We start from the raw sequence: 72089 nt of genomic DNA, 5'->3' as shown, positions 1-72089 counted from the left end.
GGTCTGGTCCGGTGAAATTGGTCTTTGCAAGCAGGTCTCGCAACTTTTCGTCTCCTGCGTGGGCAAGCAATCACCCCAGAACAGTGCCGGACCCACAACCACTAAGCAGCGAGCGCAAGGCCACTCTCCCCCAAGACACACCCGGCTTTTAACAAAAAAAGAAAACCCGCTACACCTTTCCCATTTCATACGCGCGTCCTCCCCCCTTAACACTAAAAACAGCCATTTCTTGAAAGCGCTAAGACGTGGTTATTAAAATCAGCTAACAATCGGCTTCACTTCGGAAAAACATATGAATGCACGAAAAATATCCCACGGAAACCCGGATGAGCATGAAGCTTTCGATGCTCTAGGGGCAATGACTTAAACCGTCGGCATTGCCGTTACGCTTACCCTTCTTGTAGCGAATATCGAAGGTGTACTGTTGAAGAGCCAAGCTCCAGCGCAAAAGTCGACCGTTTTTCGTAGACATGGACTGCAGCCATGTGAGAGGACAGTGGTCAGTCTCTATGGTGAATCTTGAGCCATCGATATAGCAAGCTAGCTTCTGTACCGGCCAAACTACGCAGGCGCATTCCTTTTCTGATGCACTGTATGCTTCCTTACGAACTGAAAGCTTTCTACTGGCGTACAGTACAGGATGTTCGTTCTCGTCATCTTTCTTTTGACAGAGCACCACCCCCATACCCCTGTCACTGGCATCACACTGAAGAATGAATGGCTTGGAGTAGTCGGGCGCGTTCAACACTGGCTGACTCGTTAGTGCGTTCTTCAGCATACTAAAAGCCTTTTCTTTTGCGTCATCCCACTTTACCGTTTTGGTTCTGTTTTTCTGAGAGCATCCGTTAAAGGACTTGCAATCTCGGAATACCGTGGAAAATATCTTTGGTAATAACCCGCCAAGCCAAGAAATGATCTGATGTCCCGCTTGGTGCGTGGTTGCGGGAAGTTGTCTATCGCGGTCAGTTTAACCTCGGAAGGCCGATGATGGCCTTGCTCTATTACATGACCTAGATAAGCTACCTCCGCGCGCCCTAATTGGCATTTGGGAGCCTTAACAGTTAAGTTGGCCTTTCGTAGCCGACACAACATGGTTCGCAGGTGTTGCATATGGTCCGCCCATGATGAAGAAAAGATAGCTATGTCATCGAGATAGGGAAGTACAAAGTCCTCCATTCCTCGTAGCACCTGGTCCATAAGGCTAGAGAAGCAATATGGCGCATTCTTTAATCCAAAACTCAGGACTTTCGGACGAAAGGTTCCCATCGGGGAAATAAACGCTGCACGCCTGCTTGCCCTCTCGGTCAATGGAAGCTGCCAATACCATCTGACTAAATCGAGCGTAGAGATGCAATTAGCACTGCTCACCTTTTCAAGCCTTTCCTCGATATGCGGTATTGGATAAGAGTGGTCCTTCGTGATTAAATTGAGCCTGCGGTAGTCGATACATGGCCGCGGCTCTTTTCCTGGGACCTCAACCAAGATAAGAGGCGAGGTATAATCACTCTCTCCTGGCTCGATTACACCTAGCTCTAACATCTTGTTTATTTCAGCGGTCATGACTTCACTTTGACGAGGCGAAACGCGATAAGCTTTCGAACGAACTGGGTCCGACGAGGTTAACTCGATATCGTGAACGATCGCAGTCGTCCTGCCCGGTGTGTCTGAATATACGTCTTTAAATTCAAACACGAGTTCCCTCAGTTCGGCCCTCTGAATGGGATTCAACTCCGCCTGTTCTACTAACTTATCAATGGTCTCGTCAATGTCTTTTGCCTCCGTCACTGCTGGTAACTCTGGAAAGTCGACGAGCATTTCCTCAGGTTGGTTAAGGGACATGTTCACAATGGCTTCCCGCTGCCTGTAGGGTTTAAGTAGATTGCTATGGTACACTTGTGGTGTCCTTCATTTTCCTGGTACCATGATTACGCAGTTTGTTTCAGATAATTTCTGAATTATGTCAACCGGTCCTTCCCATTGAACCTCTAGTTTGTTTTTCAACGAGGGTTTCAGGATCATTACCTTTTCCCCCACTTCAAAGCGTCGCGTTCGAGCCGTCCTGTCATATTAATGCTTAGCCTTGCTTTGTGCCTTACGCATTTCCTGCCCTGCTAATTCCTGAGAAGCGTGCAGATGGTCCAACAGCTCTAGCACGTATGCCACAACCGAAGGATCGTCTGCCCGGCCTTCCCAGGCTTCTCGAACAATGCGGAGAGGGGAGCGAAGGCAGCGTCCGTAAACGAGCTCTGAAGGTGAAAAACCTGTTGATTCGTGCGGTGCCGTTCGAAGCGCGAACATGGCTGCAGGCAAGCAGCTCTCCCAATCGGCTTTGTGCTCATAACACAAGGCTCGCAAAAGCCGTTTCATGACTGAGTGGACTTTCTCTACCGCGTTTGACTGCGGGTGGTACACTAAGCTATGGATAATTTTAATACCGCACCTTTCCAGGAACGTCGAGGTCAGTGCGCTGGTAAAGACGAATCCTTGATCTGAATGGATTTCTGCGGGAAACCCTACTCCCGCGAAGATAGATAAAAGCGCGTTGGCGATCTCCGCCGAGCTTAGTTCCTTGAGAGGCACTGCCTCGGGAAATTTCGTTGCGGGGCATAGTGCAGTAAGAATAGGTCGATAGCCAGACGGCGTCGCAGGAAGTGGTCCCACTGTGTCTATTATGAGCCTGCGAAATGGCTCCGTGATAATGGAAACAAGTTTCATTGGCGCTTTAGCCTTATCTCCGGGCTTGCCTATGCGTTGACATGTGTCGCAGCGTCTTACAAATGCTTCTATTTCTCGAAAGCGGCCGGGCCAGTAAAATTCCTGGAATAAGCGGTCCTTTGTTTCACGAATGCCCAGATGCCCTGTCCAAAAGCCCCCGTGAACCAGGTGCAGGAGCTGCTCACCATAGGGACGCGGCACCACGCGTTGGTCGAATTGCACACCCTTTCGACTGGTGTAGTTTCTATAGAGGACGCCTGCTCTCTTTAGGAACTTCACGTTCTGTTTGGCTACACCTTCTTTAGCGTCAGGCCTTAGGTTACGCAGGGTGGAATCTTTTTCCTGCTCAGCAATGAATGTGGCAGGGCTTACATTCAATAACGTTTGCCTGCATTCTGCCTCGCGAGACATTTCAGGCTCTGCTGCTTTCCTGACTTCTTCATTAGCTGGTGTACCTTCCGCACCATCCCCTATAGGGCTGTCCTGTTCGGTACTGGCGGACGAATCCTCCTTCAAACCTGTTTACCCCACAACTGGACCCTCATAGACTGCCTTGGCCGCGAGCTCCCGTGCCTTGGAACGAGTTAATTCTTGCACTATCCCTTCACTAAACCCGATTCCCCTGCGTCGTAGCAAATACTCAGATTTGTTAGAAAACAAATATGGATACTGAGGCAGGAGATGTGCCGAGACGGCAGCTTCAGTGTCTAGCACTCCAAAAGGTCCTTCGATACGAATCTTGGCCACCGGGAGACAAACACTGGAGGTTTCCACGGCTTGCCTTATCCAAGCACATTCTCCCGTGAACTGGCCTTCCTCTACGTACGAAGGATGTACTACGTCCATTGTGGCTGCCGAATCGCGAAGCACCCAACACGGTTTGCCGTTTACCACGAGGTCTCGAATGTACGGTTCTAGCAATTTCAGGTTTTTCTCGCTACTAGTTAGTGACATCAACACTAACTTGGGATTTTTGCATCCCACGGAGATATGCCCCGTTTGCTGGCAGTTGTAGCAAACTATTGGTTTCTTGGCCTCGAAAGCCCTTTTCTTTTGCCTTTCTGCCCTCTGTTCGGGTGACTCTTCCCTTCCCTTGCTGTTCTCGTCACTACTTTTCACTGAATCTTACCTTTCCTTTGATTTACACTGATTCGACTTCGACCAACGCTCTGGCTTGTCGGCTCTGTATTTAGTCACCTCCTTCTTAGGAGCTTCGTTGCCTTCGAAAGCACGGCGGGTGACGTAATCCTCAGCGAGATTGGCCGCTCTCGTGATAGTGTCTACGCCTGGCCTATCCTGAACCCAATGCTTGATGTTTACTCGCAGCCGGCGGTAGAACTGTTCTAAAGCAACGCACAGCATTGTCTTTTCGGCGTCGCCGAGTGCACCCTCTTCTCTGAGCCATTCCTTCAGGTTTACCTCTAATGTGTATGCAAAATCTGAGTATGACTCGCTTTTGGTCTTCTCGACTTCCCTGAACTTTCGCCTGAATGCTTCAGCTGATAATCTATACTTTTTAAGCAGATTTGCTTTGACTTCATCGAAGTCCTCTGCTTCTTCTTTCCTCATGCGGGCGATAATATCAGCTACCTCACGTGGCAGTAACGTAAGCAAGCGTTGCGGCCAGGTGTTTCTCGCGAATTTTGCCTTCTCACACGTGCGCTCAAACTGCACCAGAAAAAGACCTATGTCCCCTCCTACTGCGTAGGGTGCTATCAAGTCTGTCATTCTGCGCTCGCTTTCACGTGCCTCTGTGCTAGGTCTTTCGCTATTTTGAGTTTTGAAGAGCTCAATCTCTAGGCGCTTCATTTCGAGGTCGCGCTCTTCTTTGGCCTCACGTGCTGCCCGCTCGCGCTCCTCTTTTTCATCTAGGCGTTTACGCTCTTCTTCTTTCTCTTTAATGCTCTCGAGGCATTCCGTCAGTTCCTCGTCGTCTGCCCCGGTCGCTTCGATCGCCTCAATGATCTCCGGCTTTCTCTTTGATTCGGCAATTTGTTGGCCCAACTCTTTGGCCAAGCTCAACAATTCCGGCTTCTTTAGTGCCTTCAAGACCATGGCTGCCCTTAGTGCTGCTAAACCTTCACTCTATACAACCTTGACGTACTCAAACTTCCGTAAACGGTTTAAAGAAAAATCACTGCTATGTACTTTCCAAAAAATACGTAAAAGCCAAGTGATATCGCAGTGAAGAAAAGCCGTGCACTCACCATATGCAGTCATGATCCAGACACCTTCCTTCTGAACGTTGTCGCCAGGACGAAGAGGCTACGATCTCGTAGTTGTCGTCCATGTTGGGGTCTCCAGGATTCCGTATCCCACCGCTGCCACCAGTTTGTTGCGTACTCCAGGGTAGCGTACCATACTGCTGCCGTGAAGTAGCGACGCCTGCCTAACGAAGCTCGACCGACATTACTTATTGGGTAGCGTGGCGTTGTCGGCGGGCTGCAGGCATCCAGTAGATCATGGCGACCAAGCAGGGGCGAGACGATTTGCTAGTGCGAAACTTGCACTGTTTATTCAAAGGTTGTTGAAATAAAATAAGAAGAGCGTCAAGTATGAAGTCTACAGTATGAAGTCTCTCAAAGTACATTTCGGAGCCCCTTAAATAGGCTCTCTACAAGTTGTGGGCGGGATCTTGCTTCCGTCGAATGACACGTGACAGGCACGGAGAGGGCCCCCGTGGGCTCCGGCTCAGAAGGGGGGAGGGGATGAGGTAAGCAATCACAATGCCACGACCATGAGAGGCGACGGGGATGAGGTCAGCACACGCGATGCCACGACCATGAGAGGCAACGGGGATGAGGTCAGCACACGCGATGCCACGACCATGAGAGGCGACGGGGATGAGGTCGCTCGTGGGCACCGGCTCAGAGGGTATGGTGAATGACCTCTCGCCACGTGGTGTCAGACGCCAACCCTAACAGCGCAAACTATGTGAAATATGTTCTTATAGTGGGCGGTCTGTATAAACAAATGCCGCATAAAGGAACGAAGCCTCAATGCATGCAGCGATCACACGGGTTCGCGGTGACCGACTGCGCGTCTGCATGCATATCCGCGCACAAAGTTTCGCTTTCGCTGAGAACGTTTTCGCACCGTGCCGTGAGCTTCAGGCCGCAGAATATGAGCGTTTCGACAGTCCACAAGCAACTATTGTGCGTGGACGTTATCAGAACTGTTCAAAAAATTTTCGTTTTAACGAGGACATGGATGCCTACGGCGATTGGGATGTACCGTCGCGTTGATTCAATATATTTTTCTTCTAAATTCTTGGACCTTTCAATATTATTTCTAAAGTTGCATCGCACTGTGTGCACTCAGCGAGCGATTTCGCGATGCTTTTTCGTAATCCGGCGCGTTAATTCATAACACAAATATGACCATATGTCATGCCTTTGTTTAATGTGCTTCTTACCACTCCTTTTCCATTCCAGTAAACTTGCCAGTGTCTAGCATCAACAAGTTCATAGGCCAAACAGTCGTGACATTAGCCGTGGAGTGAGTGCGGGCGAACGTCTGAGTGCGCGTTTTTTGGTACTCATCGACCATCGCATTCCCGCGCCGTAGCAGATATATTTCTTGCGTTTGTGCTTGCTGCATACCAGAGTTGTAGCTTATGGCTGTTTGGCGGTCTTATGTTTCGCGAGACACGTCTCACGCAGCTTCTTGTCGTGCGGCTACGTGTGAATAAGGCTGAAACCGGACTCCATTGCCTACGTCCTGCACTGCGGCACCGAACAGCAGCCTACCATGCTGCACGCCTCCAAAGGCAGCCACTACCTATTATAGTGATTTCAAATGTTGTCAAGCAGACACTCAAGGTGGGAAAGCCTTAACTCTTGATCAGAAACGCAGCGCAGTTGGGTTTTTAAACTTTCGTTTTCAGCTCGCTTTGGCGCTTCCGAAGCAGCCGACGCAGCCGCTGTGTCCACGTGATCTCTCATGTCACGTCACGCCGAAGGTGGCGCCAGCTTTTCCAGTGGTGGAGCTCGCTTCCAAGAGCATTGTGCTCGAGCTCCTCGGACGTTGTTCTAACTTGGACACGATACACGTGGGTGCGCCGATATTTCTGGCACCGTTAAAAAGGCCCAGAACCACCCTCGGGCTTGGCGAAATAACAAAGTCCGCAGGTAGCATACGCTGCCGTGAACATCTCAACCAAGTTTCGCTGTCGTGCGCGGTGCGTAGAGCTCGCAATGGATTGCGAAGTGACCTTTCTCTCAAGCCCTCTCTTTTCTACAGTAGGCCCTGTCCTCACTCTCTTCTAGACGCACTATTTCGCCATTCCCTTAGTCTATTGGCCGATAGCTGACATTAAGCTGCGGTCGGCTAAATGGCGCAGACACCGCGGCCGCCGTGCGGTGCTGCCACGAGTCCACTGGCCAAGCGCACTGGGGCTCGCCCTTTGCCTTATGCTTAGCGCGTCGCAGGCACCAAAGGCGGAAGTCGTGGCGTCTTCGTTAACATCTACAATGAAATTTGTACTACCCGCCGTGGTGGCCTAGTGGTTATGGAGTTGGGTCAGTACGCGCAAGTCCGCGGGATCGAATCGCGGCTACGGCGGCCGTATTTCAATGGGGACGAAGACACTCGTCTACTTGAGTTTAGGTGCACGTTAAGGAAGCCCAGGTGGTCCATATTTCCAGAGTCCCGCACTACGGCGTGACTCACAAGCAGACCGTGGTTATGACAGGTAAAACTCCACAATTTAATTTTTTGTTTAAAATTTCAACTGCGCTTCACGCTGACATCTAGGAGGCGGAGCGTTGTGGGCGTGAACGCCCCACTGCGCTGTAGCCTTTGCAGTGCAAGGCATCGAAGGAGGAACGCGAGCACAGCGGGGGCTGTATTTAATTGCCGTTGACTCCGCTTCAGCAGAATGCATTGAAGTGCCTTTCTGCACTTCGATAAAAAGTGGTTATGAGCCCCCTTAAAAATTTTAGCACACCATTTTAGGGTCTGTAATGACATCGCGCAGGCACCACTACGCTGCCCGTGAGGAGCTGGGTCAGTAAAATTTCCCACTTCCAAGTTTGAGCTCTGATGTTGTTTAGCTTTTTTATTATTTAATAGCCTAAGAAGACTTGAGGCATGTGCTGTGAATGTTTTATGTTTGAAGAAGTTTGTTTGTGGACTGCAATTTTCAAAATTCTGAGGACTAGTTTAATCAGCAATGTAAGACACGGTATAAGCAGCTTTAGTTATAGAATGGTGTAGCAATAAATACAGCATGTATAACATAGCATATAACTTCATATAGCATACGTATACCTAAATGATGGAGAACCTCACCGCGATGCCGTCGGCGAAAATTCGCTTGGAGCGTCCATGTGATTGCTACGGCCATAAAACATAGTGCAAGCCAAGAACTTGTCTCTACTGGGAACAATGTAGCAGGCGAAATGTACGGGGGTATTACACAAAAGAGCCTGAATATCGACTCGGTTGTATAAACGTGGAAAAGTTACCCTGACGCCGGCGTACGATGGTCACCACGGTCAAGTCTCGCGCCTCGGGCATAATCTGCGAAGCTCGGGCCGCACGAACCAGCTCACTGACTCCAATCCAGAACCAAAATAGAAATAAAAGCGAGAGACAGAATCGAAACAGCGTCTACATGGCTTAGCAGATGAAAAAAAAGTGCTAGTAAAAGTAAGCTGCCATAAAGCAAACCACGAAGGGAGGCTGAGCAAACAATCTCCTGTGTGTTGTCGTCGGAATATGCGGGCAGTCTGCAGCTCCGCTACCCTTGAAGCCATGCCGCGAGATTCGGTGGACATGTCGTTCTCGTACGAGCGGTCTGCACCACCGTATCACGGAGAAACAGCCCGCACAGGCATGGGAGACCCTGTTTGTTGTTATAAGCAGGGTACTCAGGGGGGGGGGGGAGAGGGGGAGGCATGTGTCAGCGGCATGCACTACGTTCAGGGTGAGCAAGCCGTTTCTCGTCATCTTTCCTATTTTCTCCACCCACTTTATTTCATTTCTTTCCTGCCGGTCACCGTATCCTTCCCTGCCATTTATTTTAGCTGTCTATTTGTCTGGTGTCGCTGTCTGCGTCATTCCAAATTACCGTCATCTCCATCTTTGCCATCGGTATTGAGGGCTCGTTGCCTCGTGCCATGTTTATTTATATTTTTATGCTTTCATCAATTGGTACGCGGAGTGTCATCTATTCTAGTTTCATCCTCTACCTCGTACTCACATTATTTTTTTCTATTATGCAAAATTTTCCCAAACATTGCTGCGTGGCTGGCGCTGGTAACATCAATAGAAGCCGTAGTGATCTTTCTAATTGGTCTTTGAATATTTTCTGCGTGTATGCGTTAGTTGTTCGATGATTGAACAACAATTATATCAGGCAGCTCAGCATTATAAAAGAGTTTTATTGGAATTGCCGCTACATGAACAGTGCTCAATACGATCGCTTCGACTTAATTAAATCCGAGACTTTGAGTTTTCGAGAGCTTCTTTAGCAAATATTCTCACGCCCTCCAAATGCATCGCAATAATGGCAACATAAGTACTACTGCCTTTTTGAGTGTCCTTTACTTGCTATGACGCACCCGCATATTCAGGTTCTTCTGAAGCATGTCCATCGTGTCGGCTTTAATTATCGCAATAACCTCATCTGGTTTGATAATCATGCCTCGCGACAATTTTTTGCATGGAACTACAGAAAGTTGAGCTAGTTGGTACAGATTAATCGCGAAAAAACCTAAGGCATGCAGACACGGACACAAGAGGTCCAGGAAACACAAACGTCCTTTATCAACTGGAGGGCGCACTGCGGCGCAAAAGACAGAAGACAGAAACTTATCCGTGGATGCTCAGGTATGGTAGCGCCAACTGTCAATCAGGCACACCTGGGAGCCTACGCGAGAGGAAACTGTTTAGTTCTTATTTATGCAAATTAATAGAAGACTGGCTCAGGCATGCGCTTCTACTACTATTGATATCCCAGGCATCGACCATTAAACGTATTTCTTCGTCCATGTGCATGCATTTAATCTCTCGACAGTGCAAAGAAAGATTGAGATAGCGATGCTCCGGTTAACGACCTCTTATGTTTCATTTATCTCTGATTAATGCAACGGCCGGTCTGCCCTATGCAGAAGGTGCTGCAGCTGAAAAGAGCCCCATTACCGCACCAGTACGGCACTCCGCAAATTCGTGCGCTGGTTTTACGAACCAAAGGTCTGTCCGCGTTTGTTTTTTACCGGCTCATTCTTTCTCCCCCCGGCGGCACGACTCTTACTTAGCATATTGGCGGCAGTAAAACGAATATTAACACAGTATCTGCTTCCATTTTATTTAACCTGTGCGATAAGGAATGAACGTATGGAATACCTACGACTTTTTTCTTGTTATTATGGCTTTCTGCAACCATGTTCGTACTAGACGAAATGATGGACTTTTTTAAGCCTTCGGCGGCGGGGGTTGCTGCAACAATAGGAAAGTCTACTTTTAATAGACGCGTGACCTGCGCATTAAGCTGGCGCTCATTTTGTGTACACACGATTTGGTGAGCGATGACTTAGGGCATGACATGGCAATTGCATTTTTTGCACCTGAAACATCTTTGATGAACAGTTTAGCAACGGTGCTGAAGATCAAGGGGAGCACTGCAAGTACACGCAGTTTTCCTGGAGCGTCAAGGGATGGATGGATGGATGGATGGATGGATGGATGGATGGATGGATGGATGGATGGATGGATGGATGAATGGATGGATGGATGGATGGATACAACATTCTTGTACGTCCGGCAAGGTTTACCGTGACCCGGGTTCAGGTCTCCCTCGGGGGAACGTCGAGGCCCTACCTCAACGCCGCCTCACAGGCTTGCTCGACTGCCCACGTCTGGATTCCGAGGTCTGAGCTGCGCAGAGCGGCGGCCCACCTCGACGACAGGGTCTTCGGAGCAACTGCCATCCTTCCTATAACTACATTGCACTTCCACAGCATGTGTTTGAGTGTTGCTGGTCCTTCCTGGCACAATTTGCACGTGATGTCCTGATGCTTATCTGGGAAGATACGTTTCAGACGGAATGGATAAGGAAAGGTGTTCGTCTGGAGTCGTCTCCAGGTGACGGTCTGCTTCCTGTTCAATTTGGGACTCGACGGTGGGTATATCCTTCTGGAGTTTAGATATGCACTGGTTATGTCATTGTATCTGGTGAGCCTGTCCCGTTCTGTGCAAGGAGTGTTCGCTATTGTGCGAGAGGCGTTGCCCTGTTCGGCGCGACGGGTCACGTCTCGCGCCGTCCGGTGCGCCGTCTCTTTCAGGTTCGTGAGCGCGTCGCCTTCCGTGGTGACGTGCGCGGGGAACAATACGATTATCGAGCTCGCGGTTTTGGATCAGCCCGCTTTGGCCAGAATGAAAAGGGCTTCCTAGGAAACTTTACCTTTGGCGTAATTCTTTACTGCCGTTTGCGAGTCGCTTTATACGACTTCGCATTTCTGTTCTGTGAGGGTCAGCGCGATAGCTACTAGCTACTTTCCGCTATTTCCGTGTGTTTGGTGTATACACTGCATGTGCTTTTGATTTTGGAGTTTCTGTCTATGACTAAGGCCGTATATTTTTGGCCGTTTGGATATTCGGCTGTGTCAACAAAGCGCGCATTTCTCTCCCTGCAGATTGAACGGAGCAGAGCCTCTTGCCTTTCTTCTACCTCGGTTGTAATCGGGGTGCACGTTTCTTGGGATGTTTGCCACCGTAATGGTGTCTCTGATTTTGTTGGGGATTTGCATTTCTTGGCCGTGCTGGTTGTGGTACGTTATGCTGAACATGTTCACAATGTACGTTCCCTTCGTGGTGGTCGACATATGTTCGAGTTGCGAGATTCGTTGGGCTTGTGCTATTTTTTCCAGGGTGTTGTATATGCCCAGCTGAGTCAGGAGCTCGGTGTTCGCCGATTCCGACAGGCCCAGAGCTGTCTTGTACGTTTTTCTTATGAGCGTGTTGATCTTGTTCTTTTCCGTGACGTACCGGCTCTGGTAGGCGGCTACGTGGGTGATGTGACTGACAATGAAAGAGTGGATCACTGGAATGACGTTTTGTTCCTTCATGCCCGCGTGTCTATTGGTTATTCTCTTTACGAGTCTCGTAGTGCTGGTGACTTTGCCTTCGATCTTCCTCACAGTTTCGCCGTTAGCTCCGTTGGCCTCAATGATCATTCCCAGGATTTTTATATTGTTAACTTTAGGGATTGCGTTTCCGTCTTCAGTGTAGAGGCCGATTTCCTCGTACTCCCGGGGTCCCGTGTAGCTCTTTGGTGGCATGCCTCTGCGCGTGGGCCGGTAAAGGAGTAGTTCGGACTAGCTCGGGGCGTATTTGAGGCCCGTTCCTTGGAAGTACCCTTAGACATTGTGAATGGCCGTTTGTAGTGCGTACTCAATTTGGCCGTCACTGCCGCGGTCCGCCCAACTCGTTATATCGTCTGCGTATATAGCGCGGTGTATTCCTTCGATTTCCCGTAGTTTCTCCCCAGCATGACTAAGATGAAAAGGAGCGGAGATATAACTGAGCCCTGGGGGGTACCTGCAGTTTCCTGGGCTCGTTCTTCGCCAACCATCAGGGTGGGTTTGCGATCGTTCAGAAAGTCCCTCACGTAGTTGTAAGGCCTTTCCAAGAGGTTCAGATTAGAGAGTTATTTATTATTAGACAGTTTCAGGATCGACTCGTGAGCGACGTTGTCGAATCCTGTCTCCAGGTCTAGTCCTAGTATGGCTCTCGTGTTTTTTGTCTTGTCGTCAAGGATCTGGTTCTTCAGCTGTAACATGACGTCCTGCGTGGACAGGCGGGATCGGAAGCCTATCATATCCCTGGTTCAGGCAGGCGTGTTCCAAGCCCTTACCCACGCACGAGGTGAGAGAGATTGGGCGCAGGTTCTCCCCAGTAAACGGCTTTCCAGGCTTGGGTATGAAGATAGCCTTCGAACTCTTCCACTGCTCCGGGATGCGGCCTTCTCTCCAGCACTTGTTCATATAGCCCGTGAGTTTGGTGACAGATTCGTCGTCTAGGTTTTTGAGCGTTTTGTTGTTAACACTGTCTGGTCGTGTGGCTGACTTGCCGTTGAGTCCTTGGCGTGCTCTTCTGATTTCCGCCTCACTAATGTCTTCATCTAACTGGGGACTAGGACTGCCAGTGTACCGGCCGTGCTCAACAGTCGGTCGTTGCGGGAGGTACCTGTCGCAGAGTTTCATGACAAATTGCTTGTCGCTCGCCGCCCCTTTCTCTTTGTGCAGAAGTCTCTGCATGTCGGCTCTTTGCTTGGATTTGCTTTGTGTTTTGCCTAGGAGGAGCCTCAGAAGCCGCCCCGTACTTCCGTTGTGGAGTTGGCCATCCGCAGCGTTACAGACTTCGTCCCACTGTTGCTTGCTGAAGGTTTTGCAGTGCTCTTCGATTTCTTTGTTTAGTTCGGCTATTTTTTTCCTCAGGTTGCGATTGAGCCACTGGCCCTACCATCGGATTTGCATAGATTTCTTGGCTTCCCAGAGGTGGGCGAGGCGGCTGTCCATCTTCTCCGTCAGGATTTCGGGAGTTATGATTTACGTGGCCTCCCCCACATCCCTGGTCAGGTCCGCTATCCATGTGTTAATGTCACCGATCAGCTCGTCGTCTAGCCTGATATCTCGGCGCTTGCGGAACTTGTCCCAGTCTGTCCATTTGAAGCTTTTTGCCTCTGGGGGGATCGTTATCTCAATGATCATGTGGTCGCTACCTAGGCGTTCTAGGGTGTTTCTCCAGGTACCCCTCTCGATGTTTTTGATCATTGTTAAGTCCGGTGTGGTATCTTTGGCAATCGAATTGCCCATTCGCGTTATGGCGCTGGAATCCGTGATGAGCTGTATTCCAAGTCTTGCGAGACCTGCCATAACTGTTTTCCCTTGGTTGTGGTGCGGCCGCATCCCCAGGTATGGCACGGAGTGTTGAAGTCCCCACCCACTAATAGTGGGTTCAGGCCAGCGACCCCGGCCGCCTTTTTGAGCAGGGCGTGAAAGCGCTGCAGTATTTGGATGGGTTACTGTATATGTTCAGTATAAAGATGCTATTCTTTTGCGTTCTGTAAGGGATAATCTCTATCATTATGTGCTCGGCCTGCGGGCCTTTATTCTTATGTTCTATGGGTACTAGGCCCTTTCTGATTAGTGTGGCGATGCCCTATTGTTTTGGAATTTAGGGACGAGGGCGCGGTAGCCTGCTATGTCGGCCGACGCGCCCACGGTTTCTTGCAGCATTATCACATCGGGTTTGGGATGGATGTTTCTTACGTATTAATGTAGGATCGGTATTTTCCCGGCTAGACCTCTGCAGTTCCACTGCCAGATCAATAGCTCTTTATCGTGTCTGGTCGTCCTGGAGTCTTAAATAAGGAGCTGTTGAGAAACTTTAGTGGTGCGCGGGGAGCGGTTCCACCACGGGAACATCTGGGATTGCACGATTTATATTATGAGTTCCCACGTTCGGCTGTGGTGATTGCGACAGGGACGGCGCCCACATCGCACATTGCTCGAGTTTGACCACCCTGGTAGTGAGGCCGGATATGGCAGAAGACATATTGCCGATTGCACTTTGTAACTCGGTAAGCATGGTTTTTATTTCCGATCTCGCCTGTTCGGCGCCGCTGGTGTCTTGACTTCGCACGACTCGCTTTTTCGCGGGTGGCGTTGCTTTGTCCTGTTCTTCGACATCGTTCCTTGGAGAAGGAGTGCTGACGGGAGTGGGTCTAGGGGGTTGCGTGGGATGCGCGGGATGCGCGACCTTTCTCAGTTCGCGTACCTCTTGGGTTAGCTGTTGTACTAGGCTCCTGAGCATGGCGTTCTCACGTATTATTTCTACAATAATTTCCTTGTCTATGGTATTTGTTACTTGCGGTTCTGAGGCAGTTACTCCGTAGACCTCGCGCCTTGGCGCACCCTTGACCGCGTCTGCCCCGCTCACCTTTTCGAGGAGGGCCTAGAGCTCCTGAGTGCCTTGGTGGCGTCGGCTGGATCTGTACCTTGCTCGGCCCGGTCATCGGGTGCGACTGCGAGCTCTGGTCCTCGACCCGTTGTGCTGGTGGGATCGAGGAGTCCGGGTAGCCGACGTCGATCTGGATCTGGCCCGGCCTGTGGATCTGAATCTTGGCTTTTGCAGGGTGTGAGCTTGCTCCCCTCCGGATTCCTTGACCGCCTCGAGTTCTGCTTCCGCTTCGGCTGTTTTTCTTTCCCATCTTCGTGTCTTGACTATATACAGGGTCTTGCATTTTGCTCGGCACGATTTGTCTGCCGTGGGGTGTTCCCCTCCGCATAGGCGGCAGTTTGGGATGCACTGGTGATTTGGGTCTGGGTTCATGGCACCGCAGCCCCTGCGTATCTTGTCCTGGAGATTTCGGCAGACGTCCATAAGGTGCCCCAGTCTACAGTATTGGTGACAGATGTCGACCTGTTTCCTGTACAGCGAACAGCGAAGCAGAGTGCCTCCGTACCTGACGAGAGTGGGCACCTTTAGGCCTTCGAAGGCGATGATGACTGTCGTAGTGTTGCTAAGACGCTTGGCTGCTAAGGCTGTCGGGTTCCTGTCATTGACGATTTTGGAGTTAATGGTTCTGTTGTCTTCTTAGAGAGGTATGCCACGGATGACGCCCTTGGCCGTATGAGTGGGTACCGTTTCATACGCGTTGACCTCGTATTGGCGGTCGCCGATCCCGACGACCTCGAGCTTCCTGTATTTTTCTGCGTTGTTGCTACTGGTTGTGCTGATAACGACGATGTTTTGGTGTCGTTCCTCCGGAGGGCCGGCATTGTGCTGGCCTTGAGTACTTGTTGTTTTATGTTCCGCGGGCGTCGCGGCGGTTGTCGACCGTCTCACTCGCCGGTCCGGGAGTAGGCTTCGTTCTGAGGTCTATCCCACGATGCGCTGGTTCCGGATCGCGTTTTGGAGCAGTTTGGCAGCAGTGCTCGCAGAATTCACGTCACTAACAAGCATTCTCTGTACACAAATGACCACATTCCTGGGATCTTTATTGGCGCGCGGTGCAAGGGGCACCACCGACTGGAGCACTGAACGGACAGCCTAAGCGATACACATCGTGTCGACACGCGGCACAGTCTTCCCAATCGACAAGGGGCTTGGGGCTGCGGAACAGGTGCACCTGCGCAGAGGACGGCATTCTAGGCCACGGATAATATATACGCCTAGATTATTCTGCTCTGACCGCAGTTTGGCAGCAGCGCTCGCAGGATTCACATCAATAGCAAACATTCTCTGTACGCAGGTGAGGATTCATTCCGTCATCTTAATTATGCTGTAGCTAGCGCTGCTGCCAAACACCATTGACCCCTTTTGTGTCTCGTTATTGCTGTTTTGTTGAAAGATGACTAAGGAGCTAGAAGCCTTTCAGCGATAAATACGGAAGGAACTTCCCGACTTTAAGAAAAGTGTGGACTATTGTAGTTCAGTCGTGATGACATTAAGCCGCTCACGGAAGAGATAAAGTCGTTGCGAAAAGAAATCGCAGAAGCACGGAAAGCTAACGGTATTCTCGCGATGGAAACGCATGAAAAGGAGGACTTGGAGGCGTATAGCAGAGCAAACAACTTTGAAATCAAGGGTGTGCCTAATCAAGGTGACCCTTCCGAAATAGTCCAGAAAATTTGCGCGGCAGTTGGGGAACCCATCACTTCCACAGATATTTATGTTTGTCACAGAATAGCAACTATGCACCCGGACGGGAAGAATATCATTGTATGTTTTGTTCGCCGAGAAAAGCGATATGCTATTTTCACTAAAGCCAAGAGAGCGCGTCTTTCTGCTAACCAAATTTGCTTCCAGTCCAACGATCCTATATTTTTCAATGAATACCTAACTCAGCATGGGGAACAACTTCTGGGTGCTGCTATAACTAAGAATAGTGATGTTGGATGGAAATACTTCTGGACAAACCATGAAAAAGCTCTTGCTACGAAAACAGGATCATCGTAGGTGCTGCGAATAGCTGAACGCAATGATTTGGACAAGATACGTGACTAAGTATCAAACTGACACTTTTAAATAGCTCAATCTGCTACGAAATGGCTTTATTTGACAGTTCTCATTCATGTTGTGACACGCTGACGAAGAAGATGTCAGCCTGGTTGGAAGAATACGACGCTCTGGACTTCGCGCGCTGTCTAGCATCTTGTCAGCCGCTACGATTATTGTAAAAATCCTGTAAATATACGTCTGACTGTTTTTAACCGCGTAACATTTTTGGTGGAGGTTGCGCGATCATTATCAAGACGGATTTACGCAGCCGACGCTCCTTGGCTACATCTACAATGCCAGCACAATTCGAGGATGCTTCGGGCCCGTCGGCACCCTCGCCCACCGTCATTCTAGCACAACCCCACGACCCAGGAACCTTTTCTGGCACCGACGATACTGATGTTGAAGACTGGCTTCAACTGAATGAGCGGATGAGCTCCAGCAACCACTGGGATCAGACTATCATGCTAGCTAATTTGATATTTTACCTCGCGGGCACGACATGCGTCTGGTTTCAGACCTACGAGGGGGAACTTACCTAGCTGGGACATTTGTAAACAGAAGCTGAAAGATTTGTTTGGCAAGCCTGTTGGACGTCAGCGCGCCACCCAAAAAGATCTCGCTTCGCGTGTCCAGACATGCACTGAATCCTACTTCACGTACATCCAGGACGTGCTCGCTCTGTGCCGCAAAGTGGATCCGAAGATGTCCGAACCTGATAAAGTTGCACATGTCATTAAGGGCATAGCAGATGATGCCTTCCACCTCCTTGTTTTCAAGAATTCTTCCACTGTGCAAGCCATTATTACCGAATGCCGGCGGTTTGAAAAAGCCAAGACACGCCGCATTGCCCCGCCATTTTCTCGCCTTCCCAACACTGCTGCTACGTCCACCTGCGAAGATCTCCGCAGTCCGCCCACGCCCGATTGCTCTGATGACGTCCTACATATCAACTGACGTGAAATAGAAGCCGCATCTCCTGTCACAACCCCAACCCATGGCCCTGACAATTGCCAGGCGACCGTCTCACTGATACAGTCCGTCGTGTGCAAGGAATTGGCCAACATTGGCTTGACCAACGTCTGCTCTGTTAATCGACCTGACTACACTGCGTCCAGCACTGTAGTCACCCGCAGTGCTACAGTCACCCACTGTAGTCACCCATACGCACCCACAGCCTGAATGCCCCAACGCGGTATCGCAATCCGGCCAAATGGCGCACTCCAGACGACAGGACTATATGCTTCACTTGTGGCCGTATCGGCCATATTTCACGTCACTACCGGTCTTCCTGAATTTCGCCCCCCTGGCCCTACCTCCCATCCCACGGCCCTCCATGCTGCTCCTCGGTTCTCCCCGGAAACGCAGCCAGTACATTCTGGCGACACTTCTCTGCCTACCCGCTCTAGCCGCTCTCCTTCGCCGCGTCGCCGCTTCTCCCGATCGCCCCCATCTCGCCGATCACCGTCCCCTAGCTCCTTCTGGCGCACCCTTCCGGAAAACTAACGGGTGCAGCACCTGGAGGTGATGCTGCCACACCGACCCGACGCGAAAATCCTCTTCTGACCTTGCCCACACATCGGAACCGCATTAAAGTGAACGTGGATGGTGTACCTGTTACGGCTCTGATTGACACTGGCGTGCACATATCTGTGATGAATGCTCAGCTTCGGAATCTTGTCAAGAGAGTCCTTACTCCTGTCCCGTCGCCTGTGGTCCAAGTCGCCGACGGTGGAACACCAGACGTTATTGGCATGTGTCCGGCTCGCGTAAGTGTCGCCGGACATCATACTTTTGTTTTATATTATGTTCTAGAGCACTGCCCTCACGAGCTCATTCTGGGCCTTGACTTTCTGTCTACACATTCCGCTTTGATAGGCTGTTCTGCTGGTGTTGTGCAACTCGCTCTTCCTGCTATTGACCTTCACGATAGTGCTCCGATACGGCTATGTTCCACAGAGTATATTCGCCTCCCACACCGTACCGCTACCTACATAGGTGTCTCCCCCGCTCCACCTATACCAGACGGTAACTACATCGTATCCCCTAATCCGGATGTCCTGCTCTCGCATAACGTCGCTTTTCCTCACATCGTCATTACCATTTCGAACAACGCGTCCTGCCTTCCACTTGTGAACTTTGGACTTTGCACACAAGTACTCCCGCGCGGAATATCCCTGGTGCAAATAACGCCGGCTAGAGACTACACCATTTCGGCTTTGATTTGTAAGAGCTCCTCGTGTTCAAGTCTTGCTTTGCCCCCTGTCCCTTCAGATTTGAATGCCCTAACAAAAATGATTGCTCCCGACCTTCCGCCCCAGCGTGCTAATGAACTACGTGCCTCCTTGTTTCATACAGGGACATATTCGACCTTGGAGAGCGCCATCTAGGACAAACATCTGTCGTAAAACAGCGAATAAACACCGTTGATGCGAGCCCAATCCATCGGCGACCCTACCGTGTCTCACCTACTAAGCGACAAATCATCCAACATGAAGTTGACAAGATGCTTTCTCGAGACTTCATCGAACTTTCTTGCTGCCCATGGGCATCCCCTGTTGTACTAGTTAAAACGAAGGACAACAGTTGGCGATTTTGCGCGGATTATCGACACCTCAGCAAGGTAACTAAGAGGGACGTCTATCCGGTACCATGCATTGACGATGCCCTGGATTGCCTGCATGGAGCACTATATTTTTCGTCCATCGACCTTCGCTCCGGCTACTGGCAAATTGCCGTCGACGACATGGACCGCGAGAAGACCGAATGGTCCCTATGGCCTGTATCAGTTCAAAGTGATGCATTTCGGTTTATGTAATGCCCCGGCCACATTTGAACGAATGATGGACGCCCTCCTGTATGGTTTCAAGTGGTCCATCTGCCTCTGTTACCTGGACGACATGATCGTTTTTTTCTCTGACTTTTCCGACACACCTCGAACACCTATCGACGATCCTATCTGCTTTCCGTCAGGCGGGGCTAGAATGAAATTCGTCCAGGTGCCACTTCTGTCGTCAGGAAATCTCTGTGCTCGGGCATCTCGTCGATTCTTCTGGTGTACGTCCTGATCTCGATAAAATACGGGCAGTGAAAGACTTTCCCGTGCCGACCTGTGCCAAGGATGTTCACAGCTTCTTGGGCCTTTGCTCCTACTTCCGTCGGTTTGTCCGAAATTTTGCGAACGTTGCGCGCCCTCTCACTCAGCTCCTCAAGAAAGACGCCGCATTCATTTGGGGCCCTCAGCAAGCTGGTGCTTTCACCGAGCTGATTGGGCTGCTTACGTCCCCGCCCATTCTGGCTCACTTTGATGCGTCAGCTCCAACAGAAGTCCGTACCGATGCCAGTGGCCATGGTATTGGCGCTATCTTGGCACAGAAACAACAAGGGCGAGAACGTGTTATTGCCTACGCCAGCCGCCTTCCTTCCTCTGCTGAGCGCAATTATTCCATCACCGAACGCGAGTGTCTGGCTCTCGGTTGGGCAGTGGGTAAATTACGCCCCTATTTGTACGGTCGCCAATTCACAGTTATCACTGATAACCACGCTCCGTGTTGGCATTCGTGCCTCAAAGATCCTTCAGGGCGCCTTGGCCACTGGGCTCTGCGCCTTTAAAAATACAACAATTCAGTGGTATACAAGACGGGCCGGTTACATGAAGATGCGGACTGCTTGTCGCGCCATCCTATCGACCCTCCTGACGTTTCTTCGGCTGGCATACCTGTTACCGTTCTCTCTCTGGCTGCTTTTCGCAATACTGGAGCCGAACAACGTCGGGACGCCTCGTTACAATACCTTATTCAACGGCTCACTTCAACGACGCCCGATCCTTCCCTTCGTTTGTTTGAACTCCAAGGTGGTATATTGTACCGCTCTAACATGCGCCCGGACGGCCCTGCCCGACTCTTCGTTGTGCCTGAGCATCTGCGTCAGACTGTTCTCGCCCAGCTTCATGGTGTCCCGACTGCCGGTCACCGGGGCGTGTCACGGGCCTATGACCGCGTTCGTCGGCGCTTCTATTCGCCTGATCTATGCCGTGACCTGTGCCGTTACGTCGCTGCGTGTCACCTTTGTCAACGGCGCAAAAAGCCGACCACACTCTCTGCTGGTCGCCTTCAACCGCTTGACGTACCATCAGAACCATTCTTCCGTGTAGGAGTTGATCTTGTAGGCCCTTTTCCTACGTCTGATTCGGGAAACAAGTGGATTACTGTGGCAACCGACTACGCCACCCGATATGCTATCACACGGGCTCTTCCGACAAGCTGAGCAACTGATGTCGCCGACTTCCTCCTAGAGAACGTCATTGTTCACCACGGCGCCCCTCGACAGCTCCTCGCCGACCGCGGCCGCTACTTTCTTTTTAAAGTTGTCAACGCCATTCTGCACTCGTGCGAAACTAAACACAAACTTGCTACTGCTTACCATCCACAAACGAACGGCGTAACCGAGCGCCTCAACAGCACCCTTACTGATATGCTGTCCATGTATGTCTCCGCTGACCATCGCGACTGGGACGTCGCGCTACCGTTCGTTATTTTCGCCTATAATTCGCCTCGCCATGACACCGCCGGCTTCTCTCCATTCTTCCTCTTGTTTGGCCGTGTCCCAACGCTTCCTTTCGACACCATTCTGCCTGGTAGCCTGCATTCCACGTCCGAGAACGCCCGTGAAGCCATACTCAAAGCTCAAGAAGCACGCCATATTGCTCGACGTCGATTTGTCGAGTCGCAGGGCAATTAGCGGAGCTTATATGACGCCCGCCATCGTGACGTCCATTACGCACCGGGCACCCTGGTTCTCCTTTGGTCGCCGTCGCGACGCGTTGGCCTCTCGGAGAAGTTACTTTCACGCTACTCTGGCCCTTACCGGGTCTTGCGTAAAGTAACTGACGTCACGTACGAAATCGCCCCTCTTGAGCCAACCGTGGCTCAGCATCGCTCCGACGTGGTCCATGTCGCGCGTCTTAAGTTGTATCATTCATCCGCCTCCTAACCAGCATCAAGCCGGTGCTTCCGCCGCCGGGGATCATGTGACACGCTGACGAAGAAGATGTAGTTAGCTTGGTCGGAAGAAGACGACGCTCTGGACTTCGCGCGCTGTCTACCATCTTGTCAGCCGCTGCGATTATTGTAAATATCCTGTAAATATAAGTCTCTTTTTAACCCCGTAACAATATGATGCGCACAGTTTTAACAAAGCGGCCGAACTTAGTGGAAAGCATTTCAGTGCTTTTCAACTAAACGTGCGCAGTACTAAAAACAAAGTTTCTGATCTCAGCGCGTTCCTTGATTCCTTAACTATAAAATTTGATGTTATACTGCTTTCTGAAACATGGCTCACTCCGAATGACACTGCTTCACAGTTAGACTTTTACACATACAATGGTGTTACCAGGGCTACCAATCGTGGTGGGGGATTAGCCTTGTATGTGAAAGAATGTCTTACTCATGATGTCATCGATGAGCTAACGTTCGTGACCACTAGTCTCGAATGTATTACAATCCGATTACCAAATATTGCAGTTACTGCAGTGTATCACCCGCCGTGGCTGCTCAGTGGCTATGGTGTTGGGCTGCTGAGTACGAGGTCGCGGGATCGAATCCCATCGATGGCAGCCGCATTTCGATGGGGGCTAAATGCGAAAACACCCATGTACTTAGGGTTAGGTGCACGTTAAGGCACATTCACACCGAAAGCGGAGCGTCTAAGCGGCCAAGCGGGTTTTCAACGCGGCGAGGCGGTGAGCGCGCGCCTGTCCAGACCTGACGGCTTGCCTGGCGGCGCGCGTCGCAGGGAAGGCGGAGCATCTAGCGTTTTCGTGCCACACGTGTCACCATCTCTTGGCACCGGTCGTCCGTCCTCAACGTGCACGCGCGAGCGTCGTCACCGCGCCACCGTCGTCTGGCCGGCCGCTCTCGCTTGCTAACCACTTGTGAAGAATGATCAGCTCGGACGAAGAAGGCGAAATAGTTGGCCTTCTACTCGCCGCTTCTTTAGCAGCTTTTTAGGACGAGCAGCAGAAAGCTCGAAGGAAGAGAGCCCGTCAACGCCACTGGTGGTGAGTTCGCCCCGCCTTGCAGGAACGAGACAGAATGGGTCATCCCAGTGCTTTGATTCTTGTATTCAGTGTCCTTGTATACGTCGTGTTTCTTGTCACAGCATCGGGCAACATTTAATTGTGTCGATCAAAAGTGCAGCGCAAAATCCAGCTGTCTCGGTGGATGCCATTTGGAGTCGGCTCGTCTGCTCGAGCCCTGGTTGGCTGCGGGAAAGCGGGAAGCTCCGGCGGGGCGGAAAAAATCGGTCCGGGAGCGATCGGGCTGCCCGCCTCGTTTTCCGCCTGCTTTGCCCGCTCGACGAGGAGGTTTTCGCCGCTTTCCGCTTTCCGCCTGCCCGCTTTGCCCGCCCCGCCTTCGGTGTGTATGCGCCTTTAAAGAACCCCAGGTGGTCGAAATTCCCGGAGTCCTTCACTACGGCGTGACTCATAATCAAAAAGTGGTTTTGACCCGTAAAACCGCATAATTTAATTTTTAACTGCAGTGTATCGGCCACCTGCGAGCAGAAAGTCTGAATTTCTTGATAACTTTGAAAGCCTTATATGTAAGTTAAACTTATTGCACGTGCCTTTTTTTCTGATGGGCGACATAAATATCAATATGATAAGCGATGACGCAGCCACCGTGCAGTTTGAAACTATTCTCTCCACTTGTCGCTGTTCGAACACCATTAGGCTGCCCAGCTGAATCACTGATCATAGCGCTACACTGCTGGACGTTTGCATCCCATGCGCCCCTACAAATAAGATTGCTTCAGGCCTACTTTCACTCGACCTCAGTGACCACTTACGAGTCTTCGCTCTTTTCACCACTACACCTAACAAACCTAACTACACTGACAAAACAACGTTTCAAGACATAAAACAGCTCACACTTGAGAAATTTCGCTCGGAACTAGCGCTTACGAATTGGTTTTTCGTGTACGCAGAACAGGATTTTGATCTCGCATATAGCGTTTTCTTTTGCTATCTCAAAACATGTTACGAGAGCAATTTTCCCATCGTATCGCACACATTAAACAAAAAGAAAATTCCAAAAGCCATGGATCAGCACGAGCCTTCACAAAAGAATCGAAATAAAAAACAAAACGCATCATAAGTTTGTTAAAACCCGTGTCCTAGCCGCTCTAAAAGAATTCAAAACGCATCGTAATAAACTAAATGCCGACACAGGAAAAGCTAAGAAGATATATTATGAATGCCTATTCGCCAAGATTTATAATGATCCTCGCAAACTATGGAGTGCAGTTAATAATCTGGGACAATTTGTGGAAAACAAAACGCGTTTCGACGTCAAAGCCCTCTCCCAGGACATGAGCGATGATGCAGCTATTATGGCTTTGAATGAATATTTTGCACACTCCGGCGACTATTTGCCCCCTTCGGAACAGAGTACGCAGGAAAGAATCTGCCGTAGAATAAGACAGCCTAACACAATTAGTTTAGCCCCAGTGACACCATTTGAGGTATCAAGCTTGATAAATATGCTACGTAACAATGTCGCAAAAGGTTCTGTTGAATTAAGTGCGGCGCCTATGAAGTATGTCGCGGACCTCATCTCAGAGCCCCTGGCTCATATCATTAATTGTATGTTCGTTTCTGGACTTTTCCCCTCCAATCTGAAGCTTGTGCGTGTATGCCCTGTGTATGCCCTCTAAATGACATTTCGAATTACAGGCCAATCTTTGTCTTGCCTGTTCTATCGAAGGTGTTTGAATCTGCCATAAATTGCAGACTAAGGAACTTTCTTAGTAAGTATAACATAATAAACAATGCTCAGTACGGATTCCAGAAAGGCAAGTCCACTAAAGTAAAAGAAGAGATACTAAACAAGTTTGAAAGAAAGACGATACAGTTGGATTGTTTCCTGATCTGAGACAGGCTTTTGATAGTATAAAACATGATATCCTAGAACAAAAATTATTCGACGGTATTGCTCTTGAACTTCTTAAAAATTACTTATTTGCCAGAAAACATTATGTTAATGTCGGAATCTTAACGTCAGCAGCAATTGAACTTTAGCAAGGCGTTCCGCAAGGTTCGATCTTAGGACCCTTATTATTCGTAGTTTATATTAATGATATATGTAATATCCCTTACACAGAAAAACTAGTTATGTATGCAGATGATACGAATACTTTTTTTAGTGCTGATTCAATGAACAGTCTCCAAGTTACTGTAACCAATTACTTAAGGCATTTGGGAGTGTGGCTAAATGAAAACAAACTTCCATTAAACGCACGTGAAACAAAATGCGTTATTTTTATGCCTACGAACAAACAATGTATTAATCTGAAATTCTCCTTTGAAGGCACAACGTTAGAGTGTGTTCGCACGCAAATATTTGTAGGTGTTTGGTTCGAGGAAAACATGTCGTGGAATACCCATTTGTCAAGGCTTGCTTCTGAATTTGGCAAAACTGTAGGTTGTCTGTACAGGTTATTAAATCTAGTTCCATTATGGTTAAAAAAAGCTGTATATTACGGCCACTTCTACTCTCGCTTGTCTTACTGCGCGCTAGTATGGGCAAAAACGTCTGCTCGGAACCTAAACAGACTCGAGGTGTTGATGAAAAAGGTGCTCATAATATTTGAACATTTTTATCGGCACCCTCGCGAGCTACGTATTCATCAACTGCTCATAAATCACGATATTACTAGAGCAAGTGATCTTTATAGATATCAATTACTACTTTATACAAAGAAAAACAAGCTTTATAAGCATTCATTTGATAGCTCCCCCGATACGCTCTCCGAAATCAATCCATACCAGTTCCTTTTTTCCGCACAAGCTACGGAGAATTTCTTCTTCAATACCAGATACCAGCACTACTGAACAAATTCTTAACTTGTACCAAATTTGAACTGCCAGAACGTAAATTCAGTAAACATGTGCGAAATATGCTTTTACACGTGTAAGGACCACTTTAACATCTTTCTTTTGCTATCTTGATACATATTACATTTTATGTATAAAATGATTTTCGTTGCCTTTGGACAAGCGTTTACAAGGATTGTGTGACATCTGTATGATATGCAATTATTTTGTGCACTAAAGGGGCTGCGTTGCGTGAATTATATTTCATGCCTACATTCTTGTACAGTGTTTCAGGTGATTATTTTTGTTATCTGCCTGCTGCTATTTAATGGGTCCTTGGGCACTCTCAAGACGTCTGCGATATCTTTTCGCCCAACAACCTCCGATTCGGTGTTGTTGGAAATAAACTTGACATGACATGACTTCATCATGCACCAGCCGGCATCTCTGCCGAATTCTTCGGGAGAAATCTCCTCTCCTTCGACCTGGACCTCCATGCTTGGCGAAAAATTGGTGCGTAGGACTTGGGTATTGTTAGGCCTGGCGGGCGGTAGCTCGCCTAGGTACGCCTCCACGCGTGCGCAGCGTCTTAACTCGGTGGCGGCGTGGCTCGGGCGGAATCGCTTCGTAAAATATCGAAAAATCGTTTCCCATCTTGAAGATCGATACCATCACGCTCCTGGCAGCTTGCGGCATCCGAAAATAGCTGAGCTAGAAAAATAGCGTTCTGGCTTGCAGTCCGCCTCAGGGGAATGTGTAAAAATTCTATTGCCTATACTTCGAGGCAATTCTTCAGTAAAATTTAGCCCTCCATCCGTTACATTAGGTTATTCACTCACAGAGGTACCTAGGGATTCAAATTCATCCCCACTACAAAAAACATGTTTTTTCCAAGTAAGGATAAACCTTAATAAAACGACCACCTGAGGCCACCTCTAAGTATTTGTAAATCTTACTAAGGTATATATCACCCAGTATAGCGGCAACGACGGCGCCAATCCAAATTCCTGATTTCCGCACAAGACGCATTCTTTTCACCCAACCAGCGCCAAATTGAAATACGAAGAAAGTATTTCCATACTTTCTTTCCTCGGTCATTTCCCCGGAACATCTGTTCGAAAAGACATATCTTGTTTGTACATTTCGACCGAATAGAGCATTCTTAGGCGAGCGATTTAGCATTCTTGACATAACAAATGACCTCATCGAGATTGTGTCCTAACAGGATGTGTACCGCGCGTTGTTAACTACATATGACTTGAGTTTACAATCCGAAAATGCTCTCATCGTTGATCATCTTATATCTGAAAGAAATGCTCTCTATCGTAATTACAACATAACCTCCTTTATCTTATACTACGGACCTAAGTTTTCTATCCACAATATATTTCACCAAATGTCCGATAGGATTTTATCTTTTGTATAAGATACCTTGATGCTAGCAATGCAGTCTGAAATACAACGCGAGCGCTCTTGACTAGGCACAAATCTAGAGACGCGGCGTCGGCAGGCTTAACATGTTTACAGGTTTCAGGCAACACTTGAGACAGTACTCCGGGCCTCAAGGCATTTTTTTTCTTTGCACTGACTGACACCTACGACGGGGCTTCCGTGAACCAGTAAGGTATTCGGCGGTGAATTAGTAGGACAAAAAGTTCTCCTGGTTGCAGCTCTCGAAGTTTCATCCTCCACAATGATTCCACGTGTTGGCTCACTATCTTCATTTAGTCGGCATTTAGTCGATGTGCCTGGCGGTGATAGCCTCCCGGGGCTAAGCAACGAACCCTAAGACACTCCTGGAGAAACTTTATGCGAGGATTCAGAGGAGAACATAGCACATACTGTATTAACGCAATGTGCAGTTATATTGCCGCCTCAATATAAACAAAATTAACTTGGTGGCAATTCTACCGCGCAAATCAACTAACGAAACCTGAGTCGACACGTACTGTGTTTAAACAACTTCATGAAACTTTATAAATGGGCACGCAGACACGCATATAGAAATATCTTAGCGGCTTGTCGCTATCGGAGTTTGACGACACCGCTTTGGAGTCCCTACCGACCGCAGACAGCCATCTTCAGTTCCGTCTAGTGCTCTAGAAATGCCACACGTACAGAAAACTGGAAAACGGCGACCGCAAACCAAGACTTATAAAATAAGACGTCCGTTAGATAGCAGTGTGACTATAGCCACATGTATTGAATTTTCATTTTTGTAAGAATCTGTTTCATTTTGTATTTGAGTAGAATAAGCTTCGATTGTAATGCGCATGCAAATCAGAAGGAATTTTTATTTACAAAAGGCGCGTGTTAGAATCGACTAATTAGGGTATTCTCCTAGCATGGCCGGTCCATGGTTGCTGAAAGCCGCGCATAGCCTGAACTTCTAACAGGCAGACATCCTCATCATCATCATCATCATCATCATCATCATCCTGGCTACGCCCACTACAGGGCAAAGGCCTCTTAGGTCTTTGTAGGCCTAACTTAGGCGTGTAGTGTCAGATAAAGAAGGCTGCGTTGTAGTTATGCCAGGCAACATTTTTTTTTTTCAAAAAAAGGATTATCACCAATTGCAAGGAATTTTCACACTCTAAAACTCAAGCCATATGTAGTTAAGCACCGCGCTGTAAACCTCCTGTTAAGACATAATCTCAATGAGGTCACTTGTAATGTCACCAGTGCTAAATCGCTCACCCTAGAATCTTCTTCTCGGCCGGAATCTACAAGCAATATATATCTTTCTGAACAGTCGTTCCGGGGAAATGACCGGGGAAAGAAAGTAGGCAGATGCTTTCTTCGTATTTAAATTTGACGTTGGTGAGGCCCCATAGCAAATGTTGGTCATACGGAGCAAGTTGTTACATGTCCTTTAGAGAGCGTTCTGCCGCAAAAAAAAAAAAAAAATAAATAAGTCAGATCGGCTGATTAATAGGGGGGATAGAAATTTTTCAGTGCGGCGAACCCATCATTTCAGCAGATGGGCTCCACTGCCAAGCAAGGCGCTGTCTGCACTTGCCCCGTTTAGCCTCCGCAAGCGAAATTCCTTCCCTGCGTTCTCCCATACCGGACCTCGAGGATCGCGTGACGCATACGTCAGTGGCCCCACCTTCATTTTTCTCCTGGCTTTTTTTTTTCCCGCGCTACGAGCTTCCAGTGGCAGCGGCGCGCGCAAGCTTTTGTGTCGATCGTACAGCGCACGATTTTCTGCGCTGTACACAAGTACCCATGACTTGCGGTGCAATTCAGTCCTACACGTATACTGAGGCAGAACAAGCGCATCGCAGAGCATGATCACGTGCTGCAACACGGTAGAAAATTGCATAGTTTCGGTACCTGCGCACGTGACTGAACGCCTGTGGGAACAAACAGACGAAGCAGAAGTACATCTCTCTTGCTTCGGTGCGAAGTAAAACAAAAAACATGCAGACATTCCGTTGGTATGTTTTACTATTTCTCTAAACTTCAATTCGTTAATTCAACCAACAGATCGCACAAGTAGCAGATGGCGCCTTGAATAATTCTCGAAGTCACGTCTCACCACGAGCGACGTCACACTGCGGACCCGAATACATAGACGCAGGGACGCGAATACGTCACCGTCCTGTTTGGAGCCCAGCGGCCGCGAGGAGAAGGGAAAACGGCGTTCGGGTGGAAATTTCAGACCTTTCCGCGGTGCGTAGCGACGTAATTCTTAGCAAACACAATCGTTGGCGCGCATTGTATGCTCTGCTCTCGTTATCTCAGTATGGTCACACCTGGTACCGGGCCCCTTAAGACATAATCTAGATATGATTGGTAGTAATGTCATCATCATCAGCATAGCTATCTATGCCCACTTCAGGGCAAAGGCCTCTCCCATACTTCTTCAACTGCCCCGATAATGTGCTAATTCAGAATCAGAATCAGTTTTCATTTTCCTCAAGGAAAGGAAAAATGGACCCCAGACAAAAAGCTGCTCATGGAGCAGGCTTGACGAGGCCTGAGGCCCTACAGGCAGTGGCAACAGCGGCAAAACAGTAGTGTATGTCGTACTAGAAAAAAAAAGCAACTTGAGAAAAAAAAGACTAAAAAAAAGAAAGAAAGAAACTGTTCGCACGAAGCTGTGAAGGACGAGTAAAAAGATATTTACATATACATACACCAATAACAAACCAATATTGTACACTGACATGTTATATTCACACGTACACACGCAAAAACCCGTAGAAGTGGCGCGCATACGCCCCTATATATATACATATATGTACACCTACATATACATCTACATATACACGCGTACATGGCATATATACACACACCATTCAAGTGCACACATGTATAACTTTAAGTTAAATATTTTATGAAGAAGGAACTGTTATAAAAACGGGGAGCGAGAAAGAAAAAGTGAGATTGGACAATGTCTGCAAAATCATTCCACACTAGTCCTCACAAAAGAACGCACAATGCCGAATGTAAACTGCATGATATAAATGTGTTGCCGATTAAGCTATACTGTTTAAAAAGTATTCAATTAAGGCACGTTAATTTATTGCGGGGCCATCAATTGAGGTTGTATTATTGGTCAGGGTGTAAGGTATTATATACTTTAACATTTGTTGACCGTAATTCGTTCGAGTTTGGGAAGACACCACTTTTCTAATTGTCGAGTGTTGGCTGCCGGTACACGTTCCTTGAGCGCTGATATTCTGATAAGGAAGTTAGTACGGAACGTGGTTTTTGCGGTGAATAAAGAAACAATAATGTGCGGTAGCATAACACTGATGGGCAGAATTTTTAACAGAATAAAGAGCGGTTTGGAGTGTGCGCAGTGCTCTTCGTCTGCAATGACACGAATCGCTTTCTTTTGCAGGCTCACAATTCTATTCATGTTAGTCGGTGATGCCGTGCCCCAAACGAGATGACAATATGCAATGTGTGATTGAAATAATGAAACATATATCTGTTTTTTTAATGTGCACTGGAAGAATGCCACGACACCGGGAAAGTGCTCCAACAGCATTAGATAAACTTAGGGATACGTAATTAGTGTGCTCAGTCCATCGAAGGTGCTGATCAAATACAACACCCAGTGTTTTATGGTGGCTGACGACCTCAATAATATTATTGCCTAGGTTAATGGTTAAGTTAGTCCCTATGTGACGATTTATAGCGCGGAAAATAACAGCTTTTGACTTAGTTGTATTTATTTTGAGATTGTTTAATTTAGACCAATTTAAAAGGCTGTTTAGGGCATTGTTTGCTTTTGACATTATTTCTGTAGCGGAAGGACCAGAGATAAATAGGGAAGCGTCGTCGGCATAAATTACAAAATCAGCTTCTGTCGAAGTTGTTATCACATCGTTTACGTAGACATTGAAAAGAAAAGGTCCTAATATGCTGCCCTGAGGGACGCCACATTTCAGATAACGTTTGGATGAACAAAAACCGTCTATGTTCACTATTTGTTCACGGTCTTTAAGATATGAACTGAAAATTTGAAGTGTCCTTCCCCTAACGCCGTACTTGTTTAACTTATCTAAGAGAATGCTATGGCCTAGACAATCGAATGCCTTACTGAAATCCACAAAGATTCCTAGTGTTAAGAGTTTGTTTTCAATATTCTGTAAAATAATTTCTTTTTGGACTAATAAAGCTGATTCTGACCTTTGCGGAAGCCGGATTGAGAGTGTGATATTAACTGATTAGCATTAAAGAAGTTCTGCAAACGTTTGAGCAGAATTATTTCTAGCACTTTCGAAAAAAGAGGAAGAATAGAGATGGGGCGATAATTACTCATGACGTTTTTCGAGCCTGACTGGAAAATGACTGTAACCTTAGCCAGTTTCATTCTTGCAGGGAAAACACACGATTCTAGTGAAAGGTTAATAATATGACACAAAGGTAGTGCAAGAAAGTCAGCAACAAACTTTACTGGTTTTATTGTGAGGCCTTCTACATCAGAGCTGGAATTATTTCTTAAGGACATGAGAACGAAAAAATATTTCTGATGGATCTGTTGTGCTAAGAAATACTGAGCTGGTTGTTTCATTTGAAATAACATAACACGCATCTGAGTTATATTTTGCTGTTGCTTGCTCGGTGAAGAAGTTGTTAAAGCAATTGGCTAATAGTACGCCTGATTTTGGTGACCCATCAATAATCAATCCGCCAATGTCATTCGATACATTTCTATGGTTAGTTACCTCATTTATTGCACGCCAAATTAGCTTTGAATTATTCTTGCTTCCAGCGAAAATTACTGAGTAATAGTCACGCTTGGCTTTGCGCAAGTCATTATTTAAATTATTCCTAAACTGTTTAAACAGAACGTAATCATTAGGATTTCTGGTTACCAAGAAACTGTGGTACAGGCGATCTTTTCTTTTAATCATTTTGAAAAGGCTAGGTGAAACCCATGGTTTCTTAATTTTTTTGGGTGATTGTCTCGTTTTTAATGGGAAACTTAAGTCATAAAGCACTTTAAATTTATCAATGAACGCATTATAAGCCTCATCCACTGAACGATAATTGAGACATTACGTCCAAGGTGTTTCACTTATCAGTCTCCTGAATGATTGTAGTTTGTTATCAGTAATTGCCCGAAAGGTTACCGGTCTGCTTCGAACAGGTGCAGGTTGATGCTTTCCTATGGTTATAAATATAGGACAATGATCGCTTAGATCACAAGACAGTGTACCCAAAGATTTTCCCATGATATCTATATTAACAATAAACAAGTCAATAATGCTTAACGAAGAGACCATGATTCTCGTTGAAGATGTGATGGTCTTGGTGAACCCATTGGATTCAATGGCCGTAAGAAATTCTACTGAATCAGCGTTCACTTCGTTTAGATTACTATTAAAGTCGCCGCCGAGCAATAGGGTGTAATTATTTTGTTGACTGTGGCCACGTTCCTGCAAACTTCTTTATCTGGTCCACCCACCTAACTTGCTGCCGCCCCCTGCTACGCTTGCCTTCTCTTGGAATCGAGTCCATAACCTTTATTGACTATGAGTTATCTTCCCTCCTCATTACACGTCTTGCCCATGCCCATTTCTTTATCTTTATTTCAACTAAGATGTCATTAACTCGCGTTTGTTCCCTCAGACAATCTGCTCTTTTCTTATACCTTAACGTCACACCCATCCTTCTTCTCTCAATGGCTCTAATTCCATAGCTGGTAATGCAAAAAATTATAAATTCTATTTTCTGCTAAAATGTACAAGCAAGAGATTTCTTTTGCAAAAGTCGTTTGAGGAAAGGGACCTGTCAATTCGCTGGTCATAGTTACCTGCTGAACTAGTAAACTTCACTGAGTCTTTCACACCATAAATCGCAGGCGCTCGTTTCGTTTTCACAGAGGAGAATCTCTGCAGTTGTGCAGCTTTTAGTATGGATAGTGAATAACTTTATTGCGCTTTGCCGCATGACGGGTTGCTAAATTGTGTTAAAGGCAGGTAGCATTAATAAGCAAGTCCAGAAATCAGTTTTCTTAGACAAATGTCGTGCCACAACGACGAATTTCATAGAAATTCTTCCTTTCTATTTATTGCTGACACTGGTTGGGGTGCGCAGAAGGTGTCTTTGTGCAGAAATCAGGAAATTGCATTGGTTCCTAGGTTGCCGCTATCCTTAATGATATGAACCCTAGGAAGATTGACAAATACTTAGAGGACGCCCTAGGTGGTCATATTATTAGGCAACTTCGTTACGTGGGCGATTACCTTATTCTTTTGTAGTATTGATGAATTTAAATTCCTTGTTAATACACTGAGCGAATAGTTTAAACTAAGTGGAGGAGAGTTAGAGGTTTCTAAAGAATTGACTAATGTAGCGCAATACAGTTTCTCGACATTTCATTGATATTACGGGAAAAACACATGTGCTGGCTGTACTCTTCTAGATCGTCAATACCGTTGCTTACCTTTTCATCCAAGCAACCTAATTTTGTAAAAAAGTGAATTAAATGTGGTGCATTAAGTCCTCTCCCATCAAATCGAGTGTGCACAAAATGAGCGTCAGTTTAATGCGTAGGTCATGCATCTATTTGAAGTAGGCTATCCTCGTGTTGCAGTAGCCACTGCTGCTAAACGCTAAAAAAAAAGTCATTTCGCCAAGCTCTAACATGATTGCAGAAAGCAATAATAACGAGAAAAGCGTCATAGGTATTTCTTACATCCATTCCATATCGCACAGGCTAAAGAAAGTGGCAAGTAGATAAGGTGTTAACGTTGTTTTTGCGGCCGCCAATAAACTAGGGAGGAATTGTATCGCCATGGAGAGAAAGGATGAGTAGGTAAAAGGCAAAAGCCGGACAGAAATTTGCTGCGTGAAACATACGAACAAATTTACGGACTGCCGTACTGGTGTGATGTATAGCGCTCTTTTCAGCTGCAGCCGCTTCTACGTAGGACAGGCAGGCCGTTGTGTTAATCAGAGAATAATGAAGCATAAGAGGTCGTTAACCGGAGGATCACCATCTAAATCTTTCTTTGCACTGTCGAGAGTGCAAATGGGTGCCGAAATCCGATGACTGCTGTTTTATACAGGCACCAGCACACAGAAGCGCGTCTAATGGTGTAGGCCTGGCATATCTACAGTAGCGGAAGTGCATGCGGTTCATAGGGAGAAAGAGAGAGTAAGCTTTATAGAAAAGAGCTCATTCGCGTACGTACCTCTGCAGTGGGTGGTCCCCCGAACTATGGAAACCAGGCTGAGCTAATTCGTCGAGTCTGAGCTGGAAAGCGCTGCCTCCCATTGCCGTGTGGTGGGGTGTGTTATGGGTGTGAGCTGGGGTGTGCTTGCACAAGCCCATACACTGTAAACACAAATGAGCCCATATGGGCGTTTTTAACAGTTGATATGCCATTTTTTCCCCCTAGCCTAAAATGAGTACTCCCACGAGAAGAAGTAAAATAAGCTAGAACCATTATTATACCCTCGACCCCATTTGAAGGGCCATTGCGGTTGTAAAATGGGGGTTTTTAAGGAATAACGGTGGCGTACGGGAAAGTGGGAGTGTTGAAATACACCCATATCTGAGACGAGCCAAATAGAGAAAAGAATAACTCAGCCGTGACCATCAAGGCAGTGAGCCGCAGCGACAATTTGAGTAGGTTTATTTCTGCAGTCAGATTCGAAATATCCCGCGCGATGTGTATGGGCGCTGTTTTTCTGTTCGGAGTAGCCGCGCCTTGGCGCTGCACAGGACGCCGAAAGTCGGAACGTCGGAACTACGCGCGGAGGAGCACAAGTCTTCGGAGCGCGCGCGCGTGCGTTGAAAGCCGCAAAGGAGCAGCCATTGTCAGCGACGGCGCATTCTTCTACCGCGGTTGTTGTTTCTCACAGCTTTGAACCCCCAAGACTCCACGGTAAGTGACTTTGAACGATTATTACACGTTATATGAGTGTGCATGTGTTCAAAGTGAGGAGACGCGCTGATATGACTTATTGAAGGTCTCAGTACAACATGTCGCGACAGGTGGCCGTCCAGAACCATTTTGCACGATCACTGTGTTTCTTCGAGCTTTGTCGTAATCGAGGCGACTTGAGTGCTTAGACTCAAGCGGGTGTACTTTAAAAAGGGTATTTTACGTGATGACGGACTTTGCCGCGTCTTTAATTGTGTGGATGTGAGCATTCAACATGTTCCCCGAAGCGCAAGCCACTACCATAATAGTTACGTGCAGTGCGAGGTGAGCTAAGCTTCGCCGCCTAACCGCGGCCTGAAAAATGTGGCGGCTCGTTAAGGGTTTACTGCGTTGCGCGTGTGTGAGTGTTTGTACAGCGATCATTTGAGCGAGAACCGGCGGCGCTTCTTCGTGCGCAGTATCTGCTAGCTGGCGCGTACGTGGCGCCAATCCCCTAGCTCGTGCGATTGTGTGCAGTAGGTCGCTCACTGAACGCGCATTGTGCAGATTTGCCAGTACGCTCAGTGCTATCGTTTGTGTCTCTTCGCGCCCACATCGCTGATTGTGCAGGCAGTGCGCGACTGCGGCGCGTAGCATGTAGAGCCTGCGCCCGTCGACTTTGATCTGCGGGCGTGAAATGTCGGCTGCGCGTTTGTGGCATTAAAAGCGTGTGGTGAGCTTCCAACGGCACTGCGGGTCAACGCCGCGTCAGCTACCGGTCAGAGTATAAGAACCTCTTTATTGTTAGCGTACTGCTTGGCGGTAACAGGTGTCCTGCTTGGGTTCAGATTACTGGATACGCCGTCACTTGAACGGCGACGGCCGGAGCAGGTGAGTATCAGTGGCGCCGGCACCTCGGCGGCCAGAAAACGATGCCTGTGCCGTGACGAGATATATCAATTTACGCGATAGAATTGCCGGTGATGGCTCATACGGGCGCGTCGCTCCATGGCTGTGTTCTTTGCTGAGGCCGCCACTACGCCTGCCGTGCACCATACTACGATATATCTATATAGTCGATGCTTGTGCAATGTTGTTATTCAACAGCTGGCGCTGTGCACTGGATACCTGGACTTGTTTAATGTTTAATTACTTTGCTGCTGTGCCATTGCGTATTGGGTACAGATATTCAGTTTTGAATTCTAGGTGCCAAATCAGGATCATATCAGATCATATCATATCAACTCAGGATCATATCACAGATCACAGCGTCATCCTATATTGCACGAGTATGAATAACAAAATTTCTGCTGCTGGTGAAAAATTAAGGCAGACCGATCAACCTGTGTCTGTGAGAAAAATGTGCTTGAAGTCCACCATTATCTATTATAAAGAGGTACTACCTTGGTGTTTAATGTCAGTAACACTCATAAGTTATGCATCCTTTTGTGTGAAGTAATTTGTCTTAGAAGCCATTCATTGTAAGGGATCAGTAAACATCTCATAGCTTAAGTAGTGCATAAGTGCATGAGTTGGGCAGAGCTTTTAGTTTGTAAAGAGCAAAGCCATTAAGATATAAAATTTTGGCAAGCTCAGTTTAACAATAAGCTGACCAATATACAAAACCTAATGTGTTCTCCAAGATAAACTTGCCACCAGCTTTTTCGTGTTCTGTGTGATCATTGTAGTGTCAAATATTTCTCTTTTATTTCAGGACTGCGGTTGCGGCCGTTTCATTGCCAGCTGTGAGGATGAAGCAGCTTCATAGCCGGAGATCAGACGCCTCCCATCAGTTTCCCTTTTCAGCAATAGAGGCCTTGGTATGCTCTTACCTAGAGTTTACTTTTTTTACCCTGTATGTTTTAAGTGCAATGGCTAGTTTAGTGGTATCACTTAGAGTGATTGGTGTGACACCTGTTCCATGGGACGTATGCAGGTTATGCCATGTAACTTTAGCAAACTTAAAGAAATATGCAAATGCCACCTAGCTGCAGAGAACCTAGGTAATGTTGTTTCCTGTCTCTTGGAAATACTTGGATTTGCTGCATTTTGCCTAATTACCTAATTAGCCTTGATCAATTAATAAACTTATCAAATATTATAATTAGATAAAAAGTTTCAATTATAAAATTGTAGAGCAACGTGAAAATTTCCCAGTACAGCTTTCTGTGGCTCAATTTGTGCTGCATAATGTTTTTAGGAGCATGAAAGAAGCCTGAGAATCTCGCAAAGTGCCTTGAGTGTGTGTGACAGCACCTGTGTTGTGTTCTTCCTTCAGTCCTCGTCTTTTGCGCTGTACAATCATGTCGACCTTGAGGGGCCAGTCCTGTGGCAGTTTTGCATATATTTGAGTGCTTGCCCTGTATAGGCATGTGTGTTCGAGTAAGAAAAAAAATACTGAAGGAGCCCAAAGTGATGTATTTCAGGACAAGTGTATGATGTAAATTACTATGTAACAATAAAATAAGAAACTGAAACAAGACTTCACAGTAGAGGTATGCAGGTGTGTGCATCAGCATAATGATGAAAACTTCGTGCAAGTTTAGAAAAATATTAATTAGATTGGTTTCTGTCATTCTTCTCTATGACAAATTATTGCAAAAATGTGCTCTCTACTATTGCACGACTAAAGATACAGTTCAAATACATCATTTGCTAGCACCTTCACATTCATAGCAACATAGAGAGGAATGGTTAAAAATTTGCTTTGCTTCTCTGTCCTTCATTTTAGGTCCTTCTCATGTTTGCTGAGCTTCTTAAAGTATCTTAGACGCCTTCCAGGGTTTACAGGCAACTTGAGTACATTATGCCAGATTGTGGAGAAGCCGCAGAGGTCGCAGCGTCTATAGTGGTGTCCGGTAAATGCAAGTTTCTTGCATGATGCATTATGCTCAGTACCAATTAGATTAAGTTATCATTTTAGCAAAAATCATTGTTTTACAGATATATATCAATGTGTGTCCAAAGAACTGCACTGTTTATAAGAGTTGCTCATTCTCTAAGTCTACTGTCGGTGTTGTAAAATGCATGTTTGTTGGACAGCATAGTGTTTGGCCTTCAGCTGAAGGTAGTAGTGGCCCATTTGCATGCGCATAAAGCTGCAGTAAGCCAAATGTGAAAAGATAAGGGCTAATACTAGCAAAATTTACACGTAAGCAAACTGTTTGATGTGATCCCTAGGAAAGTAAGCAAAAATATAAGAATGTGCTTATATGATAAACAGTACCTATGCTTCAGGCGCATGGCTTTCTAGCGCCAGATTCCATAACAGTTCATTATTTAACACTTTATATCTATTTGCCCTGTTTATGTCTAACTGCTCTAAATTCGAAAATTTTTATTGATTGCACTGTGAAAGTTTTGGCCGTGACTTAAGTCACTGCCAGAATTAAATTTATAGTTGTGGCTGTCCTATGTGTGATAACAAAAACCATTTTGGAACCAGGTGACTGTTATGCAGTATGCTAAGTGTGTGTATTAGAACAGCCACTTATATTTTCATTGTAACCATGTATCAAGTATGTATGTACACATCTCGAAGCCATAGACTGTGTAATCTTAATTGAAGGTGTTATTGTGTGGAGTAGGTTTTTTTGTAAGCATTGTCTAGAATTTGCGCTACATTAAGGTGTAGTGAAGCCAAGCGAAAAATATTGTTAACACAAAATGGCCAAAGTGTGCCGGCTCCAAAATGGCCGGATTTGGAGCCGGCACACTTGCCGACATGACGCTAATGCCGCTGTTGCTGGTGCAGGTACATTTGGTCCTTGTCTCGGCGGTTCGTCTCGAAGCAGAGGAACACGGGGCATGGCCTTTTTCGTCGAAGCCCTGGATAACGTCTGCAATATCTCGGCTATCATCCACCCGTGTGCATGAATCGTCATCTATCGTTGGCAGCATGCGTGGTGCGAACCATGGATGGATCAGCGAGGACCGACCAATCGACTTCGACCAACAGGACCCACGTGATGCCGATCAAGGCTATATAGACACTCGGCGCGATGGCTTCGTGGGATTTGGAGCCGGCACACTTGCCGACATGACGCTAATGCCGCTGTTGCTGGTGCAGGTTAGTCATTACTATCAATCTGAATTTCAGAAGCTAGTGTGTGCGTTGCCGGCTCCTCCCACGATGCCAAGTGTTTGTAACAAAAATCGCGGATGCAGCATGCACAGATTGCGTCTGAAGGGATTCCGTTTATTTTCCAACAGAGTGCTCTACTTGATTTTGTTGTTAATACTCGCGGGGGACGTTGAACTAAATCCGGGGCCTACTAACGCACCGGAGATGGAACTGCTGCAATGTTTGCGCAGTGGGCAGGAAACTTTAATTTCAAAGTTAAATGGCATCGAAGCCAGGTTCGAAAGGAATGAGAACATGCTGATGGAAGTGAAAAATAATCTCAGCCAAACTCAGAACCAGATAAAGGACATCAGTGTGATTGCTACAGAACAGGCAGCTATAATACGGCATCTCATGCAACAGGTAAAAGATTTGCAGAAGAAAACAAACGACCTAGAGAACAGAAGTCGCCGGAAAAATCTTGTTTTCTATGGGGTTGAAGATAAACCCTCAGAATCATGGGATGAATCCGAAGCTATGGTAAAGAACATTTGTAAAACGAGCCTTGGAATTGAGCTCGGGTCTCTGGAAAGGGCACACCGCTTAGGACGCTATAAAGAAAATAGAAAAAGACCGATTATTGTCAAATTTTCCTTGTACAAAGACCGCCAGGCAGTGCTTCTTAATGCTAAAAAATTTAAGGAATCGCAGTACAGCGTCGGCGAAGATTACTCAACTGAAACAAGAAGTATTAGGAAGAAGTTATGGGAATACGCTAAGGCAAAAAGAGAGGATAAGAACAATAAAGTAAAACTGAATTTTGACAAACTGATTATCAACGGCAGGGCTTTCAGGTGGGATGAAGACAAAGAAGAGGTCGTTCCATTGCGTAGGCAGTGACAGACCAGAAAAAAGCAGAACTACCGATGTCGACGACTCGTTGCTGTCGTCGTGAACTGCCGAAGCGTCGTTAATAAAACAGCCGAACTTTCTGGGTTGATAGAAAGTGTTGACGCTGACATAGTCCTTGGCACCGAATCTTGGTTAAAGCCTTCAATTGCTGATAGTGAGGTGTTTCCAGAAAACTACGTCGTCTATCGCAAAGATAGGCCCACTGCAGGTGGGGGCGTCTTTTTGCTTGTTCATTCATCACTACAGTCTTCAGTAATTGATTATAAGTGCAATGCACTGGAGTCTGTATGGTGCAAGATAGTCCTATCAGATAATTTCACGTTCATTGTTGGTGTGGTTTATCGCTCGCCCAACTCAGATATCAGCACAGTGCAAACATTATATGACATTCTCACAGAGGCGTCAGCTCAGACGATACTTCTTGGGGGGGATTTTAATCTGCCTGGGTTATCTTGGTGCAATGATACGTGTATAAGTTCTGGCGGGCGCCTGAACTTTGCGATGAAAAATATTGTAGACACGTTTGGTCTGACGCAGTACGTCACCGATCCTACTCGCAATGGCGCTGTGTTAGACTTGCTGTTTTGTAACTCGCCGGATTTCATAAGAAATGTGAATGTCATTCCGGGAATTAGCGACCATCTGGCTGTTGTTGCCGTTATCCATAAAGAAAAGAACCGTGCGAAGTTATCCACGACTAGGAGGGTCTACTTTTATGAGAAGGGTGACTACGATGCAATTTCTGAGAAACTTCGTAATTTCTTTTCTGTTTTCGAGTGCTTATCTGAGGAGCGTAATGTGCACAATATGTGGGACAATTTTAAAGATATGTTACTCGAGCTGGTAAGTGTACATATCCCCAATGTTGATTCTTCACGGCTTAAAAAGCGCAAACAGCCATGGGTGACAACACATATACTAAAGCTTATCAAGAAAAGGATGAGGGCATTTAACGCATTCAAGAAAAGCAAATCAGCTGCTCATTTTACAAAACTACATACGATTACCCGCGAATATAAGCTAAAAATAGGAAAAGCTAAAGATGACTACTTCAACGAGCTGAGCAACAAAATGAAATCAAACCCTAAAATGTTTTGGAAGCACTTAAAACAGTGTGGATCAGATTCCTTCGGAATACAGGAGTTAAATTATAACGGTAGGATAATTATGGAAGACGAAGATAAAGCTGCCTGCCTAAACAACTTCTTTCATTCGGTATTCTTACCCAACCACACCTGTCATATTCATCAACCTACAACTAATATTTCGCCTATGCTTCCTGTTGAGCTTAGTATTAATGGAATTGAAAAACTATTGAAAGATATTGATGAGAGTAAATCTAGTGGTCCGGATGGTATTTCTCCACGTGTACTCAAACGTTGCGCGGGGCCGATTTCTATGTACCTTTATTTAATTTTTGAAAAATCTTTATCGACAGGTATTTTACCCCATGACTGGAAAATTGCACACGTTGTTCCGATACATAAAGGTGGGTCCAAGAAAGACGTTGGTAACTACAGGCCAATATCACTTACGTCTATCCCGTGTAAAATACTTGAACATATATTATACAAACAAATACTAAATCATCTAAATAAGCTTAAGGTACTAATTAACGAGCAGCATGGATTTCGTAGGGGACTATCTTGCACAACACAACTAGTTGAGTTTTATCATGACATAATATCCAGCGTAGATGCAGGAGGACAGGTAGACGGTGTGTTCCTGGATTTTCGGAAAGCCTTCGACACGGTATCACATTCACTCTTATTGTTTAAACTTAATACCCTACACATTGATGCAACTGTTTTTATATGGATTGAATGTTACCTTTCACAAAGAAGGCAATGTGTAATACTGAATGGAAAATGCTCCGAATATGCAAATGTTACGTCAGGAGTCCCACAGGGCTCCGTTCTGGGTCCGTTATTATTTTTGGTGTACATTAATGATATCTCTGCCGGAATTTCATCTTCTATACGGTTGTTTGCGGATGACTGTGTTGTGTACAAAAAATTTCCCATCGCAATGATACAATTGAACTTCAGAACGACCTAACAATCATTCATGATTGGTGTACTAAATGGAAAATGACTTTGAACATAACAAAGTGTGTACATCTCTCATTTACTAAAAAGAAGAAACCAATTCAGTCACAGTATCATCTGAACAACGTACTATTGAAGCAAGGCAGTACGTATAAGTATTTAGGTGTGCTACTGTCGTCTGAATGTTCGTGGAAACCACAGGTAGAAAGTATCATAGCCAAAGCTGGTAAAGCTTTGAATTTTATTCAGAGAAACCTGCGATGTTCACATGCGAATTTAAAACGTATGGCATATACAACTTGTGTTCGACCACTCTTAGAATATGGCTGTGTTGTGTGGGACCCCCACGAGGTAACCTTCATTGCCGCTCTGGAAAAAATACAAAACCGTGCTGCCAGGTTCGTCTTGGGGCGGTACGGAAGAAAGGAGAGCTGCACTGCAATGAAGGCTGAGCTAGGATGGGAATCGCTTTCTGCCCGCCGCAATAAACTGAGATTAAAATTTCTATATTCAATTTACTACAATAAAACAGGAATTAATAGGGAAATTTACTTACACAAACCTCATTACATTTCAAAACGAACTGATCATAGTTGCAAAATCCTCGAGTACCCTGCCAAGACGAACATGTATGCCAACTCATTTTTTGTTCGAACAATTAAGCAGTGGAATAGGCTGACTGAAAAGCAAGTGCATTGTGTGAACGAAGATGTATTTTATTCCATGTTGTAACCCCCCTGCTGCAACGCCTTCGGGCGCTGCGGGGTAATTGATGAATAAATGAATAAATAAAGTACATCCTTAAGAGTTTTAAGCGCATTTAGATGACTTTACAGCATGTAGTAAAACAAGAATGGGAACTGAAGTGCTTAATTTTTGTTCATTATTACCATATGGCACCAGCATGCAATGAAGACAAAAGAGGAAGACAAGTGAAGTGCACCAAAGGGCAACTCGCTCCTTATGGGAGCTGCATTCACATCTGCATGATGCATGCAATCTTTGAGTTATAGCAGCAGCTATCCACCTGTTCACTTTGTTGCACATTTGCATTGTTTATGTACTAAGGCTGGCCCTGGAAGTGTTAGGCAGTGCCACTCATGGCATTGGTGCCGCATGCAACACATGCTTCTAACCACAGATGTCATGTATTATGTGAACCTAAGTTCTTTTGAATTCATGTAACCCACAAAAGTTCCATTTGAAAGGACATGCCATATTTGCCACCATTGCCATGAGTAGCACTGGCTGACAGTCACAGGGCAAGACGTTAACCTTGCTCAGCTATTATGGAAAACTATTTTACATACAAATGTGGTAATTAGTATACATGCCAAAAGCCTCACAGAATAAAATTTTTTACCTTCATCTTACAATGATTGTTATTTTGCTTTAACTCAGGATGCCTTTTCATCTGCGTTGCATCCTGTGGCTGACCACTCCAACGATCTTGGCAGAATCGTTACACAGGTGTGTATTTTATTCTCAGTAGTGATATTTTGTAGTTTACGTTTGATGTATATGCACAGATCCAATGAAAAACAGCTTAAAAGATGAGCTCACAGGCACTGTATCCAAACGTTTGTTAGGAAGGAAAATCTTTGTTACAAGTTGTCATTATAGCAACACAAGAAAGTGTGCTCGTCAAACCACCAGTACCTAGCAAGCAACAGCATTATACCATGGAAGAAGGCAAAACATCAGGCGAAAACCTGTACTAAACTGGGGACTGCATTAAGACGTTTTGGAGGCTTAAACTATTTATTGGGTTACTCTGTCTAATTGCTTGAACTGAACTGACATGTCCTGCAAAACAGTTTGTATTCACATTTGATACAATCTACAGCAAAATGTGAACAAAGGGCTGCAATACTCTAAGGGCCTACTATTGAAGTAGCAACCAGTCTTCCCAGTGTACTGCAGCCTCAGGAAAATGATATGTGGTACACTGCACCACATGCACACACAACAAATTTTAATCCATAAGCATCTGTACACTGTGCTTGTGCAGGACTGGGCAACTGGCTGTTTGTTCGTGACTGACACAACTACGTACTTCAAGTCTGTACTGGGAAGCCACCATCTTTTTCAGTCAGTGTAACAGTCCATAAACATATGGATTTTCATGAACATTTTGTCTGCCACGCTTTTCTTTGTCGTTTTTTTGCACTCCTGCTTTGATGGCTGCGAGACACTTCAGGCTGGCTGAAGAGACAGTGGTAGCCTAGTAGCTGGCCTCGCAAAGTTATCTTGATTTTTAAGAGCCAACTTGCTTTGGACAATGTTGAACAACACATCAAAAGGCACAGGAATATTGACAAGGTTAGAATGACTGTGAAAGAAGTTTATGAGGGTTCATTTTTAACTCTGATCTGTCTGCTGAGACCAAATCATGTCAGCTTTTAATGAAGCAATGTTCAGGTTGGAAAACTGCAAGGCTGTGTGGGTACTCAATATACTCAAACACCATCATTGCTTCATATAGCTGAAGTTGCTCCATGACATCAAGGCAGAAGCAAATGACATGGCAAAGGAAAGGTTGGCGGAATGAGGACTCTTGGTGGCAATTATCTAGGTTCAAAGGCTATCGCACTGAGTAAGAAAATGTGTTCCCGATGCAGCGTCAACATAGTGTTAATGCTGAACAAACTGGCACCATCTGCTTAATCCTACACAAGCATGTGCACAGAAAGGGATGCCTGTTGGCCTTGAGGGCCACCACTGCAGGGATCAGCTGCTATCGCTATGACATAGAATGTGACATCGGATAATTATAGTTCACACCTTTGCTGCAGCTCGCTGGCTGGGTAATTGAAGCCTTGATTGTAAGGTTGAAAAGTTTCAATCACAAGGTGGCAATTTAGTTGCCAACTCTTACAGCATGGTTCACTACTCAGTGCTGCAGTGCTGGACATATTCGACCAAGCCTGGTGCGAATTCTCATGACTACCCATGTTCAAGCTGCCGCTGGATACTTAGTTGATAAAGTCACTGAAAATGAAATTTGGTCATCGAAAGAGTCATGAAAACGATGCACACAAGGCTTGTAGCGTGCTCACTTGGTATGGCATCAGTCAAAACACCCTGTGTAGACATGCTGGCAGAAGTGCAGCAGAAGTGTGGATTGAGGAGACAAAAATATAAGCTGTTCAAGTTCCACATATAACAGACCGATAATAAATCGTCGTTCAGCAAAAACTCTGGCAAAAGGGGCAAGCCACACTCCCCATGACGAATTCTATAAAAACAGTACTGTTATTGCAGCAAAATTGCCTATAACTCTTTTGTGAAAGATCATGCCAACTGAATAACCAATATAAAAGCATCAAGTTGCTCCAATAAAAGCCTTTGTTACGCTACACACCAGACTGGGATGTAAGGTCTAGGTTGTTTTGTAGCCAAGATGCCCACAAGCAATGCCTAAAACATGTAAACACTTGGAATTAACTGTAATTAAACTGCTGATTAAACTGATTACCACTTCACAGCTGGTATCACAATGTTGTTTTCTATGCCACAGAAAGATTCCAGCACGTGGGGGCCACAATTCTCCTAGAGGCCAATACAGACACAGGGTGCGAGCAAGCATGGACTAAAGATTTTTCCATATGCATTGATGTAGTCTACCAGATTTGGTTTTCTTGGGGGCACAGTCATATTTGGGGTAACAATTTTCTGCCCGAATATTCATCGCAGGGAGCACTGCAGCCAGCTAAAGCGAGTTTCTTGTTCACATCTTGCCACACGTGTAGACTTGGCCCATTTTTCTAGGCACATTTGTTGGATTCAAGAAAGAACACAGAGTAACTTAAGAACTTTATTCCTTCTAGATTTAAGGCGTGGGCCAGGTGTTAACCATTGTTTCAAATATTTTACCAAACCGGGAAAGATTCTTTCTTGAAAGTCTTCTCATATCAGCTTGATACAGTCCCTGGCTTAGTATGGGTGCATGTGCAGTGGCTTCTTTTTTGGTCTGTTTAAAAGGTCGTTTTCATTTTGAGTGTTTCAGTTGCAAGGAAATCACAAATATATTTTCATTTCAGCAACCCTTGTGACATTACAGAATTTCTTTACATATTGCAACCAAGCTTATTTTTTAAACAAATGCCTTTCTTTCAGCATGAAAAAGCATCTTGCATGAAACAAGGCAAAAATGGCTGCTTATGCATTTGTATGATATTCCATCTGAGAGGGGTGAAAAGTAATAAAATGTTCTACTTTCATAATTTTTCTACCATGTGTACAAAATTTCTTAATAGGAATGAAGCAAATTCACTTTTTGCACTAGCCTATTACAGAAACAAAAATGACGAAAAGCTTTTAAGGGGGCCCTCAGAGGAGCCCAGTCCGTGCGTGTCTTCTTTTCTAGCGCAGCCGTCGCTGCACATGGCTGTGAGTACAGCTGAGCACATCTGCAGCCTGCGCACCCTGTTCTATAGGTGAACTGCTGCGTGTGGAAAGGGTGGACGTGTTGATATGGCGTGGTATTACCGTATTTATTCGCGTATAACCCGCACCAAAATGTGAAAAAACGCGTTTAAAAAGTGGGGGTGCGGGTTATCTGCGAATTTTTTCCTTGGGAGGGGGGGGGGGTCGGCTTCACCGCAATGTGCGGCGGTCTCCCCGTGTAGTCCGCCATCCCCATCGTCATCGACGCTTGTCAAGCCGATGAAGGGCCAACGAAAGGCCAGCATTGTTGAGCCTCGCGTTAGGCGCTGTTTAGTGTACTTACCCCAGTTTGCACTGTTTGCCTGCTTTGTTTTGGCAGCATGAGTGCGACTCGACGGCAGTGTTTCACAGCGAAAGAGAAGCTAAAGATTATAGCCGCTGCCGAAGAAATCGGCAACAGAGCTGCTGCAAGACAGCATGACGTCGACGAGTCGTGCATTCGCGACTGGAGGAAGAAAAAAGAGAGTCTCGAAGCAACGAACCGGAACAGGCGAGCGTTTCGGGGTCCGAAGACTGGCGCGTGCCCCCACCTCGAGACGCAGCTTGCGAAGTTCATTGAGGAGCAGAGAAGTCGTGGCCACGCTGTTTCGACTGAGATGGCGCAAATGGAAGCCCTGAAGTTGGCCCGGGAATTGAACATTCCACGTGAGTTTCGTGCAAGCCGTGGATGGCTTCAGCGCTTCATGCGAAGACATGGATTTTCTATGCGGCGGCGAACAACCATGTGCCAGCGGCTTCCTGAAGCCTACGAGGAAAAGTTGAACTTTCAACGATATGTGATCGCACTTCGGAAGGAGCACAGCTATTTGCTGTCTCAGGTGGGAAATGCTGATCAAACACCTGTGTACTTTGAGATGCCGATGGACACGACCATGGAAAAAAAGGGCTCCAAATCAGTCAGCGTGCTGACCGGCGGAAATGCCAAGCTGCGCTGCACAGTCATGCTATGCGCTTTGGCTGACGGCACGAAACTGCGCCCGTATGTGATTTTCAAACGCAAGACGCTACCTAGCATTCCACTGCCCCCAGGAATCGTTGTGCGTGCGGAAGAAAATTCGTGGATGAACAGTGGCCTAGTCGGTGACTGGCTTCGAGTAATCTGGGAGCGAAGACCAGGTGCCTTGCTGGCACGCCGGTCGATGCTCGTACTAGATTCCTTCAGAGGCCACTGCACTGATGCGGTGAAGGCTCGCCTTGCCGAGACCAGCACCGACCTCGTCATAATACCTGGCGGCATGACGTCCATGCTACAGCCACTCGACGTGTGCCTGAACAAGCCGTTCAAGGCACACGTGAAGCGGCTGTATGCCCAGTGGATGGCCGACGGCATTTACGCCCTCACACCGACGGGACGCGTGCGAAGGCCTGACATTCCATTGCTGTGCCAGTGGATCGTGGATGCGTGGAAAGCGATACCGGCCGATTTGGTGCGCAAAAGCTTTAAAAAATGTGCGATCAGTAATAGTCTGGATGGTTCCGAGGACGACTACGTCTTTGAGAGTGGCGATGAAGCCTCGGATGGCAGTAGTGAGAGCGGCGACGATTAAGAATCGGATAACCAGTGACGTGGTGGCGGTCGTTTGAATAAATGTTCTGAAAACGAAATGATCACTGAGTGTGAGTTTCATCTTTCTAGCGCTCATTTTTTTTTTTCAGGTAGACGTGCGGGTTATACGCGAGTTTTTTTTTTTTCCGCCGAGTTCAAAGTTAGGGGTGCGGGTTATACGCAGGGGCGGGTTATACGCGGGTAAATACGGTATGTGCACAGTCTTCCCACGTGTTTAGTACTGGGGGTTGCATAATCTGTAGTTTCGGAGATGCATTGAAGTGAGAGACAGACAAAGCGTTCGCCTCCACTGCCAGCACTTTTCATGATGGTGTCGTCCCACTGCGTGTGGCAGTATCAAAGAGGACAGAGTGGATGCAAAAGCAAGGCTAGGTTTGCTTCATACTACCTATGCGAAGGTATCGTTGACACACCGTGAAACCATATCTTTGGTCGCAGACTCTCAAATTCAAAATTTTTTTTTCTCATTCAGATTTGATTTTTCTGACTGTGGCCCTTTTCGTGGGAAAACAATTCATTTGCAAATGTACTTATTTGACGAAAAGGTGGAATCATTTCTCACTGCCTGTCGTTTGTTCAATGTGTGTACTAAAGTCAATAGAGCACCAACCAGTATAAACCAGTGTGTTGAATTTGTTTTCTTGTTTTAGTATGATCTGACTGGTTATGTGCCCAAATAAACAATTAGATTATGAAAACAAAGTTCATCAGAACATGTCATTCGTTTTACTTATAATTACCCTATTTCAACTGCAGAACCCACATGTTCAGGCATGTAGATTTAAGTAGAACAAGTCATTTTGCGATTCTTAGTTCTGAACAGGTAAGAGCAGTGCTAAGGACACAAAGTGAGTCCACATAGATAAATGGCATGGTGCACTGTGCACTGACTGATAATTGATATGTTTTTGCAACAGACAAGCAAATAAATATCGAGTAACGCCTTGTCAAAGGCACGAAAGCACATAAAGAGGCAGGGTGTGGTCACATACAAATGTGCCATGGTTGTAGGTTTGTTAACAAGCATGCCACTTTCCTGTAACTTCAAAAAACAGGTGCTGTACTGACGCATTCATCTTTTTTTGCTGTTGTTATTTTGTGGGATTTGGTTAGTTTCTGGGTTAATGGTTACTGCTTTCGCTAACATGTTGCACTTGTGAAATTCGGGCCGTCATCTGCACTGTTTACAGTGTATGTACCCTAATGGTCACATTATAGTGGTGCTTAATCGTGAAGGCTCATTCAAATATAGACTTGTCTGCTCTACATATGCTTTTCTTCATGCCAAAGGAATAAGATATACTATGTTTGTGTCAGAAGGAAAGAAACTGAGACTGGTGTCTATTATTGCACATAAATCTACGCTTAGTTGCGTTAACATTTTCGCATAATTTCAACAACTTATTTGGGGCATTTCTGTAACATTCACTCTGGCTTATCCACTTAGGTGTAAGGAATAAAGGCAAGAAAGCAAAGCATTGCAGTGGATCTAACTTAATGCTCTTGATTCTTGTTACCTTCTTGGCAGCTTTCTTTTTGGAAAAGCATATGTACAAAAGCATGTTTGGACCAAATAGGCTGCTGTTTGCGAGGCTTTGCAAGCACCACTATAACGTGACAAAAGCAGTGTGTGGCCATTGGTTGTGCAAATTCTGGTGTAATGACACCACAAAAAGTAAACAAAGAAAGATATGTACGCAAATGACACAAGCACCGGATCTCACTTCAAGCTTTAAAATAAGGAAGCAGGCAATATTTAATAAAAGGTGGAGACATGATGTGTCTCCACCTTTTATTAAATTTTTATCCACCTGTTAAAAGAAATTCTTTATGCAGTGCAACTAATGGATCAGTGATACATTTGTCCTTTTTAAATGTTGCAAGCCACAATTACCTTTCATGTTGTCAGGTCGTAATACCTGGCTACAACGCAAGTTTTGTGGAACACAGGACTGCAGTCACATTCTTTGCAGTATCTAACATTGTGTGAGGGAGGGTTGTTTCACACAGATGACTCATACTCCCTCAAACTCCCTCATTTCGCATTAATAGAGCATCCCATCTGTCCGATGTAGGCACGGCCTTATGATGGCAGCAGACTACACAATGCTTGCGGCCTAGCTCACTAGATGCATATTGTGCTTCAAGCCACAGCCAACCTTTTCCTTTTTTTGGCTTCTGCCTTTTGTTACAGCACAAAACTCTCCTAGCAAGGGCCTGAGAAAACAATGATTTGTGCAACTAAATTAGACATGAATATGGAATATAATGAATGAGATGACGAAGTAAAAAAGTGGTTGCAGTTGTTTCATATGCATTTGTAATTTTCATGGGTAATTGTGTAGCTGGTTCCTACGGGCAAATTTTTTTTCTGTATGAAACATGTGGAGAGATTTGCTGTGATGAGAAAAAAAGACAAGCCAGGAAAACAAATCAATTTGTTTGTTGCGTGCAGCACAATTTGCAGGCGGTGCACTGTGCAACGGAGGTTATGTACAGTCTGCCATTCCCATCCAGTCATGCTTGCATTGCATAGACACACATTGTAATAATTTGAGATTGAGGCTAATGAAGTTTGTGCGCAGCAACTCTCATCCGCACATTATGATGCACTGCAAGATAGATTGGTTCGTTCCTGTGTTCTTCAAAACTCGTAGCCAGAAATTATGAGCAGACGTACATAAGATAATTAAGCTTTGGAAGATTAGCACGAATAGGACAAATGCATCAGTCAGTCTCAGTTACATTGCGCGAAGAATTTGTTTTTGAAATAATGACGTCACTTCATGTCACTACGTGTTGTATGTCATGTCTGTTTTGTTATTAAAGCCAAAGTTGAGGATAGGTGCTTGTGCTCTGCATGTCTTTGTCTTCGTTTGCTTCTGTGGTGCCATTACACCAGAATAAATCCATGACAGGAGCTGCCACTCCATGCAGTTATACTACATTGGGCTCAGTACGGCGGCGGCCTCAATGTGACGAGTTCGAAGTAGCAGTAAGTACTTCAGAAGGGCAGAATTTTGTGTCAGTTGGGGGTGCATATTACAGTATGGTGAAGCAATAGATGGAACAGTGTGAGGTGAGACAGGTGGGAAAGTGCTACAGACAACTGCGAAAGTTTACTGGAAAGTTTCACTGCAGCAGGACAATGCGTGCATTATCATGGTGCAGCAAAATTTGCCAATTTTCATAGTTGTCAGTAACACTTGCCCATCTACATTACACTTCACCGTACCCTAATAGCAGTAACAACAGCAATCAACTGACCCGAGCAATAATCAAAGCCCACAGAATTGCCAAATTGTAAGAGAAATGTTTCAGTGTAGCACGTTTTGCTAACTGACAAGTAAATCTGCAAACCAATGATCAGGTGTATTTTTCATGCACATACATTATTTTGTAGAACTGCTTCCTGCTTTGGTTTTTTTATGGCTTTTAGGAAGCATTTTAAGGTACGTAACTGTTTGTCTGTTTTAAAATTAAATCTGTTGTCTGCCAGCACTATGTGTCATTACTGTATCAGCCCTTACTTTGCCGGTGTCCTTCGCACTGTTCACAACTAAATATGAATAACCAGATAACCATTTTTTAATTTTCAGATTATGAAGAGAATACTCTTAATATGTATTTCATGAGAAAAATTTTCTCAATTTTAGGAAGAAGTCCGGCTGGCCCCAAGCCTGGTGTGAAATGAAGAAGTGGCACTCCACATCAATTCATGTTTACTTGTCGTCATAGCCAGTCTGTTAGCTTAATTTTTGGTTCTTCCTATTGAATTCCCCAAAAAAGGTACCAACTCTCATTCATTGAAAAGAAATTTTTGCACTTGGGGACGCAGCCATGCACAAAGCCTCTGAGCTCATTAATATCTTTATTTTTGAAAGAAAGTGCAACACCTGCGTGGAGCAATAGGTTGAATAAGGCGAGGGTAAATGAAAACAATGGCGACATTAGTCATCAACAGTTGTCCAACAAAGGAAGTCTCATGCTGGAGCCAACATCTTTGCAAGGGAACCAAATGGCTCCAGCCGGAGACATTCATTGTTCAACCTGGCAAGTCTCCTTGTCGAAATATTTCCTCTAGCCTGAGACCTATATCCGTTCCACCACCCTCGACCAACAATACACCTATACATTTGGCAACCCATGGCAAGGTAACAAATTCACATTCAAAGAGAAGGTAGTGTGCACCCTGGAAAGTAGCATGAACAGTATTTTATTTACTTAATGAAATGCAGGTTTGCTATCCAATTACTTTATTTTGATCCCCATTTTATAATTGGACAGCATGGATCCTCAGGGAGACTAATAATTCGAAGCTCACACAATTTTGCTCCTTTATGTCCGTTAAATCCGTCCTGGTTGCTACACTATCAGCCCTGTCTGAAATTGCATTGTAGTGTTTTGAGTATGCATCCCACTTAAAGAATAGTTACGCTTCTAGCTCAGAATGTCTGCTACTGCGTTGCAGCATCAATTTTATGTCTAGGTGGTGACTGGGATGCCATGTGCTTTTTAAATAAGACCAATATGCTATTTGAAGTGCAATTAAATGCAATCTCAAATGACCTCAGCTCGGGGGATGACACAATTGGAGGCCAATGTGATAAGGAGGATTTGATTTCTGAAAGCAAGGCACTTAAACGTGAGAAAGCATGACTAATTTCGTCTAAAGATGCTGCTATTAGATATGATCAGGGAAGGTACTTGTTCGTGGCTGCATTTGCAACATGTTACATTGCTGGCTTTATATATTGCACTGGGTACAGTGAAATGTTGCTGCTTGCACAATATTCAACTAAACATAGTAGCCATGCCAAAGTGTCTATGCAGAACACAACTCATCCACTATTATTGTCTACAGTGGAATCTCGATAAACGAAAATCGCTTAAGCGAAACTGCCGCTTAAACAGGACACCATCCTGGTAGTTTGTTGGCTCTCTGGAATGTCTCTCAGAAATAGAACACCTGGTAAATGGAACCAATTTCCCTGGCCCCTTGAGGCTCCATTTAAAGAGCGCCCACTGTAAAAATATAGGGGGGATCCTGTTTGGAAGTTTCGCAAATGTAGTCGCAAACAAAACCGCATTTCAGTGGGAGCGAAATGCAAAAGCACCTGTGTACTTAGGCTTAGGTGCATGTTAAAGAACCTCAGGTTGTCCAAATTAATCTGGGGTTACTCGCTACGGCATGTCTCATAATCAGAAGGTGGGTTCTGGTTCGTAAAATACGATAATTTTTAATAGCTTGCTCTGAAATACAGCCCAATAACTACACTAAATTATGTAGCTTGTTTGTGTGATGAGTCCCAATTTCTTAATTTAGTACTTTGACATTTATCATATTTGTGTGCTAGTCCATGCAAAATGCCGCTGATCGGCCTCATTATACAAGCGACTGTTAATTTGGAATGGCTTATTCAAGCAACTTAAGCTTACAGCACAAACACTTACACTGGCGCTAACTTCTTTATTTCTTCATTGTCGATGCAATATAAACCCTAGGCCACACAACCGCGCAGGCACTCAGATTACATTACAGAGATCTGCCAAATTATCACGTACGCAAACGTAGAAAGTCAAATTCAGATGGGTGCAGGGACAAAGATATTTCACTGATGCAATTATCGCCTTGCCTTTTTATGTGGTAGGCCTCTAAGGCAAGCCACGCATGCTCATTCTTGCTTTTGCCAAGAATGGACGTCCCATCAAGTTGTGCCTCACAATTGTTGCAAGAGTTTATATGCGCATCAAGGTGCGCTCCTCTATCTACATTTCTGTTTACTTTTGCGCATGTTCCCCGAGTCGCTCATTGACGCAATGCCCTTTCTAGCCAAGCTATGTCTTACCGCATGAGAGTGGAATGGTATAAACCACGCCGACAGCGCGCGACACGTATAAAGCAACATGCCGAATTTGGCATCCTCCTCTGCTCTCTCCGCAGATGTGGAAGCATAGCTTTAAAAGCTTGTTCGGCGCAGAAAATGCCAAAGGAACACTCTGCCTGCAAGCAACTTTCTTGAGTTGATAGATGACCTTATGTGTTTAAGGGACCACGCAGGGAACATGCGCAAAAAGTAAACAAAAATGTAGATAGAGGAGTGCACCTTGTTGCGCATATAAACCCTTGCAACAGTTGTGAGACACGACTTGATGGCACGTCGATTCTTGGCAAAAGCAAGAATGAGCATGTGCGGCTTGCCTTAGAAGCCTACCACATAAAAAGTCAAGGTGATAATTGCATCAATGACATATCTTTGTCCCTGCACCCATCTGAATTTGACTTGCTACGTTTGCATATGTGATAATTTGGTAGATCTCCGTAATGTAATCTGGGCGCCTGTGCAGTTTTGTGGCCTAGGGTTTATATATGCATCGACGATGAAGAAATAAAGAAGCCAGTTAGCGCCAGTGTGTGTCGTATCTGCCTTTTGTGGTCTGTCTTAGGTGTTTGCGCTGTAAGTTTAAGTTCAGAATTATGTACCAACTAGGCTCAAATGAAGTTTTACTGTTAGTCAAGCAAGCTCAATATGTAGTCTGTGCAAAAGTGTGGAGTGTCAGTACAAAGTAACAATTCAAACACATGGCTCTGTAGTTACAGTTCAGTATGAAACGAGGTAAGATTTCTTAGCATTTCTTTCATTTACAAATTTCATTGTGTTAGGACATGTAGAATACTAGTAACTGGCATGCTTACAATGTACATGGTTCTTTTTTAAAATCCAGAAATTGTTTTACTGGGGCAGAAATGTGCTTTCTTTAGGGCCCGGAAGTAAACATATGTTTCTTACATTTGATGTCTAATAAATTTTCTTCACTGTCAGTGTGTGTCTCGTGCATTTTTCCTTTCAGCAAGTAGCAACTGCTCTCGAAGGCGTTTGCTGGCCTCGGAGGCACTGCCGATAAGCTAGGACGACTGTATAAAAGCTTTGCAAAGAGGGGCTCTGTGATCAGCGAAAGGAAAGAAATGAAGACGTGCGGTGACGGGTTCATTCGCCATTGACCACGTGTGCGCGTGACTTGGTCGATTCAGCGGTGGCCCTGTGCCGTCAATTGGACCACGTGTGGCGAGCCCGCGGCGAAATGCTTCGTGGCGGTACGCCGCGCCTATGCAGCAGCAGATGGAATACCGCAGGCCAAAGTGTCGGACGCCTGCGTTCGCTCCGAGCAGGTGCGACGCCTGCTCGGGTGGCAGCTCACGGACGGCCGAGTTCCCTTGAGCCTTGATCGCCAGCGTTCGACATTTCGGCCTGCGATGTTCCGTCTCGTGCTGCGTAAGCGCGCGACCCGCGCCACCAAGCATTTCGCTACGTGCTTGCCGCACCTAAACTAAAATGCCTTTAATTCCTTCACAAAACTCCCATTGTACCTCCCAATCAAATGGGGGTGAAGTGGGCGTATTACGGTACCCCCGTTGTGTGCCCAAATAATGCCCATCAATGGGAGTTTTATCGTACGCCCTTTCAATGGGAGCAAAAAGATGTACAAAAGGGCATGCGCTAGAGGACAAGCAAAAAATGCCCATCTGGGTGTTTTTTTGTTTACAGTGTACCATGTGACGAAGCATTACGCATTGATCGCAGTGCGGGCATTTATGCGGGAGCTAGCCTTCAAATAACTTGCATAAAGATATATGAAATGCCTAAGCAGCTATCTCTCGTGCTGGCTCACACGTGTGCCTGATTGACAGTTGGCGCTACAATACCTGAGCAGGCGCAGGCAAATTATGAGTCTAATTTCATTTTCGCCACAGGGTGGCTTTCAGTTGATAATCGGCGTTTGTGTTGGCTGGTTCTGTTCTTTTGTCTCTGTGCCTACAAAGCTTACCTTTTCTCACGATTACTTTTTTTATTATTGCGAAGCTTACAAGATGGCGCTTCATTACCATGTGTTGTGCCTGATAATCATGTCCTCGTTAAGGCTCTTAAAACTCCAGAATCTAATTTCTGGAAAAGAACTAATAACAGCGCAAATAACGGTACGTGCAGGCAGAGACAGACGCAGGGCTTCGGCGGTCTTAGTCTGCACGTTCTGTTCTTTGCCCTGGTATCCACATTTTCTTTAGACGTGTACCAACCGGCCCAAGAGAGCACTTTATTGCTATCTAATTTCCGATTCTACAAGTAAGCACTTGTAGAATAGTTTGCCATGCTTGTCCAGAAAGTACATTTCCTTTACTTTAGGCGAACATTGCCGACATGATGAAGGGAGTTTGTGCACGACTTCATGCCTTTCATCTTTAGGGCAGCGTTGGCATAGCAGGCAAGTGTAATTGACAAACTTTCAGAGAGGTAGGAGAGCAAACTCGCCGATGGCCTCAGCATTATTGCTTATAGAGTGACAGACAAGTCCTGACCTCTGACCCCTGGCGGAATTCCTTGTCATCTGAGCGCGCCACAGCTCACTGCCTTCTAAGTTCATGAAAGGCGCTAGCCTCTTTGTTTCCAGCACGGAAGTGTGCGGGGTGTTTTTCAATAGAACTCCCCGGGCAACGACGCAGAAACCGTAGGACAAGGACAGCTCTTCTATTGTGTGTTGCCTTTTGATGAAAAGGCCTGGCTCGCCATGGCTTGTCTAGGTTTTCCTTGGCTGAGCGCTGATATCAGGAAAATGAAGGCGACGAGGGAGAGAAGTGAAGCAAACGTCGCACTTTGAGTCAGCCGCCTGCTCCGCTTTTTGTTGTTAGCCGTCTTCATTCTGTCGGAAGAGCTGGCGTCTCTTCCATGAAGGAGCTCGCGTTATCAGGCGCGAAACACCTTCGAGCTAATTCCGGAGAGATGCCGCCGTGGCTGTCTGTGTGTTGGCGCGCTTGGGCTTGGTGTGCCTGGGGCATTTTGTCACGTTCGGAAAGCTAGAACATGCATTGGCCGGGTTGGCCGCTGAAAGTTTCATGTTTTCTGTCTGCAATCCGCACGTATAGAAGCGGAAGATGTTCACTCCACTCTTTCATTTAGCCGCCTGTAAAAAGGAATTGCTAGTACTCCGTGACAACGCAGCGCCGTTTTCAAAGTCCGAAAGATGACGGGAGAAAAGTCGCTGGAAGAATGTCAAAAGGTAGCCGTTCATTTCTGAGCGAGAATGGGTACCGATAGGCTAGATTTTTCCGGTAATATGGTATATGTAAACTTTTTGTTGGTTACAGCGGCCGAGGTGTGAGACATAACAACAGAAAAACACTGTAGCTTCACCTCGAATAAACTCGAACCCCTGAGTCAACCGTGTGTACTCTTGATGATGAGCTCGCTTCCTGATCGCGATAGGAAAGTGTTCTGCCACTTCAGAATTTTTTAGTCTGGCCTGTCTCACATCAAATGCAATAGTATTCTTTCCTGTGGTGGCCTTTTACAAGGTAAGCTAGCTGTTATGGGCTCATTCCAATAGCCGTTTCAGTTGGCGATGTTGTACGCCGCCACCGCCGGTGTCTGTCGCAGCTATCGCCAGGAATGAGTAAACAAAGAAATACTTAGTTCCCACCGGGGTCGGCACAGGGCCCGCTGCGCGGGAGTCAGCCACTCTACCACTGAGCAACGCCAAAGTTTTTTTCTACATGACATTGGAGCGGAATCTTTAGCAAAAAGATAAACAAAGCGGTACAAGGACTTAAGGTAACTGAAAACACTTGCAAGTGCGTGCAAACTTCCATTAAAGGCCTGCAGTCCGGCGCTGTTCCTTGTGCAGCGTACACACTACGAACGTAGGCAGCGGATAACCCCCCCCCCCTCCCCCTAAAGAAAAAAACGACTGAGTACTTCGCGGTAGTTCAGCGTGCCTGTAACACATTACACTGCACCAAAGGCTATGGAGGCCAATGTCATAAACGTGTTATATGGTGGATCACAGGGATCTTTCAAATGTATGAAACGAATTGTGTATGGTGGAATATGTAAATATCTTTAGGTGTTCCTTGGAGAATGTCCGAGGAGAGCCACGGCATCCATACAGTCTACAAGACAGTAATCGGTCGTTTCAGCATGTGGACACACGCGGTAGTTTGTCAATCACGGCACGAAACAGCCCCTTTTTCTAACCAGGTTTTCACAGGAAGCGTTGCCGAACGTAACGTAAAGAAAAAAAAAAGTTTTGATCTCAGGAGGAACAATCATTCGATGGACACGCTTAGGTACCTTTAGGTAATAACATCTCGAATAAGACGCATGATAATGGGAACAGGAAACTGTCTGCAGTGCAGCAAAAATGTGTGGGAGGCAGTGAAAATGTAATTCATACTAAAGCCAGCCATAATATTGTGAAACGTTTCAACAACCTCCTTGCAAAAGACCCAAGGTAGTGGTGCATCTCTCATTCATTACGACACAACTATTTCTGTAAGGTACTTGATTAATCGATGTTGTAACATCCCTCTTAGAAATGGGCTGTTGACATCACGAAATAAGAATAACCGGGAGACAAGCTGTGTGATAAAAAAGGTGAACTATGCCAAGACGCCCGCTCTCGAGAGGAAAAAATAGCTTATCACGCCACATGGCTTCTACATGTGGACTCCATACATAGCCAGCAACACACAGGATGGAACCAGGACGGAACCGAAGCCACGCATAAGGGCTGCAGAAACCAAGGGCGGCCGAACATAAGCCTGCTGCGATGCACGGTTCTCCCTAAACAATGCGTGGAAGTAGGCTTGCGTTGTGGAGTGCATCTAGCTGATCTTTGTATGACAAAGGTATGGTTGAACATTATACTTTCAAATCGGTGGTTCGAGGATAATTCGTCTAGTGGTAAGTAGGCACCATTAAAAGGTAAAATAGAGAGACGCCGAAAAAAAATTAAAACTTCCTTTTATAACTTCAAGATGTTTCGGCTTGCGCAGGGAAGCTTTGTTCCGTGCGGAAGCCGAAACGCCTTCAAGTTCTTCTTAAGCCTGCTCGTTTTTGTCAGCATCTCTCCGTTTTACGTGTTCACCACTATTTTTTCTGTTTCTTTCTTCCAGCGAACCGTCATCTACTCACCAAAGTACTAACACGTCCTCTTTCACAAGGCGATAGCCGTCACCGCCCTAATCGAAAGCCTGCTCCCCATATGTCGAGCAGATGCTAGTCGCCATGGTAGGTCCGCAATGCGAGTCAGGTACCGTAAGCACTTGCCGGACTCGAAACACGGGCGCCTGTCCTAAAATAAAGAGCCATCTGTGAATTTGCATCAATTCTAGAAGTTGCGCTCTTCAACGTACGTGTTAATGATAGTATCATTGTATGAACAATGAATTTCCCACCAGCCATCAGCCAACACTTCACGAGTTCAGCAATTACTGTAAGATTTTACCCCTGAACCACGACTCACTAGAAGGATATACCTTAACCCGTTAGAGAGGTCTTCCAGATAAGATAGAATGCGGGGTAGTATTTCTAATCCAGAAGGACATAGCCGGCAGCACTGATGAATACTACAGCATTAATGACAGTGCAGCAGTCATTATAACAAAGCTGAATAGGAGCTATTGAATAAAGGCAGTGCAAGCCTGCTCTCCCACCTGTAGTCATGATGATGAAGAAATAGAACGGTTTTTTAATGTGTGAATTAGCAATGACAAACATAGAAACTTATTATACTGTAGTCATAGCCGACTTCAAAGCATAAGTGGGGAAAAAGCAAGCTCGAGAAGAAGCGATTCGCGGCTATAGCACTGATTCTGGCAACGGTAGAGCGGAGATGTTGGTAAGATGAGATTTATTGAGCGGAAAGACAGAGAGCTCCACTTAAGCTAGTGCGCTCTAGTCTGCTACTCTGTGCTGGGGAAGAGGGACGGAGAGTGAAAGTGCTGGGATGGGTAACGATGATAAGAGAAGTGGTGAGTGCTTACGTATGTTAGACAGTGGCCCTACTAAACCCGCTCGTCCAGCTTGGTGTCCTGCAGGAACTTCAACAGCGCTTTAGTTGCCTGCATTGAAGTTGCAGTGTCTGGCAATGGGCCGACGACAGCATCCTCCGACAGTGGTTGCCTGCCAACGCTGGCTAGGGAAAGGTGAGCACCATCTAATGAGTACGATCTTCAGGAAGCGCAGCATAGAGAGAGCGCACCCGGAAGAGCCATAATAGAGAAACAAGAAATGAAATATATTTCCCACTCTCTGCTGATACCAGCACAGTGCAGGTTGTAGAAGTGTTAGCTAAGGTAAAGTGCAGTGATCATAGGTAAGTGAGGTCCAGAATTTCCCTCAATGTGAAGAGAGAAAGAGTAAAATTAGTAAAGGGGAAACAGACCGACCTAGACGCAGTAAGGGTAAAAGCTGAAGAATTAAGGCTGCTGCTCGCCAACAAATACACAGCTTAAGAACCGGAAGATGAGGATAACAAATAGATAATGAATGAAACCACTAGGCTAATTTCAGAAGCAGTAATTGAAGTAAGAAGTAGGGCACCAAGGACTGGTAAGCTCTCCCAAGTATCAAATGACCTAATAAAGAATAGACAAAGCATGGAAGTGTGTAACTCAAAAGATCACATATAATTCAATGAACTGTCCAAAGTGATCAGAAAGAAGAAAGTAAGGGTTTTTACAAAATATAACGTGAGGAAGATTCAGGAAGCAGTAACTGACCACAGCATAACGTCAGTGTGAAGAAAACATGGCAAACAAGACAAGATGTATGCACTGAAACATAAGCAGGATAACGTCATAAGCAATCTCGTTGATATAGCGAAAGCAAGAGAATTCTAGGCTGACCTCTACAGTACATAGCAGCCACGCTACTTTCATTTCAACTACCGATGAACCGGATGCAGAGCCTCCTTGGATAACTGGCGATGAAGTTGGAAGGGCCTTGCATGACATGACACGGAGAAAAGCGTCAGCAGATGATGGAACAACAGTTGATTTATCAAAGACGAAGGATATATTAAACCGATGCTTTCTTTGCCTCTTCTTTTGACTTTCCCACTGCTGCTGCTGCTGTCCGGCACGCTGCAAACGCCGGGCACGTCAGGACACAATGGAGAGGCACGCCACTAACGCCGGCCGCGTCGGGACGGGCTCTAGACGTGGCCACGACACGAAAGCATGAAAAACATGCGCTGTCGTCGCTTTTTTTCATGAAATTTGTTTATAAGCTGTCATTCTCAAAATTCCGAGGAATCATTTTTCGCCAAGCGACGCCCGCGGCGTCGACACCGGATGTTCTATGGCAAGGGGTCCTTAACTATCGAATTAGTATATGGCAGGTGTGCGTCACAAAGGAAACACGACCAGAGAAGCTCGTGTCAAGCTTTACGCCGTGTCGCATCTGCACAATGCCCTCTGGACGCCTAACTAGGCGTGACCACTCAAAAATGCTGTGCAGGACGTGTTGCACTTGTCTCCGTGCTCACCCGCAACAGCACTGACAGTGGAGGGAGGAGGTGGGGAGTATGTTAGCGAGGTAAAATAGAGAGAGAGAGAGAGAGAGGTGAGGCAGTTTTGTGCGATTCAACGCTACAACCTAGAATGGCACCGAAGCGTGCACTTCGTGTCGACAAGACGAAGGCTCGCATAAAGCCTCGAGCGAAGCAAGAACAACAAACACAAGCGGAGCAGGCAAGGTAACATTTCACATCCCGTCATGACTATCGTATGCCGTTAATATATCACCGACTTCAACACATAATGTCAATGAACGCAAAAAACAGACGAAGCTTCGCTTACATCGATTCACACAGTGCGAGGGATCGGCATATTTTGATGCTTCAAAAGCTTGCGACCCTTTTGCGCGATGCCTCATGATTTGAAGTGCAGTGGAGAGGCAGAACAATGCCAACATTATACGAATCTACACAAAAGCGGACGTTAAAGAATTGAAGAACTATAAGTCCATTCGGTTTCTTCTAGGATTGTATAAAATATTCACAAAGACAAGTTCCAATCAATCATAGGAACACTTGGCTTGAATCAACCAAGAGTACAGGCTGGCTCCAAGAAGAGATATCCGGCAATTGATCACATCCATGTCATCCATTAGGTAACTCAGAAATCTGCGGAGTACAATCTACCTCTCTATATGGCTTTTACAGAGTAATGAAACGGTGTTTCATTCAGTAGAATTAGCAGGCGACTCTTGGTGGCATTGGGTAATGACGGAGCAGAGGAGGTATACGTGAATATCTTGGGAAACAAACACAAAGATTTCACCTTGCTTCTCCACAAGAAATGTAGAAAATTACCTATCAAGAAAGGGGTCCAGGCAAGGAGACACTATTTCTTGAATGCTATACTCTAAAACAAAGATAGTGCCTAGAACTCTCTTAAAGGGAGTATCTGCTTGCGCCATATTTCACTCCCTTTCCGAGAGCAGATCGGCCCCCTTTGAAAGAGAGCAGAATAACTCCCCCTGACAGTGTTATATAAGTCCACGGCAAGGGAATACTGGTAGCCTTCTGCAGAGTGCTAATGCTCTTTCTACAAAGTACTGCCCCAGACCGAGTGCTTCTACTGCTCCTAACCTAGTACTTCCACTCCTGGTAGGGAATACTGGTAGCCTTCTGCAGAGTGCTAATGCTCTTTCTACAAAGTACTGCCCCAGACCGAGTGCTTCTACTGCTCCTAACCTAGTACTTCCACTCCTCCAAACCGAGTGTTTCTATCCCCCCAGAGTGCTTGTATTCCTAAAGGAGAGATCGCACTCCTCCAGAACTGACTGCTAGTACTCTTCCCAATAGTGTGAAAGCACTCACGCTGTAGAGCCATGGCCACGTTAAACGGGACTCGCAACACCTAAATGTGGGGAAAATTTCGTTCTTTCATAAGGAGCTCTTGCACTTATACTTGGTGAACTGGATGTAATCGGTAGTCGCCGAGTTACTCAAAAAAATTTTTCCCTAAAAGGTCAAAATCTTTATTGATCAATCACAAGACAAACTGAGTAATTTGGGACACATACTGACACGCACACAAAATTAGATTAGAATGATTCCCATGAACTTTACAACAAATCTCGTAATCAAACATAAGTATATTCTCTAGAGTTACATCAGTATTACAGTGTAGAAAGATCCTTTATTTTCAATTGGCTCCATCTCTTCAAAAATAAATTTTACAGTGGAAACCTAAACATAGAACAAACGTGTGCAAACTCACAAAATATTGAGACTACGAACTAAGGGAAATGTGCCCCCCATTACTGACCAGCAAACACATTTCTAGTACAAAACGCATGCACTTATAGGGCTGAGGGTACGAGACGAGCTGCTAAGCATGGTGGTCGTAAGGTAGATAACTTGTGCAAGAAGCTTTCCTTGTGCCACATTATAAGACATCCGTTCATTTGATAACGTCCTGCACAGCATATGGATCTTCCTGACTGAGAGTACAGTGCATTTCTATCTTTCTGTCTTTCTTTATTATTATTATCATAGATGTTACAGTGCATAAGCAAAAGAGTGTTCGACCCAATAGCCGCAGACTAGTGGATGGGTCCAGATGCGAAATATAACAGACATGCGGTGAAAGCACAGGGGGATCAATACAGAGGATGAATGCAATTAATTAACACTCGAAAGTTATCGAAAGTTATCGATGGTTCTATTCGCTGTCTGTTTTTACCGGACCTTGCTTTATCTGATTTCACTGCATGACGCCAATGGTGTAGAACATTGGGGAAGACACGCGGTTACCAACGATTAGCCTAGAACATTCGACGACTGATGTATGACTTCTGGTGCAATCGTGGATATAAAGGAGCGCCTAGATGCAGTCGAAGAGCAAACTGCTGTATTTGAAAACTGGGAGCAAGGAATCACAGCCACGCGCCGGTAACTTAGGCGCATGCAAGATGACTCCTTCACGGCCCATTCGCGATTAGATGACACAGAAGATCGGTCGCGACGTGATAATTTATTATTCCTTGGAATAGCCGATGACGCGTCAGAGACATTGAGTCAGTCAGAAGAAAAGGCTGTCGCGTTTGTTTCAGAAAAACTGGAGATGTGCTTATCAGCAGACCAAATAACGCGTGTCCATCGAATTGGGCGTTTTACACGGGAAAACAATAGGCCAATAATTGTCAAATTTTGTGCGTCCAAAACCAAGCAGATTGTTCTTTCTAAACGAACCTTGCTCAAAGATGACGAGGTTAGCATAAGTGAAGACTTTTCACCTGCGACGCGATTGGCTCGTAAAAATCTACTGGAATTCGGCAAGGCAGTTAACACGAAGTACAAACTGCGTCCCAACAAACTTCTCATTGATAATAAATATTACATCTATAACTCTGTCGAAGAAAGGTTCAAGAAGACAGTTCTAGTCCTAACGCACCCAGGGCTGAAAAGCCGTCCTTAAAATCAACTCGGTCGGGTAAGGTGCACTCTGGCAATGGCTAGGATAGGATGAGGGGAGGTGACTCGGCAATTGGTGCGTCCGTGCTAATATACGTAGTTTCGACCCCAAAAAAGATAACGTAAGTGCGTTAATTATTGACTGCAATGCTGATCTTGTCGTACTAACGGAAACCTGACTTTTTAACTGTATATCTAATTCGGAGTTATTTCAGTGTTACAAAAAATTTAATGTGTATCGTCGTGAACGCACTGATAGAATGGGTGGAGGCGTTCTCATTGCCATTAATGAAATTATTGAATCTTATCCTATCCATATTAGTAGCAATCTAGAAATAGTGTGGTGTTGCATTACCGTTAATTTAAGAAAAACTGATCTTCGGTGCTTGCTACCGTCCCCCTACCTCGGGTTACACTTTTTGTGCAGATTTTCATGATTGTTTGAACCAGATTGTTGTGCGCTTCGCTGGTGCACCACTTTTTTATTCTAGGCGGCTTTAACTTTCCCACGATCAGATGGACCCAGTTGTTTCCCTTTTCAGAACTAAGATGCGTGGACGCGGTCACATTTCTTAACACATGTTCTGATTTTCACCTATCGCAGATTGTTCACCTACCGACGCGTGCAACACCCACTACTTCGTCCTTACTCGATCTCGTCCTTACATCTGCTCCTGACATGGCGTCACTCGTTACTCGAGCACCATGTTTACCGTGGCAAAGTATTGTCTTAATTTTTACATACTTACAACATCGCATACAATTTGCTGATATTAACCGCCATTATCATTCAGTAAAAGCGCTAACTTCGGGTGTTCCTCAAGGGAGGATTTTTAGTCTCTTCTTTTTCATACTATATAATGAACTTGCGGATATTGATAATATGTTAAAGTACATCATATATGCCAATGACACAAATTTATACTTTTCAGATGTCGAGTTGGCGGAGAGAACGAGTAAGCCATTAGCACTTATTATTACCTGGGCTCTTAAATAATTTAAATATCAGTCTTTAATATAGTAAAGCTGTAATGTTCCACCTGCGTCAGGAATGCTTCCATCTTTCACCCGTCAGGATAACTAAAATTGAAGTAGAAGTTCGCTTTTTTAAACATTTAGGAATCTACATTTCAGAAAACTTGTCATGGAACAATCATGTTAATTACCTATTCGAGAAACTTTCTCGTGCGACTAGCTTTATGCGCCGTCACTGTTCATCCTTTACAGTGCAGGTAAGCATATCTTATTCTTATATTCCTTAGACGAGAATATATTGAGGGTTCAAACACATGAACCCTCGGTACGTAGGCAGATTTGTTCGACTTTATGCATGAGCCGCTCCAAAAGCCTTGAAAGCTGCTCCGAACTCAGGCACTGGGGGAATTATTCATGAATTCAACATTATCAGTGCGAAATCGTTGGGTCCCTACAGCTCGACATTGCAAATCTGACATATTTAGATGTACTAAGAAGAAGAAGTAGTTTAATGATTGAAAAATGTAGAGGTCGGCCGGAAAATGGAGCATCTGGCCTGCTATTCTACGTAAGGGAAGGGGAAGAGGGAAAGAAAGGGTCCCAATGTGGGATGATAATGGGAGGAACGAGGTGAAGGACACATTCTATAACTGTTATCACAAGCGTGAGTCCAGGCCCGTGTCGCCTGAGAAACGTGATAGAGCACGCTTAGGCGTACTAGTTAACTATATAGCTTGGCGGGACTTTAAAAAAAACCCATCCTTTATACAATACACGAAAACCTGAAGAAATGAAAACTGAAGTATGCCGAGTAGACCATAAATATGATCGCTTTGGCGCAAACAAGGAAGGACGGAAGGGAACAAGGGGAGCGGCAACTTTCAACTCAACTGTTTATTCTCTGTTGTATAACATGCAATATATACACGCAGGCGAATGCATGACATAAAAACCAGCTTCAGTCGCGCATCACCGTAGCCACAGCTGGCTACAAAAAAAAAAAAAACGCCTTTCTGCAAGCAAAAGTAGACAGAAGGTTTTTTGATAGCCGGCTGTGATTATGGTGTTGCGCGATTAAAGCTGTATTATATGTTGCACATTCGACTGCGTGTATATATTCAACGTGATACAATAGACAATAAACTATCGAAAGTTGGTGCCTCCCTTGTTCCTTTCTGTCCTTCCTTGTTTCAGCGAAAGCGACCATATTTATGGTCTACTCGGGAAGATGAACCAACTAGCCCAGCAACATATACTTCAAGAAGTATGGCGTACGAACTATGGACAGCAAATGTTCAAATTTCGTTTCACATCTTTACTAAATGAATTGTGAAGACGTAACAATGATATTTCCGGAATATCATTCGAAATTTTGCGCACACAACAGTCTGTAAGCTGTTACGGTACATACAATACTAAATCTGCCCAAGTCCCTTTTTTTCTTGCGTTCCTTATTACCCACCTTTTTGTACATCCTATACCTCCAGCTATCAACACTTTATTCTAATTTCATTAATGAGGTCAGTCGTGCGTTAATATATATTCTGTTGAAAATGATATTTATCATTGCTTACACATTTCTCTGTGGTTGCTCTGCACGTTTTACTAGACAGTAGTTATTGTATTCTGTGTATTGTTAATACCTAGTTCGAATATGTAAACCGTGCAGTTGGACGGCGCTCTTCTCGCTGTGTGCCATTTGCAAGGCGCATGGACCCAGCCAAGCCGGTAGAAGGCTTTTTTACTACCAGCGTCAAATGAAAGTTGAACAGCGGAGCGCGTGGCCCAAGCATAAGTGAAGATGTAGTGCGCACCGTCCGGTCATCACCATCGACAGGCGCGCACATCCGATTTGGCCGCACTGCGCCATCCCCCTCTAGTGAGATAATTTCGCTTCTGTTCTGGTTCTTACATTCGAAAAGGACAGAATGAAAACAAAAAACAAAAATGAAGCTAAAATATTGCAGTTTACGGCGAGTCTTGTCGCACAGATCGCCGCATGCGCCGTCTGCGCAAACAGCGGTGCGCGTGGTGCAGTTTGCACCGTCATCACAAGGTAGATTCGCCCGCGAGGCGCGGTCGATGGCGGTGAAAAGTGCACCACCATCACACACTTGCGGCGACAGCACTTGCGGCGATCTGTGCGACAAGACTCGCCGTAAACTGCAATATTTTAGCTTCATTTTTGTTTTTTTTATTTTCTCCTTTTCTAACGTAAGAACCAGAACAGAAGCGAAATTATCTCACTATAGGGGGATGGCGCAGTGCGGCCGAACGGAATATGCGCGCCTGTCAATGGCGATGACCGGACGGTGTGCACTACATCTTCACTTATGCTTGGGCCACGCGCTCCGCTGTTCAACTTTCATTTGACGCTGGTAGTAAAAAAGCCTTCTACCGGCTTGGCTGGGTCCATGCCCCTTGCAAATGGCACACAGCGAGAAGAGCGCCGTATATCGCGCACTATATCTTCACTTATGCTTGGGCCACGCGCTCCGCTGTTCAACTTTCATTTGACTCTCGTAGTACGCACTCCTAATCAAACTGTGATGTTTGAATTAGGTTTGTTTGTTTACGTTCGTTTTAGAAGTGTATAACCATTACAATCAACCAGTACTAGCACATGGAGCCGAATCTTAGAAGCTGACAAAGAAGCTCAAGTAGAGACTAAGGGTGACGAAATGAGAGATCGAACAAAAGACAATAGGCGTAACAGTTAGACATAAGACAGCATGCTTATTAGAGATCAAATGGGGCAGCTAATATTCGACTCACTAAGATATGCAGTTAGGCAGACCGTGTAATGCGTAGGGCACATAATCGATGTAGAAGATTAACGGTAGCGAAATGCTGTCGAGGACGGCAGAGAACTTGGTGGTCAGGAGAAATGAGGAATAGTGTGCACGCACGAAATTGCGTCAGCTGGAGCAAGAGTGCTGTATTTGGAGAATGTTGGGAGAGGCTCCTTCCTGCAGGGGACATAAAATAGGCCGACAATCATAATTATTCTGGTAATAATGTTTACCTTTGCGCGAAGTCGTCATCAGCCACGGTGCGTGATCCTCACTCAGTCATCTAGTCTGAATCAAGTACTGATTCACTTTTGACAGAGGGCCTTGTTGGGCATGACATCATTGTCTTGCGGTCAAAAACTTGTTAGATATATAAAAGTTGTCAATGCAAATTCTTTAAAACGCCCAAATGATAAAAATTTAGCCAGATTATTGTGTGCGATACTTCCGTGTGCAGTGAAGTTGGTTGTACACACAAATAAAAAAAAACATGCTTGTACGGCTCCGGCGTTCCGATGTAAGAGGCAGCATGCGGGAATGAAATGCCACTTCCTAAAAAGTTAACACGTTCGTGGAATCATGAAAAAAACTAGGTACCAAACCTGGCACTTTGCTCTAGCATAACATTTTAGCGCTTGCGCACGTGGACAACAGGGAGATGGTGACAGCTCATTGTGTTGTCTACGTTCTTGCTCGCAAGCGCTGAAATGTTATCCAAGTTCGAATACCAACACACCCAAGATCCAGCAGTCGCCTAAGGACGTGCAATAGTTTTGATATAAAGCGAACAACTATTGCACAAGCAGGAGAAGAAAGGGATTTTATTCATCTTATCATAAGAAGCCAACAAACACAGACACCAGGAACGGCATAGGGTAAATTACTTGTGCTTATTAATTGAATGAAAGAAATGTTAAGTCAATGGAAATGAGAGTTGATGAAAAAACAACTGGCCGCAGGTTGCGCACGAACCAACATCTTCGCATTACGCGTATGATGCTCTTACCAATTGAGCTACCACGGCGCCATTTCCCCATCCACTCTCTCGGTATTAAAAAAAGCTAATTATATTATGGGGTTTTATGTGCCAACCAATTTCGGATTATGAGGCACATTCTTGGTATTTATGTTAGTCTACTAGAGCTAACCATGGGTGTGTTAGCCAGGGTTACACCACTCACAAGCCTTGGCGGCGGATGCGGAACACCTTTTCGGCAGCAGGCGCCACGTGTAGGTGATCATTACGGGTGAAGATAAGTTGTGAATAAACCCACACATGCTACCTGAAGGCATCAATGATACCGGATTCGAGGCCATCATTATGAATACCGCGAAATTGCATGGGAAGACGGTGACGTGGAATTTCGTGGTAAGAGTATTGTCCGTAATTTCCTCGTTGCGTAATTTCGTCTCGGTGTGTTTGATGGCTTTCTATATTACATAAGGAAGTTACACACTAGCACATATAAGTACATATAAGTATACCTAAACGTACATGTCTATATTAAATGACCCACCTGATCTGGTAAAAGGCATTTGTGCAGGCTTCCCCTATTCTTTATCACTAAAACCGCGAAAGACGTATTCTGGTGAGCACGAGAGTGAAAGTAGTAGAACTGAAAAGTCAAGCTTGACCGAAAAGAAAAATATTAGGCTTAGCAGACAGGCCTCCTTACGCGCACGGCGCGTCTTAACTGCTGAATTTTCAAGTAGCTCTTATTAAATCACACCAGTGACCGAGCCCTAATTTTATGCTGCTCCGTTCATTCTCCAGCATGGCTGTCTCCAACGAACCTCTTCGCAGCATCAGACGCGTGGTGCGTTCCGCGACGAGGCAGGGCCTAAACGCAAACACCCGGAATGAACCAGTGAATACCGAAGCACAGACGAAAAAAAAAAAGGAGAGACGGCCAGCGGGAGTTAAGACTCGACAAGACAGCGTGCGCGAGGTGGCGCTGGAAAGGGAGCTGGCACCGTGAAGCGAGGGACGTAGAGCGGCGCAAAGGTAGGCAGAGTAGTGCACTGTATACACAGGGGCGGCAATCCGTAATTGGAGCCGGCGTCGGACGCGGGACGCCTAATGGGATGCCTCGTTAATCTTGCAGATCGGGAGTTGGCACTGAGGAGAGGCAAGGCTCGCTGCTAGTGCTGCGTCGAGTTCCTGGAGCGAGGGTGCTCGCCCGCCTCTGCTGGCGCGCAGAGCTTAGCTGCTTTTGTTGCTGCCGCCAGGGCCCGCCCAGCGGGGTCGACTTTCACCTTATTTTACGTAGGCTTCCACCTTTTCATGAGCTCCATGTGCCAGTATTTCCCGGTAAAGTTTTCGTTCTCGCCATATTTTGTGTTTCGCTGTTGCCCTAAATTTTGTGTTTTATTTTTTAGCTTACCACTCGGTGCATTGATAGTTGAGTGCATTTATGGTGAGCACTTTTCGCGTTCTCACAATATTTCCTTCATAGCATTGGTGCTTCTTGTTTCAATGCACGCTTACAGAGAAAGTCTTATCCGGGTTGTTAGTTTAATGATGCCGTAAATTCGAATGACGAAATTTCTTTGCGCGCGTTAGACGACACGTGAAAGAAAGCTGATACCTAATAAACAACATTTTTTGTTCGTAAGTGCTCTTTGCCCATGGCCAGCCAACTTCAATAACGATATGTCGACAATCAACATTGGTGGAAATTTTCTCTTACCAACAATTCCAGCTTAAGAAGTTTTCGGGATTACGGCCCCGAAAGGTGGCATGGACGGGAGCGTTACGTTCGCTACCGTGCGCAAGCACTGCCGTCTTTCTGAGTACATGGCGTACATTGAAGGCCGAATGAATGCTTTTACATTGCCGACCATTCTTCCTTAAAGAAATGCGACAAAGACAATAACAGGGTTACCGAGAACAGCATAATGCCTTTCAAAACATCTCGACAGATATGAATATTTTTGAGTTTTCTTGAATCTTCGTCCATGAGTTCGAAAGACCTTAAATATGTATGCATGTATGGTATGTATGGTATGTAGTTGCGTGGATGAACTCATCGGCAAAGGTTCGGAGTGAATTACTAGTGTTTGTTGCGTACTTGAAGCTGTTTGCTTAACTACGCGCGCTTGTTTGTGTTCTAATCGGCTGCGGATCTGCGTATGTGATGGTGCTTTTAGAAAGCTCTCCCTGCACAGCAGTGCCTTGACCTTTCGCATTTATGTTTTTTTTTTTTGGTGATGAGGAACAGCTAATGCTATATATAGGCGCCAACATGTTTAAGTTGGCATGGAAGAAAATATGAAATGGCTGCTAAACTTAACGTGATAACACCCATGTAACTCCTGCTGAACGCGGTCTTTAATATAGGCAGAACAATAGTCGAATAGTGTTTTTTAGATGTAGTGCCACGCTGTTACCAGTGAAGAACACGACGGCAAATGAAAAGGATCAGTTTTAAGCATCTATTAGGCTGCCGACGGGATAGCTGCTCTAAATTAATGCTCGCATACACGAAAACATAGCAACGTGCAGGGTGCTCCAAAACCGCTCACACTGCATCCAACTAGCGAGCGCTTTCGCTCAAGCCTTCCACTCTGGGGCTTGCTTTCAAGCGGAAACGAACACGCGAGGAACGTTGACAGAGACGCCACCGGCTGTGTGCGAGGGCTTTAGCGAGGGCGAAGTTGCGGTATTCAAGGAAGTCTCACTGCAGGTCTATGTTAGCAAGGTGGAAGGAGAGTTCATCAGTAGATTGAGCGAGCAGCAGAGAAGCCAAGTGGTCGCTGCTACATCGAATCCGGTTTTAGCTCCTTATGAAATGTATCAGTTGAGGGAAAGACTCGAAATAAAAAAAGTAAGGAAAGACGAGTTTGAGTTCAAGTAGGACTACTGTTGCGGTTGGTTCTGCTGTAAAGGTTCTGCAGTAAAGGTTCGGCATACGATGCTGAAATATGGCGCAGGCTAAATTGCCAAGGAAAGTGAAAAAGGGGCACTGCGAAGGACAACTTCAGTCCAACTTAAGCGAATGACCGCGCAAAGGGTTTATTTATACGATGTTCGCGCTCTATGATCATGCGCCGATGTTCGCGCAGGTCAAAGGTGGTGAGAGCCTAAG

The 72089-nt window shown here is 45.8% G+C and overlaps 1 protein-coding gene across 1 annotated transcript; it reads left to right on the top strand.

Moving 5' to 3' along the window:
- The first annotated feature begins 34870 nt into the window (after positions 1 to 34870).
- On the top strand, positions 34871 to 53445 carry LOC142560942 (uncharacterized). Its single transcript, XM_075673370.1, has 6 exons — positions 34871 to 34956; positions 36650 to 36755; positions 38690 to 39004; positions 41349 to 41399; positions 43360 to 43428; positions 51631 to 53445. Exons 2-6 carry the CDS (start codon positions 36687 to 36689, stop codon positions 51661 to 51663), a joined length of 537 nt encoding a protein of 178 aa, XP_075529485.1. The 5' UTR covers positions 34871 to 34956; positions 36650 to 36686; the 3' UTR covers positions 51664 to 53445.
- Positions 53446 to 72089: the final 18644 nt, after the last annotated feature.

This window comes from Dermacentor variabilis, chromosome 10 (assembly GCF_050947875.1).
Source record: "Dermacentor variabilis isolate Ectoservices chromosome 10, ASM5094787v1, whole genome shotgun sequence".
Taxonomy (NCBI): Eukaryota; Metazoa; Arthropoda; class Arachnida; order Ixodida; family Ixodidae; genus Dermacentor; species Dermacentor variabilis.
Note: the sequence above shows the minus strand (reverse complement) of the source record. Positions and strands in the feature narration are given on the sequence as shown.

Excerpts from the sequence above, each read along its gene's own strand:
- LOC142560942 (XM_075673370.1), top strand. The coding sequence starts at position 36,687 with ATGAAGCAGCTTCATAGCCGGAGATCAGACGCCTCCCATCAGTTTCCC. Across the intron at positions 36,756-38,689 it reads TTTCAGCAATAGAGGCCTTG|GTACATTTGGTCCTTGTCTC; the intron begins GTATGCTCTTAC and ends TTGCTGGTGCAG. Across the intron at positions 41,400-43,359 it reads CGTTGTTCCGATACATAAAG|GATGCCTTTTCATCTGCGTT; the intron begins GTGGGTCCAAGA and ends GCTTTAACTCAG.